At 36.6% G+C, this 72,089-nt stretch overlaps 4 protein-coding genes and 2 pseudogenes across 4 annotated transcripts; 5 read left to right on the top strand and 1 right to left on the bottom strand.

Annotated features, from left to right (window-relative positions):
* The first annotated feature begins 17,130 nt into the window (after positions 1-17,130).
* LOC108985220 lies at positions 17,131-24,561 on the top strand (annotated as a pseudogene).
* Positions 24,562-39,788: 15,227 nt separating this feature from the next.
* Positions 39,789-42,316, top strand: LOC109020917 (annotated as a pseudogene).
* Positions 42,317-43,088: 772 nt separating this feature from the next.
* LOC109020919 (receptor-like protein kinase FERONIA) lies at positions 43,089-46,351 on the top strand. The gene has a single exon (XM_019003450.2). The coding sequence runs from the start codon at positions 43,532-43,534 to the stop codon at positions 46,175-46,177; it is 2,646 nt and encodes an 881-aa protein (XP_018858995.2). The 5' UTR covers positions 43,089-43,531; the 3' UTR covers positions 46,178-46,351.
* A 9,911-nt stretch (positions 46,352-56,262) lies between these two features.
* Positions 56,263-57,842, bottom strand: LOC109020921 (receptor-like protein kinase FERONIA). The gene has a single exon (XM_019003452.2). The coding sequence runs from the start codon at positions 57,727-57,729 to the stop codon at positions 56,554-56,556; it is 1,176 nt and encodes a 391-aa protein (XP_018858997.1). The 5' UTR covers positions 57,730-57,842; the 3' UTR covers positions 56,263-56,553.
* A 2,577-nt stretch (positions 57,843-60,419) lies between these two features.
* Positions 60,420-64,831, top strand: LOC109020918 (putative disease resistance protein At1g50180). The gene is made up of 3 exons (XM_019003449.2): positions 60,420-61,612; positions 62,284-64,030; positions 64,524-64,831. Exons 1-2 carry the CDS (start codon positions 60,580-60,582, stop codon positions 64,014-64,016), a joined length of 2,766 nt encoding a protein of 921 aa, XP_018858994.2. The 5' UTR covers positions 60,420-60,579; the 3' UTR covers positions 64,017-64,030; positions 64,524-64,831.
* Positions 64,832-65,233: 402 nt separating this feature from the next.
* On the top strand, positions 65,234-67,374 carry LOC109020920 (receptor-like protein kinase FERONIA). Its single transcript, XM_035694766.1, has 2 exons — positions 65,234-67,018; positions 67,115-67,374. Exon 1 carries the CDS (start codon positions 65,352-65,354, stop codon positions 67,011-67,013), a length of 1,662 nt encoding a protein of 553 aa, XP_035550659.1. The 5' UTR covers positions 65,234-65,351; the 3' UTR covers positions 67,014-67,018; positions 67,115-67,374.
* Positions 67,375-72,089: the final 4,715 nt, after the last annotated feature.

Here is a 72,089-nt window from a genome sequence, read left to right as displayed (position 1 = left end):
TGAGATCCACTTTAAAGAATCTACTTTTTACATAATTGTGATAAATATTTTAATGATTTTATTTTATTTTTATATATAATAGTGATAAATATTATAGTGATTTTATTTTTTATTTATAAAAAATCATGTATAGTGTGTGGTGTAAGAAATAGGAAAATATGAGTAAAATAAAAAGATAAAAAATTATTGTTTTTATATTGATCCATTACATTTAACGATATATGATTTTAACAACTCAAGTCAAGCCACCTTAAAAATTATATTCTAAAATAACTAATCAATATTACAATTAAAATATCTTAGAAAAAACTTAAAGAGTTATTGTCTTACAGTTTACTTGGAACCAAAATATGTTATAATTTATGTTATACAGACAAGTTTAAGCTTTGTTCATAAGTTAATTTTAACAAAATATATTTTTACAGTCTTATAATTACATCTCTAAATTTTAACAAAAAAAATTATTTTTATAATTTTAAAGTGTGTAAGTTCCGCATAATATTTTTAAAAAAATTTGGTATATTTGAGATCTATATTAAAGAATATATTTTTTACATAATAATGATAAATATTTTAGTGATTTTATTCAATTATATATATAATAATAATAAATATTATAGTAATTTTATTAATTTCTTTTCTTTTCTCACTTTCTCTCTCAAACGGTTTATTACTGTAGCACTTAAACAGTAAGGATCTTTCCGCATATCATCAAGCCGGGTCAAAATAAGAAATGAGGCATTCACGGTTTTGTACTGTTTATTACTGTAGTACTTGAACAGTAATTTATAGCCACTGTTAAGATAAAGGGAATATATATATATATCTGCCTATACTTAAAAGTGCGTATAATGTTACTATTAATTACTGTTCATCGTAAACAGTAACTCTAAATCTGCCGGTTTTTTTTTTTTTTTTTAAATCTTATCTTATCTTATCTTATTACTATTCATCAACTGTATGATGAACGATAAACAGTAAAGATTTTTTTTTTATTCGTGTGAATGCCAATGTGCGACGTAATACCGCAATCGTGCATAGGGAATGAGAGAGAGGAAGAAAGAAAAAGTGAAAAAAATATTGATTTTTAAGTTTTAAATGATCAATAAAGAAGTTGTTTTTTTTTTTCTTCTCATGTTTTTTTCGCATATCCTATTACTGTTTATTATATCATACACTAAAAATCAACTTTAATTTATACAATACTAATTTTTTATCATTAAATAAATGATGAAATTTTACTGTACATTTTTAAGAGAAAAAAACTATCTAATTAATTTGAATTTTTAATATAATTTAAATTTCATAATAAATTATGAACATAAATAAATAATAATTTTATTCTTATACATTAGACTATTTTAATATTTGAAATTACACTTTATTTATTTCTTCAATTTGACAGATGTGGCAAACGTGCTTTTCTCTTATCAATTAGAAAATCTTAAGCCATACAGGATTTTACACAAGTACCACTAATTTCAAAATAACCAAGCCATTTATAAAATACTAATATTTCATCATTAAATAAATAATGAAATTTTGTTAAATATTTTTAAAAAAGTATAACTATATAAATAATTAGAGTTTTAACATAATTTAAATATGATAATATTCTTAATTAACTAAAGAGAGCTACTACAACTAATAAAAAAGTAACATGAAAATATGTCATGAATATGTATTTCATTTTTTTATTTTTCTTTTCTTTTTTTCATGTATTTTTTTAATCATCATAAACATTTTTAAAAAAATAAAAAATTTACAACATCATTGGATCAGGAGGGAATTGACAATCTATCTCTTCTCAAACAAAATTATTGAGTTCGAGGAAGAGATTAATAGATTCTTAGGTTTTCAGAAACTTTTATATATTTTTTAAAATATTATTTAAATATAAAATATTTTTTTATTTGTTAATCTAATCATTACAATTTTCTTAAATATAAATTTTTAAAATTTAAAACAAAAACTACATTAAAAATTTATATTCCAATAATATTTTAACTTTTATAATATTTTTATTTTAACTTTTTTTCTCTCATTTTCTACAATCAAATAAAACATCTTAATCCAAATAATTTTATATATTACTATTCACAAACCATGTCACTACTATTAATACATCGATCCAAATCATATCTAAGGATATGATGTCTACGTGTGTTGTTTTTTGAAAGACGAGGCTGCTGCTGGTACATTAAAATTTTTAAGATTTAAATCCAACCCTTCATTTTACCACTTCTCATTTTTTTTTCTTCGGTTGGATTGCTTCGATTTATACAGTGAAGTACTATCACTATCACAAAAATTCTCCACATCTCTTTTCACTTGTTAGGTACAGAAATTAAGTTCATAAAAAAATTCTCTATATACTACTTATTTTACTTATGATTACGTTTTCTTTTTTTTAATCCAAAACATATTTATATTTTACAAAATAAATTATTTTTTAACTGGGCAAATTACCCAACCGCTAGCATATATATATATATATATATATATATATATATATATATATATATATGCCTGTTGTATGGTGCATGTGAACGCAGCGCAAAATTGCAGCAGGGGATTTTTCTTAGATTCATGTGGCATTCCCCATGTTTCATCTTATAGAAAAAGTTGCGGATACTTCTTGCGCACTGACTCTATGCCATGCGGTCATGTGCAAGTGAACCTCGACGTGACGGCCTGATTACGGAACTTTGGAACACATCGAAAGCCAGTACATGCCCATCATTTTCCATTCTTAAGAGCATTTTTATTGATTTGATCATATTCATTTTTAAAATTTAGTCAATATCATCATTTTTTATATTTACCTATTCAATTTAAATTCAACTCTCACATTAAATTATCCATTCACTTTTTATATAATAATAAAATATTATTAATTTAATAATTTTTTTATTTATTTATTTTTATCACATTTTGTATCTCTACCAATTAAATGTTAATAATAATTATATTCTAATTAAATTAATATTAAAAAAAATCATATTTTCAAAAGTCATTTATTGTTAATAAAAAAAATATTTGATTAAACTCATTTAAAATTCTATCTAAATTTTTTAATTACAAACCAAATAGTATTTTTACTTAGAGTGAAAAATTAATATTTTAATGTTTATTTAGAGTGAAAAATTAATATTTTAATATTTGATGAATCAATTGTAGTTCTCTATATTTGGTCAATCACTGTAGCAAAAGTCTAAATTATTTTAAATTTGTCCAATTCAATGTGAGATGCTTTTGATATCAATTATACAAATTTTAGCCAGTCTCCTCATTTGGCCAAGCCAATGAGGATACTCTAAGCCACCCTATATAATTGGATACAAAGCTAGTTTTAGAACCTGAAAACCAAATCGTGAACAATTAATTTGGGCATTAATATTCATTCTTTATTTTAAGTTTTTTCTAGTATTATATTTGTTAATGTTGTATTTCGCACGCTCTTGAGCCAGACGCAGGCAACTCAGGTCTTCAGAGCTAAGCCTCGATCGGTGTTGTATGGAGCTTCTGACAATGGTCTGATGCGGCTATACGATGCCAGTTCGTACATCCTTGACGATTAACCATGCAGAAAATAAATAAATGAACACATAGATTTTATGTGGTTCAACACTAGGTTTACATCCACGGGAGTTTGGGGAGGAAAGATTCTACTATAATAAGCTTATTTACAGTCTCTCATGGCCTCTCATTTCTTACTGTACAATAGAATCTGTAAATTTATTTTATGGAGAAGAAGCCCTCTCTGGAGTTCTTTGGAGCTCTTAGGCTGAAGAAAAAGTTCACCCCAGTCTGAAGAAGCCAAAAAGATCACAGGTGAAGAGTGTGAAGATCCCGAATCCGTAGGTTTCCATTGCCTTTTATCGTCTGCCCCCCACTTGCTTTAAGTCACTTTTATATTTTTTCTCTCCTGACACCTTATATTTTATTTTTTCTTGCTTTATATCAAATCATTTATTTTTCTCTCCTGACATTATTTTTCCCTCATTCTCTACTTACACTTCTATGCATTTCATTTCTTGTACGTCAATCTTCTCTATTATTTGATTTTCTAATGAGCCTCCAATGATTGGGCCTTTGACATTTTATGGGCCGAGAAAAAAATTACCTTACAATAACACTAATTAATATGGTTTTCTTTAAGTGATTTTTAATTTGATCAATTACTTACATAGAAACTAACTCAACTAATATTATATAAAACTGGAAATAATAAAACATAGAATTTCTCAATTAATTACTACATATTTAATTTGCATAATATTTTTGTGGAACGTATTTTATTTGTTATTCAAAACGCCGAGATATTTGTATAAAACTCCTTAATATAATACGGTTGCTCCCTTTGACTTGTCTAATTGCATGATGCACAGAAAATAATACTCTCTTTTTTTTTTTTCAAGCAATTGAAGGAATATCTCTGTCTATGCATAGTTGGGGAGCATTGACCTCAATGTCACATATATAATTAAGCATATATAGGGTGATTTTGTGAGACCAGACCCAATATTCCAATATGTTAGCATGCAGCTTATAATAAACTGTTGCATGTGCTTATGTAAATCCCTTATTAGCCATAGCTTAATAAGAAATATTAATTGATTAATATTAATGGCTTTGATTGGCTGAACTGAAAGAGATAATGCCGACGAAGACTTGTCGACGCCGACGGGGCATATTGCTGATGCTTGGCATCCATCTCAAGTAGTCAAGTGAACGCTGTTGTGAAAACGATGACGATTAAGTAAAAGTAAACACGGGAAAAATTAGCAATCACACACAACACTGTATTTACATGATTAGGCAAATTGCCTACGTACACAAGAGCTATAGATGATTTTTATTCCTTGAGGAATCACAATACAATAGTATGGGGTGGCTACTGTTCACTCTGATACATCACAAGTCAAAACAAAATCATATATATATATATATATATATATATATGTCATGTGGCGGAAACCGTAAAGAATTCTTGAATAGTCATGTTCGCTCGATCGGCGTGTCGAGCCCGCATCGAGCGAACCTGTTTCCCGCAATCGCTTGAGCCATGTGTTAAGCAGCTCTTCAAGCAAACTCTCTGACTTCCCTCTGCTTGAGCGGTGTCGATCGAACTCTCTGACTTGTCTCAACTCGAGCAGTCTGTCGAGCTGTCTTGAGCGAACTCTCTGACTTGTCTTGGCTCGAGCGGCTAGAGACTCTGCTCGAGCGATGTGGACCAAACTCCACAATTCTTAACAATTCTCCCACTTGGAGACTAGTACACCCACAGTATCGCTCTCTGCCTCAAACATGATATCCTCCACCTCTACAACTCACTGCCCATGTCTTCATGCTATAAGACCAACTTCAGTTTCTCAAATGTAACACCCTTTGTCAACATATCAGTAGGGTTCTTACTTCCATAAATTTTCTCAAGTAACAATTGTCTGTCATCTAACAATGATCATATAAAGTGATACCTGATCTGAATGTGCTTAGTCCTAGAGTAAAATGTTGGGTTCTTGGTAAGGATTATGGTACTCTGACTGTCACTGTAGAGAGTACCATTCTGATTCTTTTTACCCAATTCCTTCAAGAAACCCTGTATCCAAATCATCTCATTTGCAGCTTCTGAAACTTCAATATACTCAACTTCTGTAGTAGATAAAGAAACTGTCTTCTGTAAATTGGAACCCCATGAAACTGCAGTACTACCCAGAGTGTAAACAAATCTTGTGGTACGTTTACTGCTATCAGTATCTCTAGCTAAATCAGCATCAACATAGCCCTACACCTCTAAGTCCTCTCCTGAGAAACACAAGCACGTTTCTCAGGAGCCTTTTAGGTATCTCAAAATCCACTTTACTACTTCCCAACGTTGTTTTCTAGGGTTACTCATGTATCTACTCACAACTCCCACTGCATGGGCAATATCTGGTCTAGTGCAGACCATAGTATACATAAGTGAACCAATAGCTGAGGCATAAGTAACCTTACTCATATAGTCTTGTTCCTCTTTTGACTTTGGTGCCTGATCCTTGCTGAGTCTGAAGTGACTATCCAAGGGTGTGCCAACTGACTTGGCCTTGTCCTGAACTTGCTGAATACCTTTTTCACATACTCAGCCCGTGAGAGTCTCAATGTGCCTCTGACTCTATCTCTGACAATTCTCATGCCAAGGATTTACTTTGCAGCTTCCAAATCCTTCATTGCAAAGTGCTCTGACATCTACTTCTTTAGATTATTGATCTTATCAATACTAGCCCCTGCAATAAGCATGTCATCCATATATAGCAACAAAATATTGTAAGAATTGTCAAACTGCCTGACATAACAGCAGTGATCTACCTGACATCTGATGTATCATGCACTGCACATGAAACTGTTAAATTTCTTGTACCACTGTCTAGGAGCTTGCTTCAGGCCATACAAGCTCTTCTTCAGTTTGCAAAATGAACATTCCTTTCCCTGTACCACAAACCCCTCAGGTTGGTGCATGTAGATGTCTTCTTCAAGGTCTCTATGAAGAAAAGTTGTCTTCACATCTAACTGCTCAAGAAATAGATCTTCACTAGCAACCATAGCCAAAACTAATCTGATGGTTGTGATCTTTACCACATGTGAGAAGATCTTAGAGTTATCAATGCCCTATTTCTGTTGAAAGCCTTTTACAACAAGTCTAGTCTTGTACCTCTTACTACCATCATGCTCAGTTTTCACCTGGTACACCCATTTGTTGTGTAATGTCTTCTTCCTTGATGGAAGTTCTGTCAACTCCTATGTCTGATTCCCTAACAAGGAATCCATCTCATCTTTCATGGCCTGCTCACACTTGTTAGAATTTTTATCTTGCAAGGTTTCTTGGTAACTCTACGGTTCTCCACCATCTGTCAATAGAATATAATTCAAAGTAGGTGAGAAACGTTGTGGAGGACGAATAGTCCTAACTGACCTGCGAACTGTAGCTTTTGGAGTGGACGACTCTGGATCTGACTACCAAATAATAGGAAGAAAAAATCTTCTTCACACTCTACTATGTGAAGAAGCCCCAACACACCTAACGTGCTGGGGTGAAAAAAAGAAAAAAAAAAAAAAAAAACTATGTGAGGTGTGTGGAGAGTGTAATGTACAGTAGAGTGTGATATAGCATTCCTCTAATAGGAATGGGTGTACTGGACCCACTCTCCCCGCCACTCACATCTCTGCACCGCATTGTGGCCTCTGGTAGATCATCCAAACTCATAAACTCAGACTCCTAAGGAGCTGCTTCAGCAACTGTACTAGACTTGTCTTTGTACACAATATTCTCATTAAAAATTACATTCCTATTTCTTATAATCTTCCGACCCTGATCATCTCAGAAACGATAGTCAAATGCCTCGTCTCCATAGTCAATGAAATAACATTTCCTTGACTTAGTCTCAAGTTTACTATGAGCATCAGAATCAATAAGAATATAAGAAAGATAACCAAAAGTTTTAAGATGAGAAAATTTGACCTTTTTCTCCCTCCAAGCCTCATCAGGCAATCCACAATCCAACAAAACTAATGGCCTTATGTTTATCAAATATACTGCAGTGCTAACTGCATCTGCCTAGAAAGTAAGTGGTAGCCCGGCGTTCAGCCTCATGCTTCTAGCACGCTCATTTATGGTTCTTTTTATGTGTTCAGCAACTCCATTTTGTTGTGGTGTCCCAGGAATGGTCTTCTCCATTCTGATACCCTGAGTTACACAATACTGCTTGACCCACCATCAATATACTCACCACCATTATCAAACCTCAAGTATTTCAACTTCAAGTCTGTCTCTGTCTCAACCATGGACTTCCAAATTTTGAACACATTAAATACATCAGATTTCTGCTTCAAAAAATAGACACATACCTTCATGTTGTGGTCATCAATGAATGTGACATAGTAACGAAAACCTCCAAGGGAAGCCACTAGGGAAGGTCCCCCCACATCAGTGTGCACAAGATCCAGTTTCCCTTTCTTCAGTGTTCTGCCACTCTTCAAGAAACCGACCTTCTTTTGTTTCCCCATAATGTAATTCTCACACATACTGAGATCAACTGACTTCAGTTCTAGTAGTTTGCCTCTAAATAGAAGTTATTACATGCCCTTCTAACTCATATGGCAAAGCCTGCAATACCACAAATCTATTGTGCTCTCTACAACAATAGTAGCAATAGTGTTATTCAAACCACTAGTCATATAAAGTGTACCAGTTTTCTTACCATGAGCCAGTATCAATGCCCATTTGGTGACCTTCCAGGTGCAATCTGAAAACACCACTGAATGGCCACAATCATCAAGCTGCCTAACAGTAATGAGATTATTCTTCAACTCAGGAATGTGTCTAACATTCTACAAGGTCCATTTGTTCTTCTTAGGGAGTGTAATGTCAATGTCTCTCATCCCTACTACATTCAAAGCCTCTCAATCAGCCAAATACACCTTCCCAAAATCATCTGCAACATAGTTTTTGCATTATCTCCCGATGGGAAAATGTATGAAAGGAAGCCCTTGCATCAAGTATCCACTCAGGAATGTGTCTGACCTTCTGCAAGGTCCATTTGTTCTTCTTAAGGAGTGCAATGTCAATGTCTCTCATCCCTACTACATTCAAAGCCTCTCAATCAGCCAAATACACCTTCCTAAAATCATCTGCAACATAGTTCTGCATTATCTCCCGATGGAAAAATGTATGAAAGGAAGCCCTTGAATCAAGTATCCATTCATTAACTGAACTATGAACTGCAAGCAATAGTGCATCTTGTACTTCTTCAGTTACCACATTAGCACTATCATTCTTGGTCTTTTTGAGATTTCTGTAATTCTTCTTTATGTGGCCAGCTTTGCCACAATTCCAGCAAGTTGCCTGCTGACCAGGCTTTGACTTGCTCTTGCCCCTGTTATTTGATTTTGATCTGCCTTTATTTCAGTTACTGTCTTATGCTCTCCCCCGAGAGTCAACATTCAGTGCTGAACTTGAACCTGAGGTCTCGCCTGAATCTCTCTTGCGCACCTCCTAAGCAAAAATCAAATCACGAATATCATCATATTTCAACTTTGACTTACCGGCAGAATTACTGACAACCATTCTCATGACTTCCCAACTATTTGGGCAGTGATGCCAATAGTATTAGTGCACGTATCTCATCATCAAATTCAATTTCAACAGACTACAATTGATTTGTGATAGTATTAAAATCATTCAGATGTTGTGCAACAGACGTATCATCTTCCATCATCAAATTAAATAACTTTTTCATTAGATGTACTTTGTTATTCGCTGACAGCTTTTCATACATACCTAACAAAACCGCTATAAGATCCGCAATCGTCTTCTCCTTGATAACGTTGTGTGCAACGGATCTCGACAGGGTTAACCGAATAACCCCCAGAACCTATCAATCCATTAGGGTCCAATCAGCAATTGACATGTTGTCCAGCTTCTTCCCCAACAATGGAAGATGAAGTCTCTTCCCATTGAGGTAATTCTCTATCTACATCATCCAGTATCCATAATCTGTGCTATCAATTTTTTCGATCCCCGATACCTCCATTTCTTCTCTAACCATCGTTTTTCTTCGTACCCAAACCTTAGCCTTGGTACCAATTCTTGTGAAAACGATGACGATTAAGTAAAAGTAAACACGAGAAAAATTAGCAATCACACACGACATAGTGTTTACGTGGTTCGACAAATTGCCTACGTCCACATGAGCTGCAGATGATTTTTATTTCTTGAGGAATCACAATACCATAGTATAGGGCGAGTACTATTCACTCTGATACATCACAAAGTCAAAACAAAATCATATATATATATATATGTCATGTGGTGGAAACCCTAAAGAATTCTGAAATAGTCATGTTTGCTCGAGTGGCGTGTCGAGCCCACACCGAGCAAATATGTTTCCTACAATTGCTCGAGTCATGTGTCGAGCGGCTCTTCAAGCGAACTCTCTAACTTCCCTCGGCTAGAGCGGTATTGATCGAACTCTCTGACTTGTCTCAACTCGAGCGGTCTGTCAAGCTGTCTTGAGTTAACTCTCTGACTTGTTTTCGCTCGAGCGGCTAGAGACTCCGCTCGAGCGATGTGGACCAGACTCCACAATACTCAACAAACGCAATGCAAAATTGAAGCAGGATCCAGCTACCTCGTTTGTTTTCATAGATGAGATGAGTTGAGATTAAAGTTAAAAAGTTGAATAAAATATTATTAGAATATATATATTTTAATATTATTTTAATTTTGAGATTTGAAAATATTGAATTGTTTTTTTTTATTTTACTTGAAAATTTAAAAAAATTATAATGATAAGATGAGAAGTTTTCAAAATTTTTAAATTTTTAAATTTTAATCTTGAAAGTAAACCAGATAATTTTAAATGGCTGCCAATGGGTCAAGATCCCTCCAAAATAGCATCGATCCGTCTCTCTCTTATCACCAAATTGATGGCGTTCTTGCTTTATAGCAGTACTGTATATTCTTTTTAAATCCTACATGGAGCAGGTACGATGTTTGTAAATTCATTTTTCTTAGGGCTATAATTTTTTTTAAGAAGCATGTACGATGTTTGTATATCTAAAATTTGTATATATATAACATTACTCTATTGTTTTATTCCATCTTTCGTATGTTTGTGCATGCATATATATACGTCGGAATTTTTCTTAATTACAAGAATAACCACCAAAGTTTAATTAATTCAATATGTTCTTAATTTATAAACTTTCAACTTTTGAGTGTGTCATAGTTCATATATCTCTAAGTCACTACAAATTATGTGTTAATCACATTTCAATATCGATACGTCATTTAAATCTTACTTTAAACTTCATGGAATATAGTTTTGATTATCGAAAACAATGGAGCCAAAACAGAAAGTATTTTTAATCAAGCAAATTAACCTTTTCCAAAGACTTTTCAAGTCTTCCACCATGCCCCACTTCTCGGTTCTGGCTGTCTTCTAGCTTGATTTTTGTTCTACCTAAGTGCAGGTTCCAGGCTTGCACCCACTACCCTATTCACATGCTACAATGAGTTCCACCCTGCTACCACGTTTTACCCCTCTCTACGTTGTCTTCTTCCTGCTCCACCTGTCCAGCACCATCGACAGCAGCTTGTCGTCCCCTTATAATTACCCTCCAACCGACTATATTCTTCTCAATTGTGGTTCCACTGCCAACTCCATCGGATTTGATGGTCGGACCTGGATTGGAGAATTGAGTTTAGACTCCTGCTCATTGAACAATCACCAAACCAACCCTCTGTTGCCATTACCTCAACTATACGATCCACCTCTACGACCTGCCAAGCGCCCTGTTGATGTCGTGTTTCGCGGGCTTGGGAAATTCCGTGCAGACAGTGCTCGAGCGATCACCTGCACAGTAACAAAGGGGACCTCGAGGTCCATGGATCCTCTGATGCTTAAGTTAGTTATGGTGTAGAAGATGAAGATGTGTAATAGTGAAGACGAGAGTGTCAGATAACCTTGCCTATCTGCTGCAGGTAGTGTTTATTTATACTTGCCAACCTAGTCTCCACGGTAGTGGAGTGTTGTATAACAGGAGATAATATTTTCACAATGTCTACTCGCCAAGCTACCTTTGTGCCGTCAGTTCACCGAGCTATGAAGAGCTCAGGGTCGCTGTGTGTTGCTCAAGCCTTGGGTTGCATTGAATGGGGCACACCTTCTGTCTTAGACTGTATTGAATGCGGCATGTTTTCTGTCCTGAGTTCCTCCTATCTCATTAATAGTTGGTGTGAGCCGCCGCATATATTCCCGACTTGCATTAAATGTGATATTCCTTCTTCCTTAAGCCTCTCTTGTATCCTTTGACTTCTTTTCTGATGTAAGCATGGTCCAACCCGGGTCTCATAACCAGATTTTGACCCATGTGCCATTGTTCGACCCAGCCCAGACTTTGTATCTGGGCTTTAACCTAGACCTTGCCTTTAGCCCGACTAGACCTTGTATCTGGACTCTAACCTACGCCTTGCCTTCAGTCCAGCCCAAGGGATTTACTCCTTTCACAATACCCTGAAAAGTTTTGGCACATTTGTGGGCTGGACATTATAAGAAGTCTTTTATTATTATTATTATTATTATTAGGCGAGTCCCTATGAAGATTTCTAACCTGGGAGAGCATATTAGGTGGTGAACGGGTTTACGTGTACTTATCCATTCGTCTTCCCTTCGTCTTCCCTAGATCTAATGGGATGCGAACCGATCTCTGCCATTAATGAGTATGATTAATCATTAACTCTGACCTCGTTAATTGAAGCTGCTTCCTAGTGTGAACTTCAACGTTGTTTGAGATTGGTTCATTTTATGCACACGGGCGGTAGGTAAACATCATTCTATATGCCCGTGGCAGATGTATCCCTTCGTACTTCGTGTCATCATTTCAGACACGTTGTTGTTCCATCACACTATTTTTATTCATTTCCTCCTCCTCTTTGCCATTTCTGTCTCTACCTCCCTCTTCGTTTACCTGAAATTCAAAAAATTCTAAGCTCTCTGCCTACTTTCACCATGACTAAACAAAGTGATAATGAAGCCTGTTTCAGTTACTTTGTTGGGAAGTGGTGGACGTCGGCCATGACCAGTAATGACTTCCGTTCATTCTGTAGACAGTACCCTATCCTTCCTGAAACCGTTCTAGAAATCTCTAGTTCTCGCATTCTGATGGTAGATGTGGATGGCCTGGCGACAAGGGTGGCTCTCTATCCCCACATGTTTTCCAATGGAATACACTTGCCATTTTGCCGCCCGGTGCATGATATCTTGGACTTCCTACAATTAGCTCCGGCGCAACTTAACCCCCATGCTTGGCGTTTCATAATGGTTAGTTGTGTCGCCTTTCGAGTTGCTCTAGGTGATTCAGAAGATTAGCCCGATCTGACTGCTCGGGAGTTTTTGTTAGTGTACCATATCAACCGGCTTGATGGGAACATTTGCAGTTTCCAATCCCAATACTCTGAGAAATGTTTCACTACTCTGGAGAGGCATTACTCTTCAATAAAAGAATGGTACCGACGATTATTTCTGTATCTGGCTTAGATTGGGAGTTTCCAGAATGAGAGCGGGAATATAAGGAGTTTCCTGTCCGATCCGTCTTGAGTAAGGTTTCGATTTGCAAATCCCTTTCCATCAAGTTATCAGAGAAAGACGAATTCAGGGTTGCTTCCGTAATGTCCTGGGCAGCGGCTCATCCAACTCTTTTTGAGTCTGATTTGTTGCTAAGCGACGAAAACATTCAGCATTACATTGTACTTCCCCATCGCTCTCATGTGCTAGGTCAGGAGTTCTTATTGGTTCCCCCCTCTCTTTTGAGGAAGAAGCGTCCCGCAACCTCTCTGCCTAAAGGTAACCACGCAAAGCGGTCTCAAACAGAGGGAGGTGCTTTTGTACCTATTCAGTCTGTGTCTACCTAGGGGTCCCAGCGTACCCTTTGCATTCTCCTCCACCGAGTATTCCTCGCAAAGAGAAGAGGAGTTCCCACCGAGCTGCTCCAGAAAGCATTTCTCACCGAGCCGCTCCAAAGAGCAGTTGTCACAGAGCCCGAATTGAAAATTCACGATGATCGGCTTCACCTGGTGGGAATTCCCAACCCTCACCAGAGACAAAGAAAAACTTGCACTGCCAGTCCTTGGCATGGGAAAAGCGATGCTCTAGTTGGGCCACTCGATTGCCAAAGTGAACTCGGAAACTACAAATATTTCCCTCCTGACGCAGAACGTCGTGAACAAAGAGAAATTCATTAGCAGTTAGGTTAGGATATTCATCACTAGTAGGCTTCAATACATGCCTCCAGGCAACACAACAGACCATCAATATCTTCCAAGCATTAGGCATGAGTAGGCAGGGGCAAGCCCTAAGAAATCTAGCACGTCACGCACATGACAGTAGAAGGGCAAGCAGAGCCCCATTAGGAACATCAAGGAATACAATGCCACAGAAATAGCCAGTCCCTCGGCGTTAACCGTCACTCTATATATATGCATCGATGGTCACTCCAAGAGGTGCGCAAACATTGCTTTACTGTTATATAAGAAATACCAGGCAATTCACCTGACTTAGATATCAGAGGTGTTTCTATACCTTTCAGGCCCTTTTCTCTCCTTTGGATGTAGATCGCGGGGTGAGCAGGAGCATGCAACACGTCCACAATATAACCTTTTTCTTAACTTGATGTCTATCGATCTCCCACTAATACAATTATGCCTAGATCTGTGCAAGACCTTGGATCATGACAGAGGAGAAGTACAAACACTATTAAGCAAATAAGGGATCCCCAAGACAAGATCTTGACAGATAAAGTAGAGATTGAGGGAGCTTTCAGAACACATTTTGAAAGAAGTGAAATGTGGTTCCCTAGCTTCAATGAGAAGGATGAGAGGTGGAAAAGAATATAGATGCTAAGTATGCCAAGGGCATCAAAGCAGTCTAAGTATGCGCACTACTACAAATGTAATTTCTTATCATAACAGTCTTATGGGTTTGATTTCAACGAAGTGCTTGAAGGATTAGTACGTGGGTGTGATGATACAGATCACGATCCAATGGTAGTGAAGGTGTAAGTGATTTCATTTTATTAATTATTTAATATTATCTAAAATATATACAAATAATAATAAATATTAGGAAAATAATATTTTCATTTAAGAATATCACCGTGAGAATTCATTTATTGAATTTTTTTTAGTTAAAAAATTATTTTTTAATAAGTTTGTATTTTTTGTTAGAAAAAAAATATTAAGAGATTTAAAAAAATAAAAAATAATAATGATAATTGAACACTCGATGACTTTTCCAGTAGTATTTATCGGTGGACCTAGCAGCACCCTAAACATAATTAACCCACTTGACATTGTTTTTGATCCACCTGTAGATAAGTGATTTACCCCTATCATATATGTTCAATTAGCAGGATTTTAAAAATGATTTGAGACAAAAAAAAGATATAGAAAACACTAATTACCATAACCAAAAATTAAAAAAAAAAAAAATTATAACTCATTTTTAAATAACTAATAAAACCATGACATAAAAATAAATTTTAATATTATAAAACTAACTTCCGATTTTAAGTAAAGTCGTAAAATAATTATAAGATTATGATTTTACTATCTTAAATGGGTGCATGCTGATGTCACGTTTGATCCATAGTAAAAAAGCTCCCTCTCTCTCTCTTCGTTCCATCAATTTTGTGAAGTGAGCCACGTACGTGACGATCTTTTTCCCGTCCCAGTAGTTATTCACACTCACAGCGCATTATTGGATTGAACCGGATGAATGTTGGCCACACAGTAGTTATCAGCTTATAAATAAAGACCCATTTCAACAACCGTCATTAATTACCATGCTGTTTTTTATTTCAAGCATTGTATCATCTGTTTTGGATGGAGACATGGTGTGATTCTCGGAGAACTCCGTTGCATGTGATGCAGTTCTCTTGGTTAATGAAACTTTTTGACCATAAAACAAAAAGGAAACAGATCCAGTCAAAGACGGATTTTTGTTTCGTTCGGTGACTTGTGCCAGTTCTTAATTCTTACACAGATGCAATATCCATGCACGCCATTCTATATTTTAAAAGAACAAATTAAGCAGCAAAAGCTTTCACCGCAGCAATTAACTGATTATATTCATTATTACATTTAAAAGCATGATCATCAGAAGCTATAATGGAAAACAATCAAACAAACAGCCCCAAAGACTAATTTATTTCGGAGTAGCTGGAAAAGTTTTATTTATTTGTTTGTTTATTTTTAATGAGGATTAGCAACGGCTGTAGGTACCACGACGAAGACAACGTTTGTCGCTTTTAATTGCCTTGGGAAGACAGTAATAGCTCAAATTTATTGACAAAGTTAGTTTGTCTCTTTATAATAGTTTGTCTCTAACAATAACATCCTTATTATTTCAATGATCTTTTCAGGTGGAGGATACTTCTTGCGCACTGACTCTATGCCATGCGGTCATCATGTGCAAGTGGACCTCTTTCCCGTGAGTGAGATCATCATACAGTAAAAGGCTTGACTTGACGGCCTGATAGATCTTGATTCCCTACATGTGAGAGTCGGTTGGCACATTACGGAACTTTGGGGCCACATCGAAAGCCATACATGCCCATCATTTTCCATTCTTAAACCACCCCATATAATTGGATACAAAGCTAGTTTTAGAACCCCAAAACCAAATCGGGAACAATTATGTTAGCATGCAGCTTATAATAAACTGTTGCATGTGCTTATTTAAATCCCTTATTAACCATAGCTTAATAAGAAATATTAATGGATTAATATTAATGGCGTTGATTGGCTGAACCGAAAGAGATAATGCCGACTAAGACTTGTCGACGGGGCATTTTGTTGATGCTTGGCGTCCATCTCAAGTAGTCATAGTACTGAACGCAACGCAAAATTACAGCAGGATCCAGCTTTAATTTTAGATGCAGCTAATGGGCCGGGTGAAGATCCCTCCAAAACAACATTGATCGGTCTATCTCTTATCGCCAAATTGATGGCGTTCCTGCTTTATTGTTTTATTCCATCCTTCGTATGTTTGTTTGTGCATGCATATATATGTGCCGGAATTTTTCTTCATGACAAGAATAACCACCAAAGTTTAATTAATTCAAATTGTTCTTAATTTATAAACTTAATTTCAACTTTTGAGTGTGTCGTATTATATAGTTCATATATCTCTAAGTCACTAGAAATGATGTTTTAATCACATTTCAATAATATTGATGCGTCTTTTAACTTTATTTTAAACTAATTCATGGAATATGGTTCTGATTATTGAAAACAATGGAGCCAAAACGGCAAATTCTATATATGGGTTCAAATGTGGATGCAATCTGTTAATTACATCAGTAGGTCAAAGTCAACAATTAATTATCAGCATGCCCCAATATAAAACTTTTTTCTTAAAAAAATATAAACTTATTTTTAAAGTATTTTAAATCATGCAAATAAACGTCCTCCGAAGACTTTTCAAGTCTTCCACCACGCCCCACTTCTCAGTTCTGACTGTCTTCTAGCTTGATTTTTGTTCTACCCAAGTGCAGGTTCCAGGCTTGCACCCACTACCCTATTCACATGCTACAATGAGTTCCACCCTGCTACCACGTTTTACTCCTCTCTATGTTGTCTTCTTCCTACGCCACCTGTCCAGCACCGTCGACAGCGGCTCGTCGTCCCCTTATAATTACCCTCCAACCGACTATATTCTTCTCAATTGTGGTTCCACTGCCAACTCCACCGAATTTGATGGTCAGAACTGGATTGGAGAATTGAGTTCAGATTCCCTGCTCATTGAACAATCACCAAACCAACCCTCTGTTGCCATTACCTCAGCTATACAATCCACCTCTGCGACAGGCCAAGTGCCCTTTGCCACAGCCCCGGCTTCCTTCTCCTAGTTCACCTACGTATTCCCCGTCACCGCCGGCCAAAAGTTCATTCGACTATACTTCTACCCGGCCTCGAACTCCGGCTTTGATCGCTCTAAAGGTTTGTTCTCCGTCAAAGCTGGCCCTTTTACTCTTCTTAGCAACTTCAATGCTTCACTCACGGCAGATGCTGATGGGGATCCGGACGATACCATATTCAGAGAATACTGTGTCAACATTGAGGAAGATAAGAGGTTGAACATAACCTTCACTCCATCTCCGACCGTGTCTGATTCCTATGCTTTTATCAACGGAATCGAAATATGGCCGATGCCTTCTAATCTCTATTACACTCCGGCGGGGGATCAAGGATTTTCTTTAATCGGCCAGAACGGCCTGTACAGCATCAAGAACAGCTATGCTCTCAAGACAGTATACAGATTAAATGTTGGAGGGCGCTCCATCTCACCCAAGGAAGACACCAGCGGAATGTTTCGGAGATGGATTCAGGACGACAAGTACTTGAAATTAGAACATGGCGTGCTTTTTCTACCTATCAACAACACCATCAATCTAACCTCTACTAGACCAACTAAATACGCAGCACCAGAAGAGGTCTATCGGACTGCTCGAACTATGGGGAATGAGTCAACTATCAACCTGAGCTACAATCTGACCTGGGAATTCTCCGTTGATTCTGGGTTTTATTATTTCATAAGGCTACACTTCTGCGAGTTTCAACCAGAGATTAACAAATCCGGAGATAGAATGTTCCGTATTTTCATAGCAAATCAAACGGCTGAGAAAGCGGCCGACGTCATTCTATGGGGTGATGGTGAAAAAGGGGTGCCCGTGTATAGGGACTACGCTGTTATGGTTGATAAATTAGGAAGCCACAGGAAAGTGAACCTCTATATTGCAATGGGAGCAGGACCGCAAGGGACTACCTACCAGGATGCAATATTGAATGGCGCCGAAATATTTAAAGTAAGCGACATCAATGGCAATAATCTCGCCGGAGCCAACCACGATCCTCTTCCGTTGCCACCACAGATTGCACCTCCAAGGCCATCATCGAAGCTGAAGAATAATGAATCGAAAATAATTGACGTCGCTACGGGCGGAGTTGCCGGCTTTGTTATGGCGTCGTTTGTTGCATTATTGATTTTTTGGCGGCGTAAGAGAGTCACAGATTCAAACTCCACCTCTGGGACTACTTGGTGGGCACCATTTTCTTGCTCTACGACCAAGTCAACCAAGGCCTGCGGATCATCTCTACCTACGTCCTTGAGTCGCTACTTTTCGTTGGCTGAGATTAGAGCTGCCACCCACAACTTCGACGATGTTTTCATCATTGGTGTCGGGGGTTTTGGAAAAGTGTACAAAGGGTACATTGATGGTGGGACCCACCTATAAGGAATACAAGCATCAAATCAGCAAGTATCAAGTCAAGTACCACGTCATATTGCTAAATTACAGTACATATGTATATAGACAGCTGTTAGTCCTTCATAGGAAAGTCTAGGTTGTTTTATTTTTCTCCTTGATCTCAGCTCATACTTATTTCTTTACTTGTGCAGAGTTTCCTTAGATAACAGATTGTAATTTCCTATATATGTGAATAATATACACCCTCTCTATCTCAATGCGTGAGATAGTTTCATCTCAATATTTCTTCATGGTATCAAGAGCCACAACGTATTGACAGAGAGTGGTGTTTTTTTTTTTCCTTCGAAACATGCCTTCCTCATCATCTTTTATGTCTTCTGATAATTCAGATCCCTACCCATACCCAGTTTCACAAAATGTTTCAAACTATGTCTCTCTCAAACTTAACTCCAACAATTTTCTGCTATGGAAAACTCAAATGCTGAACATACTTGAGAGTTATGATCTCCAAGGATTTATCAATGGTGAAATTCAAGCTCCACCACAAATCATCCTTGATGAGTCTTCCATTTCTCAGCCACATCCACTCTATCAAAAATGGCGCAGGTCTGATAGGCTGGTCAAAGGTTGGCTCACAGCAACACTTTCTGAAGAGGTCTTAGGCATTGTAGTTGGATTAAACACTGCCTTAGAAGTTTGGAATGCTCTTGTTCATGCCTTTGCAAGAGTATCCTCAGAACGAAGTCTTGCTCTTAAGCAAAGACTCACCTCTATCACCAAAGGATCTGATTCCTTAAGTGATTATCTCAGAAAATTCAAGACTACTTGTGATGAGCTTGCAGCTATTGGCAAGCCAGTTTCTGATCACAAAAAGTCTTGGTGGCTCCTCAATGGTCTTGGCAAGGATTTTGAGGTCTTTACAGCCACAATGATGAGGCCTCCTGTCCCTTCATACTCTGAGGTAGTAACCTTGCTAGAAAGTTATGCTGACAGATACAAACTTGATGCTCCTCCTGCATCAATGGTGTTCTATGGACAAAAATCTTACAAAAACAAGAAACAGACTGGTTCCTTCACTTCCAAGGGACGAGGTTTTGCTCAGGGAAACTCACATGGATCCAAAACATCAAATCAGGGCCAAGCCTCCAACAATATCTCTCGAGGTTTCAATCAGGGCCAAGCGGATCTAGCAATAACAAACCTGCACCAAGAGAAGATCTTGTTTGTCAAATCTGTCATAAAAGAAACCACACAGCCTTGAAATGTTTTGAGAGATTTAATCATTCTTTTAGAAATGATAATCTTCCTCAAAGTTTTGCAGCAATGAAGTTAGAAGAACCAGCAGAAGCCTCTTGGCATCCAGACACTGGAGCTACTGATCACATGACAGCAAATCAAGGTACCCTCCATTCTGTGATTCCCTATACTGGTCATGATGGTATAATGGTTGGCAATGGCAAAATCTTACCTATTACTCATACTGGTCAGGCCATGATTGGTTCTACCCCATCTAAAGTTCAATTAAATAATGTTCTTGTTGTACCTGACATCAAGAAAGATTTGCTATCAGTCAGTAGGTTAACATCAGATTATCCATTAAAGTTTGAGTTTGATGGCAATGGTTTTGTGATAAAGGACAGGATGACACAGAGGACAGTGGCAACAGGGAGGAAACAGAAGGGCCTCTATGTTTTTAATGCTGCCGATTCAACTCTTCCAGAAAAACAGACCTACTTCTCCTCTAGATTTCGAACAACAAATAAAGAGAGCTGGCACTTGAGACTGGGACATCCAAATTCTACAGTTATTGATTATCTTTGCAATAATAAACTTATTTCATTTGATTCTAAACAAAATTCCATAGGAATTTGTACAAGTTGTCAAATAGGGAAAGCATCAAAATTGCCTTTTCTTCCTAGAACAAATAATATCAATGTTCTTTTCTCAAAGATACATTGTGATCTATGGGGACCAGCTCCCACTCCTTCTAGAGAGAAATTCAGATTTTATGCTATCTTCATTGATGAGGCTACCAACTTTTCATGGTTAATTCCATTAAAGCATAAATCTGAACTATTTCAAGCTTTTATTCAATTCCATAAACTGGTTACTTGTCAGTTTAATGCCAAAATACAAGTTTTTCAATGTGATGAAGGCGGTGAGTTTAATGACAAAAACCTTATCACTTATCTTCAAAGCCATGGCATCATCCACCAATCTGCCTGCCCTAAAACACCAGAACAAAATGGCAAAGCTGAGAGGAAACATCGAAGCATAACAAATTTAGGCTTAACATTGATGTTTCATGCTAAACTCCCAAACAGATTCTGGTTAGACTTTTTTCTACTGCTGTTTTTCTTCTAAACAGGCTACCCTCTTCTTTGTTAAACATGGACTCTCCTTTTCTTAGACTCTATGACAAGCATCCAGATTATACTGTGCTTAGAATACTTGGGTCTAGATGTTTTCCACATCTTGGAGACTATCGATCCAATAAACTAGAACCAAAGTCCTTGCCTTGTGTTTTCATTGGGTACAGTAGCAAGCATAAAGGCTACAAGTGCCTATATCCACCTAATGGTAGGATTTATATTTCAAGGCATGTTGTCTTTGATGAGTCTGTCTTGCCATACTCACAACCTACTCAGTTGTATGCCTCTCCTCCTATTGAAGGAGATTTTTCAAGTTTTGAGGAATGTCACAATGACAATCAACCATCTCCTTCTGCCTTTGCACCCCCCTAATGCAAATTTCCCTCAAAATGCTGTTGAATCTCCATCTTCAACTCAGCAAGTATCAAGCAGTTCTCCTTCTCCAACTTCATCTCACAATGTTTCTCCAACAGGTTCCCCATCACAGTCCATTGCTGAACCAGTATTGCAAGTTCCACCACTGCAACATCAGATGCAAACCAGGGCCAGAAGTGGTATTCATAAGCCAAATCCAAGATATGCAAATTTGCATAATCTGGTGGAAATACCAGCTGAACCAAAAACCATCAAAGCTGCAAGAAATCACCCTGGATGGTCTGCTGCAATGGAAGAAGAATTGAAAGCTCTTGTTGTGAACAACACTTGGGAATTAGTTCCACGAACACCTGAGATGAATGTAATTGGATGCAAGTGGGTGTACAAGGCTAAACTTCGAGCAGATCACACATTAGAAAGGCTCAAAGCTCGACTGGTTGCAAGGGGGTTCAGTCAAGTGGATGGTGTGGATTTTTCAGAAACTTTCTCTCCTGTTGTAAGGCCTGCTAGCATTCGAGTTGTTCTTACAATTGCCACTGTTAAAAATTGGTCACTTCACCAATTAGATGTTAAGAATGCCTTTCTACATGGCTACCTTAACAAACCTATTTTTATGCATCAGCCTCTAGGATATATCAATAAAGATAATCCACTGCATGTATGCAAATTATAAAGAGCTTTGTATGGTCTCAAACAGGCCCCTAGAGCCTGGTTTGATAGGCTCAGTGATTATCTCCTTCAACTTGGTTTTTACTCGAGGGTAGCAGATCCTAGTCTCTTTGTTTCACACTCAGAACATGGGATACTCATTCTACTCCTTTATGTAGATGATATGGTGGTGACAGGTGATAATTCACATAGAATTCAGTGTCTAATCACACAGCTCAGTACTCAGTTCTCAATTAAAGACCTTGGGTTTCTTCATCATTTTCTGGGTATTGAGGTTCACAAATATGGTTCTAATCTCTTTCTCTCACAGCACAGGTATATTGTGGACCTCCTCACTCGAGCTAGTATGCATGAGAGCAAGCCATTATCAACTCCAATGCCAACAAAAGCACAACAGAAATCTGGTTCCCAGGAACTATTTACTGATGTCAAAACATATAGAAGTCTCGTGGGAGGTCTACAATATCTCACATTTACAAGACCAGATATTTCCTACAGTGTGAATTATGTTTGTCAGTTTATGCAAGCTCCAACAACAGCCCATTTTCATATGGTCAAGAGGATCTTAAGATACCTACAAGGCACTGCGACTCTTGGTATTCGAATTCTATCCAATAGTTCACTTGATCTATATGGTTTTTCAGATGCAGATTGGGCTGGCTGCTCAACAACACGAAGGTCTACAACAGGTTTTTGCACTTTTCTTGGAGGTAATTGTATATCTTGGAGTGCAAAGAAACAACCTACAGTGTCAAGATCAAGTGCTGAAGCTGAGTATAGGGCTATGGCCTCTACTGCAGCAGAGCTAACATGGTTGTCCCTACTTCTCAAAGATCTTGGTGTTCTATTAACCAAGGTTCCATCACTACATTGTGATAATTTGAGTGCATTATATATGACCATTAATCCTGTTCTACATGCTCGAACCAAGCATATAGAGCTTGATTATCATTATGTCAGGGAAAGGGTAGCTCTCGGGTCTTTGGAAACAAAATTTGTTCCGTCACCTAACCAGCTAGCTGACATCTTCACCAAGCCTCTTCTTAAGCCACAATTTAAGCAGCTGCGAAACAAACTTGGACTATGCTCTCAACCACAGCCAAGTTTGAGGGGGAATATAAGGAATACAAGCATCAAATCAGCAAGTATCAAGTCAAGTACCACGTCATATTGCTAAATTACAGTACATATGTATATAGACAGCTGTTAGTCCTTCATAGGAAAGTCTAGGCTGTTTTATTTTCTCCTTGATCTCAGCTCATACTTATTTCTTTACTTGTGCAGAGTTTCCTTAGATAACAGATTGTAATTTCCTATATATGTGAATAATATACACCCTCTCTATCCCAATGCGTGAGATAGTTTCATCTCAATATTTCTTCACCACCAAGTGGCGATCAAGCGGTTGGCACCCGGCTCTCAACAAGGGGCTCACGAATTTGAGACCGAGATCGAAATGCTCTCCCAACTCCGCCACTTGCATTTGGTTTCCTTGATCGGATATTGTAACGATGGAAATGAGATGATATTGGTGTATGATTATATGGCTCATGGAACTCTCCGCGATCATCTCTACAACACCAACAACCCACCTCTCTCTTGGAAGCAGCGGCTCCAAATCAGCATCGGAGCGGCACAAGGGTTGAATTACCTCCATACGGGCGCAAAACACATGATCATTCATCGTGACGCGAAGACCACGAATATCTTGCTAGATGATGATTGGGTGGCCAAGGTGTCTGATTTCGGATTGTCCAAAATGGGGCCCACCAGCGGGTCCAAGGCCCACGTAAGCACCGTCGTGAAGGGTAGTTTTGGTTATTTAGATCCAGAGTATTTCAGGCGCCAACAATTGAAGGAGAAATCCGATGTCTATTCATTTGGTGTCGTGCTCTGTGAAGTGTTGTCGGCAAGGCCACCCATATCACGCACTGCAAACAAGAAGCAAGATGTGGGCCTTGCAGAATGGGCCCAACAAAGCTATAAGAATGGAAAGCTTGATCAGATTGTTGATCCAACATTGGAAGCACAAGTTGCACCCGAGTGTTTGAAGAGATTTGGTGAAATTGCAGTGAATTGTTTGCTTGAAAATGGTGTCGAACGTCCGTCGATGAATGATGTGGTGTGGAGCCTTGAGTTCGCATTGCAGTTGCAAGAGAGCATAGACAAAGATGGCGAGCTAGGTGTGGCTGAAACTGAGATGGTTGATGCTGGGAAAGCACTTTGCTTGCCTAAGTCCAAGTGTGACTACAGTGATAACTTGTTTAATAGTTGTGGCAGGCAAGTGTCAAGTAGTATCAGGGTGACCATAACAAGCAGTGAAGAGCTGTACACGCTTTAGATTGTGTTTGGATAGGGAGGTATTCTCAAGTATTCTGTGAATAATAATAAAAAAGTAATGATAGAATATTGAATAATAGTGAAGTATAATGAAAAGTATGTGAAAAGTAATAATAAAATAAGAAACAGTAGTGAGATATTTGGAGAATACAAATATTCTCAATATCCACATTAGTTACAAAGATTCAAGCATATTGATATCCTCAAATTAACATTTTTTTTTTCCTGAGATTAGTACATTCAATTTTAGTTATATATTGTATGCATGCAAGTCATTTTAATTCAGTAGAGATGCAAGATGACGGTAGTATTGCATGCATGTATCCGACGAAGCATATGGGTGGGACTCATGCATAATGCATGTATCAAAACTTAACCAAATATTAAGCCAAACGGCAGAAGTGCATGTATTGGAAGATCCCTACTTCATTTTATGATCTATTCCTTCCCTAAATTCATTACAAGCTTCCTTAGTTTCACTGATCTTCAGTCTCCGTCACCATGATTATCTCTCAATCCCAATCCCCTATATATGCATATGTATCCCCCCACGAATTAACTTTCCTCAAGGCCTCTCTCCTTCGGGTTGGAAGAAATTGAAGTACCCGTATGTACGAGGGTTGTTTGTTTGTTTTACCGAGAAAACTTATGTGAAGCGGAAACTGTTAATAAGCAAAAGGATCCGGTACTGCCTGAATCCTGATGAAATACCTTTACACTGATCTACATCGCACATGCATGCACTTGGAAAATAATTAAAAAACTAGCTATATATAGGCAATATAGATTTGATTTGTATTTATGATATATATATACATTGTAGTATACAGTACTCTTATATTAATAGAATTTATACTATAATGGAGTAATATACATTGTAGTATACTGGTGAAGATTGCAATCTGATTAGTTGAGGAATTAAAGCAGACGTTGTTATGTAGCAGAATTGTGGTTTCCAAGGATACATTTAAAAAAAAAAAATCAACTGGATATAGGACGAGAGTTAGAACTAGAGAATACATTTACTAACGAAACCATTAAAATTATCGAAACTGATAGCATAAGGATTAAAAGATTTTAAATTTACTTATCAGAGACCTATATGTCTTAATGACAAATCAAATGGGGTATTTTATTATTTCACCTCAAACCCCGGCAGAAGCTTTGCGACATCAATTCGGCGGTGTACATTGTAGTTAGACCCGAGTTCGACATGCTTCACTACCAGGACTGATCATCTTCGTCGGCCTCTCCGAATTCGCCTTCTCTTGCAGCTCCAGTGCAAGTTCGAGCTTTTCCATCACATCTACCATCGTAGGCCGTTGGATCCCCTTATCTTGCACACAAGTCACCGCAATCTCCACGTATACCTCGAAGCATTCTGGAGCTATCTTCCCGGCCTTTAGATAGGGATCCACCGATGGTCGGCCACATAATACTTCCAAGAGCACCACGGCAAAGGAATATACATCGGATTTTGCTGTCAGTCGTTGGCTCCAAAAGTATTCCAGATCCAAATATCCAAGCGTGCCCACTACCAACGAGTTTAAAATTAATGGTATTGTGTAGAGTTATTTTTAATAAATTATTAAACAGTTTAAAATCGACGAAGATATGAACCGTTATCTAGATGGTTTGAATTAAAATTTAAAAATTTATAATGATTGATGTATAATAATATATAATACTAAACTAATGTATAATAAAATCTCGAATGTTGATAATTTTACACGACGTAAAAAACACGTATTGCCAATATCCTAGTTTCCATCAACTTTCTGACGTGAGCCTCGCGACGATCATTTTCTGATACCACTACTTATCCACAGTACATTATTGGATTTGGATTGTACCGGATTAATTGTGGCCACACACTAGGTTTTTTTTTTTTTTAATTATTATTTTTAATTTAAGAAATCCATCCATTACATTAAGATAAATAATTACAGACTTTCATTAAGTCAAAGGTCTTGAGAAAAGAAATCTAGAATACAATCCTACCACATTTGAATACTCTCAACATTCAAAGCATTTCTTGCAAGCTCATGCGCTGCCATATTCCCTTCCCTATACACATGATTAAAAGTACAAGAATCCATTGTTGATAATGTTATAGCAGCTTTTGAGATCCTACACTCTATACATAGCAGATTGAAAGGTTCAAAGGAATATGTGGCTGTGAAAATAGACATGATCAAAGCATATGACAAACTAGAATGGAATTTTATAGAAGCGGAAATGGAGACCATGGGTTTTGCAAATAGTTGGATACAACTTATTCTCAATTGCATAAAAACAGTGTCCTATTCCATTCTAATAAATGAGACTCCACAACCTATTTTTAAACCCTCGAGGGGAATAAGATAGGGTGATCCCCTATGACCCTATCTTTTTATAATGTGTTTAGAAGCTATCACTCAAATTCTCAACAAGGTAGAGAGGATGAAATTCATTTCAGGATTTCCAATGGGAAGGGGGAAGCTTACAATCGATCATCTGCTTTTTGCAGATGACATTTTTCCATTTTGTAAAGCTTACCCCATGGAATGGTCCAAATTACAGTCACTTATTGAGCAATATGAAGTGGCCTCAGGTCAAAGGTTGAACAAAAAGAAATCATCCCTTTTTTTTATAGCAAAAACACAAACAATGGCACAAGAGGATCCATTCTAAGCATAGCAGGTATTAGAACTACTAATTCTTATGAGAGTTATTTGGGTTTACCTGCTTTGATTGGCAAATCTAGAATGCAATCATTTCAAAGTGTAATTGATAAAGTGAAGTGCAAAATGAATAACTGGAAACAAAAGTTCCTTTCGAGAGCAGGCAAAGAAATACTACTCAAATCAGTCATTCAAGCTATTCCTATCTACTCAATGGAAATGTTTAAGCTTCCCAAAGGATTGTTGAATGATCTTAATAAGATGATGAAAGGATACTGGTGGGGACAACTTAATCAAGAGAGGAAACTCAGCTGGATTAATTGGAGTCAAATGGAAAAATATAAAGCTGAAGGTGGCTTGGGATTCAGAGATTTTGAAATTTTTAATTTGGCTTTGTTAGCAAAACAAGGCTAGAGGTTATTGCAATTCCCTAACTTTTTAGCTGCACAGATCTTACATTTAAAGTATTTTCCTAAATCTGATTTTTTTTTTTTTTTTAATGCAAAGCTGGGTTGTAATCCATCTTATATATGGAGGAGTTTGTTAGCAGCTAGACCTCTACTCAAAAAAGGAACAATGTGAAGGATAGGCAATGGCAAAGCCGTCATAATCTGGATTGACAAGCGGTTACCAAAACCCACCTCATTCAAACCACAAAGAATTCATTGTTTTCAGAAAATATGGTTGAGGATCTCATTAACCAAGATAGAAGGGAATGGAACATTAACCTGATCAAGGCAATATTCTCAAAGGAAGAAGCAGATATTATCAGACAAATACCTCTCACTCAAAGTAACAGATCTGATAAACTGATTTGAAGAGGCACAACAAGTGGGATATTCAATGTCAGAAGTGCATACTATCTACAAGGTGAAATACAAGAAAGAAAAAATGGGCAATGTTCTAAGAGTCCACGACATAGAGAAGATTGGACTAGAATTTGGAATCTACACATTCCTCATGCTAAAAAAAAATTCTTGTGGAGAGCCTGTCTTAATATTCTTCCTACCAAGGTATATCTGTGCAAAAATAAGGTATTGACAGATGATACATGTCCCTTATATTTAAGTGAACCAGAAACTATTGAACACATTTTATGGGAATGCATTACTGCAGATGACATTTTGGGAAAAAATTTCAAGCAAATTCAAAAGAGCAAGGCCTCGTGTCAAAGTTTCAAGAAGTTACTGATAGATATGTTCAACAAGCTTGAGAAGAAGGAAATGGAAGAATTGGCTCTAATTTTGTGGAACATATGGTGGAGAAGAAACCAACATGTTTTTAACAACATTCTCATTGATCCTAATACAGTCCTGCATAGAGTACAACAAACGCAACAAGACCTGGAAGGACTACAATCTACACCTAGTACCAACACTTGAAGCATTACAAATAGAACTGCTACTTGGGATTTCCCCCCACCAAATTTCTGTAAGATAAATTGAGATGTGGCAGTTGACAGCAAAAACAACAAGATTGGTATAGGGATTGCAATTAGAGATGAGGAAGGAAATTTCTTGGCAACTCTGAGGAAGAACCAATCAATGTGTTCTAATCCTTTGATAGTTGAAGCTATTGGAGCACTTACAACAACAACTTTTGGGATTGAGCTCGGCATGAGAAGATTAATTCTAAAATGGTGATTCCAAAAGAGTAGTCATGGATGTTCAAGTACAAAAGGAAGATTACAGTTACTATGAGATAATTGAATGATCATCTTTGACTTTTGAGCTAGGGTCAAATGTTTTGAGGCTTTTGTTGTTAAACATGTTCATATGGAAGCCAATGAAATAGCTCATAAGTTGGGAAAAAATGCACTACATATATCAGAGTGCATTGTAAAATTGGAGGAAACTGCTGAATGTTCAAACACTTTGCAACTATTTTATAAAAGAAGAAGAGGAGGAGGAGAAGGAGAAATATCTTGATTGCATATGACTCGGTTGGCTCGTTATGGAACTTTGGGGCCACATCTCAAGGCACTTGCCCATCATTTTCCATTTCAGTGGTGGGTAGTGAAAGTATTTGATAATATTTGTGAATAATGGTAAAAAATTAATAAAAAAATAATAATAGAATATTAAATAGTAGTAAAAAGTAATAAATAATAATAAAATAAGAAATAATTGTAAGATATTCTGATAATACTATCAATATCCTGTTATAAACTAGTTTTAAAATCCAAAACCAAATCGTGTACATGAATTAATTTGGGCGATAATATTATTCTTTATTTTAAGTTTGTTCTAATATTAGAATTCACACTAATTAATATGGTTTTATTTAAGTAAATTTTTATATCAATTACTTACATAGAAACTAATTTAAAAATGTGCCTGCTGAAGTACTAGTATTATATATGACTGGAAATAATAATGAATCTTACAACGAAAAACACAAAATTTCTCAATTAATTACTACATATTTAATTTGCATAATATTTTTGTGGAACGTCTTGTGTTTACTACCTCTTGCATAATATTTAATTTGCATATTAATTACCACATTAAACTACTACATCTTGTGTTTACTAAATTCTAGTTTTTATTTTTTGTTTTTATGTTTTAATATTCAACTTTGAGTTTGAGCTTGAGTTTTAGAAAGAGACTTGTAAAATACATGTCCCACAAACTGTGACGTCCCACCTGCAACTAGTAATGTCGGCGGCATTATACGCCTGAGACACCCTCTAAGTCAGCAACAAGTGATATATAGACGGTTGGTTACCTATTATCTCTATATAGGCATAGAGAATATTAGATGTATATTGTTAATTGATCAACTTCGCATAATAGTTATCCACAATAAGGCTTTATCCCTAATATGATCGAATTATCTGATTACCTTTATGTCTTTATCCACAATACAAGGATCTATCCGTCCTAATAATTATGGCGACTAGAGTCCTCAATTCACAACTCTTCTGAACGACTATTCTTTTCGAAAGGTGGGCCTTGGGCTCCTAAATTGGGCCATGCTCACATAGGGTCGGCACTCGGCATTGCCTTGGACTGATATTGACTCCTCCAAGACTAGTAGTACACGATTAAGTTTTAGAGTAATATTAAGTCATCGATTGTACCAATGTCGCATATTCTTTTTTTAATAACAGTGAAATTAATATTAAAAAATTAATTTTTTTTATTTAGATTCTATATTTATTTATTTATTAAAAAAATTACGTAAAATTTGTGTATTTTATCATTATGAATATCATTTATCTAAATTTTAGTTTTTTTTTAAAAAATCCACGAGGATGCCATGCAGTCACTACCAGCAATTAATATCTTTCTAGAAAAAAACTGAGTGGTCGAGGTTTTGGAATTTTGGCTTTCCTGATTGTGCCCAACCAGCTGTCTAGCTGCAGTCCAAAAACAACGTCACCACCAATTTGATGGGACCACTGTTTTAAATATACCGGTCAGTATGGACAGTATATGCCGTACATGCTACTGATCCTGTATAAGTATTTTATATATTTTGTATCGGACTAAATATTGGCGATTTATATTTCAATTTATACCGGTTTGTATTTCGGTTTATACGATTGATATTTTGATCTTTAATTTTTTTTTTTAAACTATAATCTTATTTTTTAATCTCTAATTCAGATTAGATTATTTTAATTTATATATAATTTATTCATATATAGATTATTATTTTAAAATATAATTTATATATATTTATATATAATTTATTTATATATCAACTACTTTAAAATAATATTAATATCAAAATATTTTATTCTAATAATCGATACGGCATCTGGAACAGTCATTGAATGGGGGCGTTTAGATAGTTGGGACAAAATTAAATGCCCTCCATTTTCATTTTAAACAATTAATTATATTGATAAGTGAAGGAACTAAAAAAAAATTTGCACATTCGATACTTTTTCAGTAGTATTTGTCGGTGGACTTAGCAGCACCCTAAACATAATTAAGCCACTTGACATTGTTTTTTATCCACTTGTAGATAAGTGATTTACCCCTATCATATATGTTCAATTGGCAGGATTTTTAAAATGATTTGAGACATAAAAGATATAGAAAACACTACTTACCATAACCAATAATTAAAAAAAAAAAAATTATAACTCATTTTTAAATAACTAATAAAATCATGACATAAAAATTAATTTTAATATTATAAAACTAACGTCCGATATTAAGTAATGTCGTAAAATAATTATAAAATAATTAAAAGGTTATGATTTTACTATCTTAAATGGGTGCATGCTGATTCATGTTTGATCAATAGTAAAAAAGCTCTCTCTTCGTTCCATCAATTTTCTGACGTGAGCCACGTGACGATCTTTTTCCCGTCCCACTAGTTATTCACACTCACAGTGCATTATTGGATTGTACCGGATTAATGTCGGCCACACGGTAGTTATCAGCTTATAAATAAGGACCCATTTTCAACAACCGTCATTAATTACGAAGGTGTTTTTTATTTATTGAATAATGTTATACATTATATTTTTATTTTATTTTAATTATATTAAATAATATATAATTTATTCATGATTATTAAATAATAATAAAATGTATAATAATTAATTATTTATTAATAATAAATATGTCATATTTTATTTAATAAGATAATATGATGTATAAAATTTTTTTATTTCAAGCATTGAATCATCTGTTTTGGATGGCGTGATTGTCGGGGAACTCCGTTGCATGTGATGCAGTTCTCTTGGTCAAAGACGGATTTTTGTTCCGTTCGGTGACTTGTGCCAGTTCTTAATTCTTACACAGATGCAATATCCATGCACGCCATGAACAAATTAAGCAGCAGAAGCTTTCACCGCAGCAATTAACTGATATTCATTATTACATTTAAAAGCATGATCATCAGAAGCTACAATGGAAAACAATCAAACAAACAGCCCCAAAGACTAATTTATTTATTTTTAATGAGGATTAGCAACGGCTGTAGGTACCACGACGAAGACAACGTTTGTCGCTTTTAATTGCCTTGGGAAGACAGGTTCTGTAGTTTGGAGTACGTCCGCCACAGTTGGAAACCGGAGGCTTCCTAGGGTTGGCAGTGCCAGGAGTGACATATTTCTGAATCAGCATCCTACTAATTTCCGAATCGAAGAGGAGCTCTGGCTCCTCCATGCGGCCCTGGTAATCCAGGGCAGTGCGGGTGCCGTTGTCAAGCTGGATTGAAGAAGCAGTCACTCCCCAACGAGTCGTGTGCGGCAAGAATATCATCATCATCAGTACTGTCACCAGAAGAAAGTAACTCAGCTTATTTGCTGTTTCTCCCACCATCTCAGCCCCCTTTCCCTGTGTGTTATGAATCTAATAGTGAATGGAGAAGTAATCCTTGAGGATTCAGAAAGTGTAAAGAAATGGATGAACTGTTTGTAATTGAATTACTGTAAAAATATAACACGGCATTTCGAGAAATCCTAACCTCAAGAGATAAAAGAGAATTCTTAATAAGAATTTAGATAATCATCCCCAGACCCTCCTCTCTGTATATATACTACTCGATATAGAATAGAGACAAACAACACGACAACATCAAAAGAAGGCCATGTGCCAGTTTCTACAAACAACAAAATAAGCCTACAGGTCACTGGGACAACTTGGGTAGTGTAGAAAGTTTGATTGAAGTTGAAAATTTTTTTAAGAGAAGTTTAAAAAAATAAAAAATAAAAAAATTGAGATTTTTTGGTAGTTTAGAAAGTAGAACTAACTAGCAAATGCTAGCCTGGGTTTTTCCGTAAGGGTAATTAAGATATTCTCGAATCTTAAGTTAAAAGGGAAAAATAAAATAATCTTATTCATCTTAAATCAAGATATATTACTCATAATGTCCAATGATCACAATCTTGTTCTGACTGAAAAACTCTGGAATAGTTAATTGGATTCTACTTCTACTGCAATCAAAAGCCTGCTCGGTTTTTCTTTCAAATAAATAAATAAAAATTGGCGGCCAGAATTTGATCATCCATCTATCTTGATTGCATGTGAGAGTCGGTCGGCTCGTTATGGAACTCTGGGGCCACACCGCAAGGCACTTGTCCATCATTTTCCATTCTTAAACCACCCTATATATATAATTGGAAACAAAACTAGTTTTAAGACCCCAAAACCAAATCGTGTGCATAAATTAATTTGAGCGATATTATTCTTTATTTTAAGTTTTTTCTATTAATACAACTCCATAATATATATTACGAAAAACACAAACTTTCTCAATTAATTACTACATATTTAATTTGCATAATTTTTTTTGTGGAACGTATTTTATTTGTTATTTAAAACAGGAGATATTTGTACACAACTCCTTTAATATTTGCATGGTTGCTCCCTTTGACTTGTCTAATTGCATGATGCACAGAAAATAATACTCTTTTTTTTTCAAGCAACTGACGGAATATTATCTATGTCTATGCATGGTTGGGGAGCATTAATGACCTCAATGTGACATATATAATTAAGCATATATAGGGTGATTTTGTGAGAACAGACCCAATATTCCATTATGTTAGCATGCAACTTATAATAAACTGTTGCAAGTGCTTATAAATCTCTTATTTGCCATAGCTTAATAAGAAATATTAATTTATTAATATTAATGGCGTTGATTGGCTGAACCGAAAGAGATAATGCCGACCAAGACTTGTCGACGAGGCATATTGTTCATGCTTGGCGTCCATCTCAAGTAGTCAAGTACTGAATGCAACCCAAAATTAAGCAGGATCCAGTTTAATTTTAGATGGCTGCCAATGGGCCGGGTGAAGATCCCTCCAAAACTGCATCGATCGGTCTATCTCTTATAGCCTAATTGATGGCGTTCTGCTTTATTCTATTGTTCCATCTTTCGTATGTTTGTCTGTGCATGCATATATATGCGCCGGAATTTTTCTTCATTACAAGAATAACCACCAAAGTTTAATTTATTCAATATGTTCTTAATTTATAAACTTTCAAGTGTTTCGCAGTTCATATATCTCTTAGTCACTACAAATTATGTATTAATCACATTTCAATATCGATACTGTTGATATCGTGTTTCGCAACCCGAATAAAACCGTGATGTCCAAGTTCCACATCGCCTACAACTAAGAGGGAGAATAGGCTCCGATGGGGCCTGGGGTCACTCAGACGCCTAAGTCAACATATAATTCTATGAAAAAAGCTCAGAAACACAGAATGATAGTAAAGGTTACAAGACAGAGAGCGAGAGAGCCCTCCCGTGGAAGGGATGGTCCTTATTTATACTTGATCCGGGTTCTGCTATTGAGGGAGATCGTGGTGTGTCAGGTGTCAGATCTGCTACCACTTATTTTTTGCTGCAACAGTGTGTCAGACCGTAGCTTGGGCGGCCGAGGGAGGTCGTGGCGTATCAGGTCGTGTTAGGTCAGACCAGCTGCCTCTTTCTGCCAGGATCGGGTGTTAGATCGTGGTCGAGCCGTCCTACGTGCTCTAGGGGCATGCCGTTACATGCTGGGCCTTCTAACATGTGCATTGAGTTTGACGAGATCATGATCAGGCATGCCTAGTTGTCCGCTTTCAGTAGGATGTTCTGCTTGATGCCATACAGTAGGGCTCGGTAAGTTGCCAAGTCCTGAAACGCTCTCCTTTGTACCTTCGTGCTTGTGTCGAAATGCCTTCCCGAGCAGGAAATGTCAGTTCCTGGTCTTCTGGCCCAGGGTCTCCGGCTTCCCTCTTTGGGCCTAGGGTTCAATAGCTCGACGTTCCTGAGTTGGGCCCTTCCTCACGTGGGGTTCCATGGGTCGACCTTCCTAGGCCCGGGCCCTTTCCTTCTGGAAAGGGCCCTCCCTCACAGATACGTCTTTTAAATTTTATTTTAAACTTCATGGAATATAGTTCTTGAAAAAGCAGTGGTTCAATCCCATACAACACCTAGAGGGGGTGAATAGGTGCAGTTCAAATTTTCTTGTCTAATAAAATATAAGACAAGTAAGTAATTAAAAGATGAAATAAATCATACAAATAATCAACACAGAGATTTGTTCACGAAGTGGAAACTCATTTGAAGAACGTCTTCAAATTCTAAAACCACTCCGAGTGTAAGCCACCACCTAAAATCCACTATAGAAAAAGTTTATTACAATCAATTTAGAGAAACTCACAAAACCTTTGTAGTTCCTAAACTTGGCTTGCAACATTACGAGTGACCCACTCGATCTCTACACGTATGTAGTGTCGGAACTTCAACCTTCTAGAGCTTTCCACGAGAACTTCTTGATCTCTGCATCAACAGCAGCTCCGGAAACCTTCCGGACAATCAACACGTCCACTTCAATGGACTTTGACGGTGATTGATTTTGAGTGTATTGTGGTGGAGGTATATCTTCCAAGAGATATGCAACTTGAATGTGGGGAGAAGACTCTCACAAGTGCTCTTGGAAAGAGGTTATGTTTTTGCTCTGATTTCTCCACACCAAAAGAAAGACCAAAAGGTTTCCTTTTATACCAATAAGGAAAGAGGCGCTCAAACCTAGGAAAATTAGATTTCCAGAACATTGGCTCGAGCGAAGTGTCAAGCGAACTTAGTTTTGCTCGAGCCAAGTCAAGCGAACTCTCTGACTTGAATGTAGCTTGAGCGAAGTGTTGAACCATGTCGAGCAAAGTCTCTGACTTGAAGTTCGCTCGAGCGAAATGTCGAGCCACTTCGAGCGAACTCTCTGACTTGAGTTGGCCCTCCCTTTTTCACTTTGACACACTACACACTTGTTACAACACAAATTTACACAGTTTTTCACAAGAATATGCCAATTAACTAATTTTTCCCTCAACAGTTCTGATTATCGAAAACAATGGGACCAAAATGGCAAATTCTATATATGGGTTCAAATGTGGATGCAATCTGTTAATTACATCATTAGGTCAAAGTCAACAATTAATTATCAACATGCCCCAATGTAAAACTTTTTTCTTAAAAAAAAATCTAAACTTATTTTTAAAGTATTTTAAATCAACCAAATTAACGTCTTCCGAAGACTTTTCAAGCCTTCCAACCATGCCCCACTTCTCAGTTTTAACTGTCTTCTAGCTTGATTTTTGTTCTACCCAAGCGCAGGTTCCAAGCTTGCACCCACTACCCTATTCCCATGCTACAATGAGTTCCACCCTTCTACCACGTTTTACCCCTCTCTATGTTGTCTTCTTCATGCGCCACCTGTCCAGCACCGTCGACAGCGGCTCGTCGTCTCCTTATAATTATCCTCCAATCGACTATATTCTTCTCAACTGTGGTTCCACTGCCAACTCCACTGGATTTGATGGTCGGACCTGGACTGGAGAATTGAGTTCAGACTCCCTACTCATTGAACAATCACCAAACCAACCCTCTATTGCCATTACCTCAGCTATACAATCCACCTCTGCGACCGGCCAAGTGCCCTTTGCCACAGCCTGGGTCTCTCTCTCCCCGTTCACCACCGTATTCCCCGTCACCACCGGCCAAAAGTTCATTCAACTATACTTCTACCTGGCCTCGCACTCCAGCTTTGATCACTCTAAAGGTTTCCTCTCCGTCAAAACTGGCCCTTTTACTCTTCTTAGCAACTTCAACGCTTCGCTCACGGCAGATGCGGATAGGGATCCGACCGAAACAATATTCAGAGAATATTGTGTCAACATTGAGGAACATCATAGGTTTAACATAATCTTCACTCCATCTCCAAACGTTCCTAAGTCCAATGCTCTTATCAACAAAATCAAAATATGGCCAATGCCTTCTAGTCGAAATATGTACAAGCACGTAATAAAACAAACTTGCATTAACAAAAACCTAATTAATAAGACTATCGCATACATTCTCTTACAAGTATAATCACAACGAATACTAAAATAGTCAAAATAACACCAAAAATGGTCAACTTGATGATACAGAGAGCATCATAACGCGAAAAAGGAAAGCTATGGCAGTTGTACTCCCAGATGACCTCTCAAAAGGGGGTTTTTGGTGCTAAGGGGTTATTCTATTAAGTGTTGCTTACAGCTGAATAAAACTTTAAATGGTAGCTGACCCTTGATAAGGTCTCTTTATAAGTGTAGGACTTCATCAAGCGAGATTGCATGCTTGTTTGGAGGGTAATTTATGGAGGCTAGAAATGGTAACTCATGCCCAGATTTGTTGCGGTGTGTTCTAAAAGAAATCTCGGATATTGAAAATAGCAGGTTGTGTGAGCTCCCTTCAATCCAAGATATTAAGGATACTATGTTCTCTATCTCAATAGACAGTTCTCCAAGTCCGAATGGTTTCTTTTCAAGATTTTATAAAAGTTGCTGAGAGATTGTTGAAAAGGATGTGGTGGAAGCAGTTTGGGACATTTTTAGAGGTACTGAGCTACTACCTAGGTTCTATTCCTCGTCATATGTAGTTCTCATTCCTAAGGTGCTGAATCCTACCAGCTTTGATAAGTTCAGGCCAATTATCCTCTATTCTGTGGTGTATAAATTTTGTTCTAAATTGATGGTGCGGCGATTAGGTAGGTCCTATTCTGTCCCAGATGATATCTCTAGAGTAAGGCGCTTTTATTCCAGGTAGAAGTATTCTGGAAAATGTCAGCTTAACCCAAGAGATGATACATCGCATGAATAAAAATGTTAGAGGAGGCAATGTAATGATTAAAGTGGATTTTGCTAAAGCATATGATAGCATTTATTGGGACTTTCTTTTACATGTGTTGGATGCTTTTGGTTTTTCTTCAAAATTTCAAGATCTTGTTAAGAAATGTGTAATGCCTGTCTGGTATTCTGTTGTGATGAATGGAAAGGTGAAGGGATTTTATAAGGGTGGAAGGAGTTACGGCAAGGAGATCCTTTATCGCCGTATTTGTTTATTTTAGTGGAGGAGACGCTCTCAAAACTTTTGAAGGAGAAGTTTCAATTTGGGTCAATTGGGAAGTTTTCGCATCCGAGGGGGGCATTGCTAGTTTCTCACATTTTATATGCAGATGATATGATTATATTTGCAAATGCTGAAAAAAAATCTTTAAGTCAATCATGGATTGTTTGAAGAAGTATGAGGTATGGTTGGGCCAAGCTATAAATAGGAATAAGTCGGCGATTTATTTTTCTGATCGTATTACAAGGCTACGAAGACGTTCCATTTTACGTGCTACTGGGTTTGTGCAAGGTGCGTTTCCTTTCAAGTATTTAGGGCTTCCCATTGTTACCGGCAAATTGTTAAATAGACATTTGGCGGATTCGTTGGAAAAAATTAAGAGGAAAATTGAAGGGTGAAAGGCACAGATTTTGTCAAAAGAGCCGAGGCTCATCTTGTTAAGGCATGTCCTATCTAGTGTTCCAGTCCATTTGTTATCAGTCATTCCTATTCCAAAGTCGACAATTGAGTCATTGAATCAGACATTTAGCTCTTTTTTCTGGGGAATGGAAAATGAGAAGCCAAAAGAAAAAAAGTGTGGCTTAGGACAAAATTTGCAAACTGATTATGGAAGGGGGGAGTTGGCTTGAGGAAGTTATGTGAGGTTCAAAAAGCATTAAATATGAAATTTGCATGGAAAGTTATAGCTGAAAAGTCATTATGAGCTTCCTTTTTCCAAGCCAAGTACATAAAGGGAAATCATATTTCCTTGATAAATCCTATGAGGGGCACTAGTTTTTGGCATATGGTGATGAGATGCATTCCTGAGGTATTACATCATTCAAGATGGCAGGTTAAGGATGGGGACGTGTTTTTGTGGTGGAATAAGTGGTCTCCTTTAGAACCTCTGGGCCATACTTATGCAGATATTGTTAGGCCTTTATTGTCTCTAAAAGAATGCAAGTCGAAGATTGGCTGAAATGAGGATTTATTTACAAGTTTATTGGGGAGGGAAAAGGCCCTAGAAGTGTTGATGCATCTGGGTAATAGTCAACAAGGTCTAGATAAATTGATATGGATGGGGAAAACAAATGGGGGTTTTTCTGTGAAAAATGCTTGGGAGAATACGAGAATGAGGGGATCGGAGTTACCTTGGACTAATTGGATCTGGAATCCTGGACTTCCTAAAAATATTTCTATGACTATGTGGCAGGCCTTTCATGGATGTCATTCAATGGATGACAAGCTGCATAAAGTGGGTGTTCCGATTATCTTAAAATGTGTGTGTTGTGACTTCAGAGCCTATGAAGATCTTAAGCACGTTCTGGCAAGAGGAGACATGGCTCAGTATATTTGGAGGAAAATATCTACTCCGTTGGGCATGCGTTTTGTTTCCTCCTCATCATGGAAACATAGAATTTGTTTATGGTTTAATAGGGCGAAAAAATCATCGTCTCGTGGGATGTTGCTTGGGTTGAATCCTTCCATTATTACCTGGCAACTTTGGCTTTGGAGATGCAAAAAACGGATGGAGGGTGTTGCCGATTCAAAAGAGGCTCTTTGGCGGCATGTATTATATTGGATTTCTTAGGTGGGTTTAAAGCTCAAGGCAGCAATGACTTGGAATCAGTTTGATGATGCAGTATTGTCTGAATTAGAAGTGCCTATTAAACATAAGAAATGGAAAGAAGCTAGGTTGATTGTTTGGTAGAAATCGAGAGCTGGATGGTGCAAACTCAACATGGATGGATGTAGCCTAGGCAACCCAGGAAGATCAGGTGTTGGAGGTGTCATACGAGATGAGAAAGGGGCCCTCATTCTAGCTTATGCAGCTGGGATCGTAGACGACACCAATAATAGTGTTGAATTAATGGCTTTAGTCCATGGTCTTCGGCATTGCAGGCTAGTGGGTATGCAGAACGTGGAACTGGAAATGGATTCCAAGATTTTAGTGAATAGGTTGCGTGAGGGTAAGTGTGGTCTATGGTATCTTGAAGACTTTTTGGGAGGAGATCCTTTTAATGTTACATTCGATAACTTACACAGTACAACATGTTTTTAGAGAAGGGAATGCGATGGCCGACGGCTTGGCGAAGTTAGGTGCTAAGGGAGTTTCTTGCCTCTGGATGGATTCTGTGGGATTGCCAACTCCTTTAAAATGAATTTTTCGTGTTGACAAAGTTGGTTTGCCTTCTTTACGAGTTTAGAATGTTGTTTGGGAATTGTATATTTGAGGTTTTCTATTATTTTGATTTGTTGGTTAAAGTTTCATAATAGGCTTGGAAAGAATGTTTCCAGTGCCATGTTTGTTTTTACGGTATTCTTTCGTCACAAGTGAGATTCTTAATAAATGTGGAGGGTTACTATATGTGATCCGATCTCTTTGGTATTTAAAAAAAAAAAAAAAGGTTAAAAAATTAGTAGTCTAATGGAAACTCAATGAATTTATTGTTGGACTCATTGTTCTTGTCGTTGTCATGCAGACTACAGCATTTGCAGAGACAAGGAGAGGTTAGGAAGAGATATGGTGGCAAGGTGTGGTGGCTTACCATTGGGAATCATTGTGCTTGAGAGACTTTTGGCAGCTAAAGAAACTTTGAACGAGTGGGAGACTGTGCACAAAAATATTAAATCATTCCTAGGGAGAGGCAGTGGCCAAGGACAAAAAACAACAATTCACAACGCCTTGGCTTTAAGTACAATGATTTACCTTCCCAATTAAAGCTCTGTTTTCTCTATTTGAGCCATTTCCCAGAGGACTTTGATATACCGACAAAGAAATTGGTTCGGTTATGGGTGGCGGAAGCCATTGTTTCACCGGAGTTAGAAGGAGAGGGAGATGAAATGCTGGAAGATATTGCAGAACTGTACTTAATTGACTTGATAAATAGACGCATCGCTGAAGTGGGTGTAATTGGAGCGAGTGGAAGGATTAAATCCTGCCGCCTCCATGATCTTACGCGCGACCTACGTTTGTCAAAAGCAAAGCAGGAAAATTTTCTCCATATTGTTAGTGGACATGAGACAAATCCCCTTTCTTCCCACAGCGTACAGAGGGTGAGTTCAACTGGTAGGATTCGAAGACTTGCCATATTTTCTGAAGATTTTCTCCCAGAAAACTACAAAGAGAATCCCCAGATCAGGTCTGTTTTATACTTTAATAAAAATAACCAGCAAATAGAATCCATGTTTGAGTACTTCAAATTACTGAAGAGTTTTGGATATGGAAGGAATACAGATATTGGATGTAGTGTTACCTGAGGAAATAGAAGATTGGTTCATTTGAGGTACTTGAGCTTAAAGAAAACTGGTAGCCTTCTCCCATAGGCAATTTAGTATGCTTAGAGACCTTGAATCTAGAAACGATCGAAGATCTAGGCTGGGAAACAACTGTAGAATTACCGGATGTTATCTGGAAGATGGAACAATTGAGACATCTTTATCTTCCCCAGTGGTGTAACAATTCAACTGATGATAAACTGCAACTGACAAATCTGAGAAACTTGCAGACGCTAGTAAACCTTCCTGCAAACAAATGTGACCTAAGAGATCTTCTTAGTTTGACCAATCTTAGAATATTGGAGCTGAATGACTCGAGACACGTCAATCACCCCAACAAAAAAAAATGTAACCTTCAGTCCTTGTCCATGAAGGCTGGATTGCTTTCATTCCCGAGACAGGTAATAGATGTACAGGAAGTAGTGCAAGGATGACCTCGTCTTTGGAAGCTGCACATAGAAGGACGGATAGAGAAAGTACCAGATTGTCACAAATTTCCTCGGAACCTCGCCAAGTTAACTTTGTGGGGATCCAGCCTAGTGGAAGACGTAATGCCAACACTGGGGAAGCTGCCTAACTTGAGGGTCTTAAGTGGATGGGAAGTTTTTGTAGGGAAGCAGATGGTTTGCTTGAAAAATGGTTTTCCTAAACTAGAATCTTTCTCCTACGTGGCTTGCTCAATTTGGAGGAGTGGACAGTTGAGGCAGGTGCCATGACCAGTCTTCGCCATTTGAAGATTTCAAACCGAATCAAGTTGAAGATGGTTCCAGATGGATTGAGGTTTGTCTCTACCCTTCAGGAACTGGAGATACGTTGGATGCCAAGGACATTCAAACTTAGACTCGAAGAATGAGAGGAGGATTCCTTCAAAGTCCAGCATGTGCCATCCATTATTTTCCTGAACTGAAATCGAAATGTCAGGTTTGTATGGTCTTTTTTTGTTGCCGCCTTCCCTAATAATTCTAATTCCTTAATCCCTGCTTCTTTTCACTGCATCAATTTTTTTTTTCTTGCTATCAACTTCAACAAATTACTTCCAAATTGGATTTGGAGTTATAAATTCCAAACTGGGAAGCATAAAACGGAAAAAACAAAACGCAATCTAAGGAAAAACAAAACAATTCCAAATAGACACGAAGCTTTTACCTTGAAAACACGATGAAACCGGTAATAAATCATTTATCTAGAGAACAAATTATATATATATATATATATATCTTTGTTTTATCCATCCCAACTCAAATCACCCAGAGGTACCTGTGACTCTCAGGGAAGCTATTACTAATGTGTTTGCTCCAAACAAATCACCTATGAAAAGAGTTTTTCATGTGCAGGCACCTTAATTGGAGCAGTCTTTTAAATCATCGTGGGGCGAAAGAATGGTCTGGCCCCTATAACATTGAAGTTTTCAGTGGCAAAGGGTTGCTGGCCCGCTGGGCATAGAGCACTTGTTTTGGATTCTCTTAGACTGAATACCTGAATACTAAATTTGTAGTCTTTCATTGCCTAGTTTAGTACATGTACCTAGTCCGTATGTATTTATGATAGATTGTTATGTTGTTACGTGATGCAGACTTGTAATTAGTGCGGGTCTTTCGAATTAAGAGAATCGGTATATATTTATTATATATTAAACAAATTTTAAAGCATGCAATAATTTTAAATTTTTTGAATTTAAATATTTTTCGAATGAAGTTGAAAATTTAAATAAAATATATATATTAAAAAACATTAAAAAAATATGGAGCCCAAACCTGAACTTTGATTTTAGGTAGCCAAACTGTTTGAGAGGAAATGCCAACCCCTGCTTGAAAGGCCATTGAAAATAATTTCACCTTGATGAAAAAACATGTTCGGATTGAACATTCACAAATGCCAACTTGTATTCTTGGATGAAGATAAATATCCCTACACCACACAACAAAGGCCGAAGGGTCACTTTCCTCCAAAGATGCAGAACAAATTGCCTGACTTCCAGGTCTCAATTATGCAGTGCAAATTACTTCAGTGCAGGGTCTACATTTTAACGCGTGAAGTCTCCTGTGGCCACAGTTTTTTTTTTATAGCCTTTTAGGTCAATCTTTGCAGTATTGACCCCTTGTTATGATAACACTCAATTGGCGTTCTCCCCCTACCCACACAAAACAGAGATAGGAAAAACTCATTTCTGCTGCCCGATCTTCTCACTTGCTTCTCTCTGCCTCGATGTGGAATTCCTTCCTCCTACCTCCTTTTGCACCTCTCTACCTTGCCTTCTTCTTCTTGCTGCACGACCTTATCTGCACGGTCCCCGTTGAATCGTCGTCTCCTTACACACCCATCGACCAAATTCTCCTCAATTGTGGCTTCTCTGGCCATTCAACTGCCTTGGATGGTCGGACCTGGATTGGAGACGCGAATTCAAAATTCCTCCCTCTTGAACAATCGCTGAACAACCACACTCGTATCGCAGCTAGACAATCCCCCACTGCTGCCCAAGTGCCCTTTGCCACAGCTCGCATCTCTCTCTTCACGTTCACCTACGATTTCCCCGTCACCGCAGGACAAAAGTTCATTCGACTATACTTTTACCCAACTTCGTACTCCGACTTTGATCGCTCTAAAGCCCTCTTCTCCGTCAAAGCTGGTCCTTTTACTCTTCTTAGCAACTTCAACGCTTCACTCACGGCAGATGCGGATGGGGATCTAGACGAAACCATATTCAGAGAATACTGTGTCAACATTGAGGAAGATCAGAGGTTGAACATAACCTTCACTCCATCTCCGACCGTGTCCGATTCCTATGCTTTTATCAACGGAATCGAAATATGGCCGATGCCTTCTAATCTCTATTACACTCCGGCGCAGGATCCAGGATTTCCTTTAATCGGCCAGAACGACCAGTACAGCATCAAGAACAGCACTGCTCTCGAGACAGTATACAGATTAAATGTTGGAGGGCGCTCCATCTCACCCAAGGAAGACACCGGCGGAATGTTCCGGAGCTGGTATCAGGACGACAAGTACTTGAAATTAGAACATGGCGTACTTTTTCTACCTGTCAACGGCACCATCAATCTAACCTTTACCAACTTACTACATAAATACGCAGCACCAGCAGAGGTCTATCAGACTGCTCGAACTATGGGGACTGAGTCAGCTATCAACCTGAGCCAGAATCTGACCTGGGAATTCTCCGTTGATTCTGGGTTTTATTATTTCATAAGGCTACACTTCTGCGAGTTTCAACCAGAGATTAACAAACCCGGAGATAGAACGTTCCGTATTTTCATAGCAAATCAAACGGCTGAGAAACCCGCGGCTGACGTCTTTATATGGGGTGGTGGTGAAAAAGGCGTGCCCGTGTATAGGGACTATGCTGTTTTTATGGATGATAAATTAGGAAGCCACAAGCAAGTGAACCTCTATATTGCAATAGGAGCAGAACCACAAGGGACTATCTACCACGATGCAATATTGAATGGCGCTGAAATATTTAAAGAAAGCGACATCAATGGCAATAATCTCGCCGGAGCCAACCCCGACCCTCTTCTGTTGCCACCACAGATTGCGCCTCCAAGGCCATCGTCGAAGCTGAAGAATAATGAATCGAAAATAATTGTCGTCGCAACGGGCGGAGTTGCCGGCTTTGTTATGGCGTCGTTTGTTGCATTATTGATTTTTTGGCGGCGTAAGAGAGTCACGAATTCGAACTCTACCTCTGGGACTACTTGGTGGGCACCATTTTCTTGCTCTACGACCAAGTCAACCAAGGCCTGCGGATCATCTCTACCTACGTCCTTGAGTCGCTACTTTTCATTGGCTGAGATTAGAGCTGCCACCCACAACTTCGACGATGTTTTCATTATTGGTGTCGGGGGTTTTGGAAAAGTGTACAAAGGGTACATTGATGGTGGGACCCACCAAGTGGCGATCAAGCGGTTGGCACCTGGCTCTCAACAAGGGGCTCACGAATTTGAGACCGAGATCGAAATGCTCTCCCAACTCCGTCACTTGCATTTGGTTTCCTTGATCGGATATTGTAACGATGGAAATGAGATGATATTGGTGTATGATTATATGGCTCATGGAACTCTCCGCGATCATCTCTACAACACCAACAACCCACCTCTCTCTTGGAAGCAGCGGCTCCAAATCTGCATTGGAGCGACACAAGGGTTGAATTACCTCCATACTGGCGCAAAACACATGATCATTCATCGTGACGTGAAGACCACGAATATCTTGCTAGATGATGATTGGGTGGCCAAGGTGTCTGATTTCGGATTGTCCAAAATGGGGCCCACCAGCGGGTCCAAGGCCCACGTAAGCACCGTCGTGAAGGGTAGTTTTGGTTATTTAGATCCAGAGTATTTCAGGCGCCAACAATTGACGGAGAAATCCGATGTCTATTCATTCAGTGTCGTGCTCTGTGAAGTGTTGTCAGCAAGGCCACCCGTATTGCGCACTGCAAACAAGAAGCAAGATGTGGGCCTTGTAGAATGGGCCCGACAATGCTATAAGAATGGAAAGCTTGATCAGATAGTTGATCCAGCATTGGAAGCACAAGTTGCACCCGAGTGTTTGAAGAGATTTGGTGAAATTGCAATGAATTGTTTGCTTGACAATGGTGTTGAACGTCCGTCGATGAATGATGTGGTGTGGAGCCTTGAATTCACATTGCAGTTGCAAGAGAGCATAGACAAAGATGGTGAGCTAGGTGTGGCTAAAACTGAGATGGTTGATGCTGGGAAAGCACTTAAATTGCCCAAGTGTGACTACAGTGATAACTTGTTTAGTAGTTGTGGCGGGCAAGTGTCAAGTAGTAGCAGGGTGACCATAACAAGCAGTGAAGAGCCGTCGAAGTTTTAGGTTGCATTTGAATAGTGAGGTATTCTCAGATATTCTATAAATAATAATAAAAAATTAATGATAGAATATTGAATAGTAATGAAGAATAGTGAAAAGTATGTGAAAAGTAATAATAAAATAATAAATAGTAGTGAAATATTCTTTGTATCCATACTAGTTACAAAGATTCAAGCAGATTGATATCCTCAAATTAACATTTTTTTTTTCCTGAGATTAGTACATTCAATTTTAGTTATATATTGTATGCATGCAAGTCATTTTAATTCAGTAGAGATGCAAGATGACGGTAGTATTGCATGCATGTATCCGACGAAGCTTATGGGTGGGACTCATGCATAATGCATCTATTAAAACTTAACCAAATATTAAGCCAAACGGCAGAAGTGCAAGTATTGGAAGATCCCTACTTCATTTTATATATGATCTATTCCTTCCCTAAATTCATTACCAGCTTCCTTAATTTCACTGATCTTCAGTCTCCGTCACCATGATTATCTCTCAATCCCAATCCCCTATATATGCATATGTATCCCCCCACGAATTAACTTTCCTCAAGGCCTCTCTCCTTCCCTCACCTTCGGGTTGGAAAAAATTGAAGTAGCCGTGTACGTACGAGGGTTGTTTGTTTGTTCTACCGAGAAAAACTTATGTGAAGCGGAAACTGTTAATAAGCAAAAGGATCCGGTACTGCCTGATGAAATACCTTCACACTGATCTACATTGCACATGCATTCACTTGGAAAATAATTAAAAAACTAGCTATATATAGGCAATATAGATTTGATTTGTATTTATGATATATATATATACATTTTAGTATACAGCACTCTTATATTAATAGAATTTATACTATAATGGAGTAATATACATTGTAGTATACTGGTGAAGATTGCAATCTGATTAGTTGAAGAATTAAAGCAGACGTTGTTATATAGCAGAATTGTGGTTTCCAAGGATACATTTTAAAAAAAAAATAAAAATCAACTGGATACGGGACGAGAGTTAGAACTAGCTTAGAGAATACATTATTTACTAACGAAACCATTAAAATTATCGAGACTGATAGCATAAGGATTAAAAGATTTTAAAATTACTTATCAGATACCTATATGTCTTAATGACAAATCAAATGGGGTATTTTAAAATAATGCCAATCCCAGCTTTCTACAGATTCATGAGCATTGCCCCATTAGTATTAAGTTTCAGACTTGCCTCTGGGAGTGGTTTCCAGCTAAAGTGTGCTCGTAGTTGCACTTGATTCTGAACTTTAACAGCTTTGTAATTGTGCATGAGGCCTAGAGCATGGTTAATCACATGTCTGGGAGTTAATCTAATCTGCTCAAACTCTCATTTGTTTCTCCTGTACCAGAATCCCCAAGCTAGACAAAAGAATAACTATAAACTTTCCTTCTCCCTCCCTTCTATTAGATTAAGATCTATATCAAACACTTTGTAGCCATTACAAGCAACAACAGAAGGCAATAATTCTTTCCAACAATTCTTTGTGGCCACACACTAGTTATCAGCCTATTAATAAAGACCCATTTCAAACTTGTGCCAGTTCTTCATTCTTATACAGATACCATCCAATATCTATGCACACCATTCTTTATTTTAAAAGAACGCATTAAGGAGCAAAAGCGTTGACATCATCAAATAATGATATACATTATATTCCATAAATAAAATAAAATAAATTAATAAATAAAAAAATTGATTTACATTATTACAATAGAAACCACCGGCCTCCCCTAAAAAAAAAAAGACTAATTTACTTAAAAGAGTAGAAAAGTTTTATTTATTTTTACCGATCAGGAATATTCCATTAATGGCAATCGCGGTTGTAGACATAAGAACGTTTCTTCGCACCTGTATTTGGGGGAAGATACCTATATTCGGCTGTAGACATAAACATGCTGATTGACTGAACAAGGGTCAGGGTCAGGTTGGACATATCAAAACCTATCCCTAGAGGTAAAATGATTTGGTTTGAAGGAAAACAAAGATGGATAGAAATTAATTATGGGAGATTACCTTTATTTTGTTTTCAGTGTGAAGCTATAAAACATGTTGACAAAATCTATGCTCTAGAAAAAAGCAGAAAAAATCTCACAGGTATGTGCATAGCTCAATATGAACAATGGTTGAGGGCCTCTATTAGCACTAATAATGTGGAATGAAGCAAGTTAATTCAAAAGCACAGCTTGGGTTAGAAGAGGAGCAAATAACTATTGGCCTTAATTCTAAAGATCTGATTATTAAAAGTGACAAAGTTATAGCAGACAATTTCTCTAGTCTCCTGGAACCTCTTTAGACCATTCATAAAGAGCAAGTAGAACAAAATTCAGATCATCACCTTCAATTAACAACATTAACCAACAAGGGAGTTTGGGAAGGTAAGACTAGTAACTCTTTGAGGGAAGGTGCAGAGATTAGTATTACCTGGTCAAAGAAAGAAAATAGCTTCGCACAATCAACTAATCCAGTTACAACATCAGAAGAAACTGTGATTAAGAAGACAAGTTGGAAAAAAAAGAGCTAGGCAATCATTTATGGACAGGGTAATTAATATGAAGTCTATGGACACTATACAGCATGAATCGGATTCAAAGAAAAGAGATATAACAGAAGTGAGACAGAATGTTCAATAGAGTCCCCTCAAGAGACAAAGAAATACACTCAATCCTGCAAGGAGTCTAACTTAGGAAAAAAAGGTGGTGGCTACTGATCAGCACCACCCACAAAAATGAAGTGTATTTGCTAGAACTGTAGAGGCCTTGAGAATCCTTGATTAGTTCAAGAGCTGCATCTTTTGGTGAAGCACAAGCACCCAAACTTAGTTTTCTTGATGGAAACTAAAAGTAGAGGGAGAAAATGGAAAGAATAAGAAACAAATTGGGATATGAAAGAAGCTTTATTGTAGATAGTAGAGGTTTCAATGGAGGAATTGCTATGACGTGAAACTCTTTAGATCAAATAGAATTGGATTCCTAAACTAGATACCATATCTTTGTGAATATTACAGTACAAGAAATTGGGAAGACCTGGCTCCTCATTGGTTTCTATGGAAACCCTTATATGGTCCTTAGAGAGGAGAGTTGGCAACTGCTAAGGCTTTTGAAGCCTGTAGATAATAAACCTTGGCTTTGTATAGGTGACATTAATGAAATACTTTACCAACACGAGAAGCTTGGAAGGGCCTCGCTTGAGACCATATACTCAGATGAAGTCCTTTGGTCAAGCTTTACAAGACTGTGAGTTGTTGGACATGGGTTATAAAGGTCCTAAGCATACATGGTTCAACAAGAGACAGGGCACTAAGTTTATCAAGGAAAGATTGGATAGAGTCATGGCAAACCAACAATTCAACAGTTTATATCAAGATATTCAAGTCTACAACATTGCTAGTTGCTCATCAGATCACAATCTTCTCTTTGTTAAGTGTAACACTCAGTTTTCAAAAGAAAGAAGAAAGGGAAGAATTTTTAGATATGAGTATAGCTGGGGGGAAAATATAGATTGTCAAAATCTAACTTCTAATGTATGGATTCAAGGCATAAAAAATGGGAGTTCATTAGAGTCTGTGACAATCAATCTGTACAAAATTAGGAACAAACTCATTAACTAGTGTAGATCTCAGAAGTAAGCCACAAGAGGTTTCATGGAAGCAAAGAAGGCAAAACTACTCCACTGGCAACAAAGAAATAATATTGAGGATTTGGATGAGATTCAACAGATTAAACAAGAAATATCTTTGATTTTGAAGGAAGAGAATTCAAAATGGCAACAAAGAGCAAAAGCAAACTGGTTCCAACGGAAGGACAGAAATACAATCTACTTTCACAAGTGTGCTTCTCAGAGAAGGAAAACAAATTATATCAGGAGCATAAATGATGAAGCTAGATAGACAAGTAACTTCTTCTCAAAGAATCAATCAAGTTTTTCAGACTTATTTTTAACAATTTATTCACAACTTATGATTCTACAGGTATTAATGAATGTTTAGAACCTATGCAAAAGCAAGTAACTGATCAGAAGAATTACAAGTTGCTTGAAGAGTTCACTTTTAGTGACGTAAAAGAATTATTTTTTACCATGAAACCAATGGGATCTCCAGGACCTGATGGGCTTTTAGCTGGGTTCTATCAATAGCATTAACAGACAGTAGGCAATGGATTCTATGCAGCTATAACTAGGGCCTTAAATACTAACAGTTGGTACAGGTCAATCAATGACACATATTTGGTCCTCATACCAAAGAAAAAAAATCCAACTCAAGTCTCTGATTACAGGACAATCAGTTTATGTAATGTGATATACAAGGTCATGTCAAAGGTGCTAGCCAACAAATTAAGAATTATTCTGCCAAATATCATCCCAAAATCTTAAAGTGTTTTTGTGCATGGGAGACACATTGTTGATAATGTTATAGCAACTTTTGAGATCTTGCACTCTATGCACAGCAGATTGAAAGGTTCAAAGGGATATATGGGTATGAAAATGGACATGAGCAAAGCATATGACAGACTAGAATGAAATTTTATAGAAGCTGTAATGGAGACCATGGGTTTTGCAAATAGTTGGATACAACTTATTTTTAATTGCATAAAAATAGTGTCTTATTCCATTCTAATAAATGGGACTCCACAACCTGTTTTTAAACTCTCGAGGAGAATAAGACAGGATGATCTCCTATCACCCTATCTTTTTATAATGTGTTTAGAAGCTATTACTCAAATTCTCAGCAAGGCAGAGAGGATGAAATTCATTTGAGGATTTCTAGTGGGAAGGGGGAAGCTTACAATCAATCATCTGCTTTTTACATATGACATTTTTCTATTTTGTAAAGCTTCCCCCATGGAATGGACCAAATTACAGTTACTTATTGAGCAAAATGAAGTGGCCTTAGGTCAAAGGTTGAACAAAAAGAAATCATCCATTTTTTTTTTTAGCAAAAACACAAACAATGGCACAAGAGGATCCATTCTAAGCATAGCAGACAAAGAAATACTACTCAAATCAGTCATTCAAGCTATTCCTATCTACTCAATGACAGTGTTTAAGCTTCCCAAAAGATTGTTGAATGATCTTAATAAGCCGATTAAAGGATGCTGGTGGGGACAACTTAATTAAGAGAGGAAACTTAGCTGGATTAATTGGAGTCAAATGGAAAAATCTAAAGCTGAAGGTGGCTTGGAATTCAGAGATTTTGAAATTTTTAATTTGGCTTTGTTAGCAAAACAAGGCTAAAGGCTATTGTAATTCCCTAACTCTTTATCTGCACAAATCTTACATTTAAAGTATTTTCCTAAATCTGATTTTTTTTTATGCAAAGCTGGGTTGTAATCCATCTTATATATGGAGGAGTTTGTTAGCAGCTAGACCTCTACTCAAAGAAGGAACAATGTGGAGGATAGGCAATGGCAAAGCCGTCATAATCTGGATTGACAAGTGGCTACCAAAACCCACCTCATTCAAACCACAAAGAATTCACTGTTTTCAGAAAATATGGTTGAGGATCTCATTAACAAAGACACAAAGGAATGGAACATTAACTTGATCAATGCAATATTCTCTAAGGAAGAGGTAGATATTATCAGACAAATACCTCTCACTCAAAGTGACAGATCTAATAAACTGATCTGAAGAGGCACAACAAATATTCAATGTCAGAAGTGCATACTATCTGCAAGGTGAAATACAAGAAAGAAAAAGTGGGCAATGTTCTAAGATTCCACGGCATAGAGAAGATTGGACTAGAATCTAGAATCTACATATTCCTCATGCTAAGAAAAAATTCATGTGAAGAGCCTGTCTTAATATTCTTCCTACCAAGGTAAATTTGTGCAAAAAGAAGGTATTGATAGATGATACATGTCTCTTATGTTTAAGTGAACCAGAAACTACTGAATACATTTTATGGGAATGCATTGCTCCAAATGACATTTTGGGGAAAAAACTTCAAGCAAATTCAAAAGAGCAAGGCCTCATGTCAAAGTTTCAAGAAGTTACTGATAGATATGTTCAACAAGTTTGAGAAGAAGAAAATGGAAGAATTGGCTCTAATTTTGTAGAACATACGGTAGAGAAGAAACCAACACGTTTTTAACAACATTCTCATTGATCCTAATACAGCCCTACATAGAGTACAACAAATGCAACAAGACCTTGAAGGACTACAATCTACACCTAGTACCAACACTCGAAGCATTAAAAATAGAGCTGCTATTTGGGATTTGCCCCCACCAAATTTCTGTAAGATAAATTCGGATGTAGCAGTTGACAGCAAAAACAACAAGATTGGTATAGAGATTGCAAATAGAGATGAGGAATGAAATTTCTTTGCAACTCTGAGGAAGAACCAATCAATGTGTTCTGATCCTTTGATAGTTGAAGCTATTGGAGTACTTACAACAACAAATTTTGGGATTGAGTTCGGCATGAGAAGAGTAATTCTAAAAGGTGATTCCAAAAGAGTAATCATGGATGTTCAAGTACAAAAGGAAGATTACAGTTACTATGGGATCATCATCTCGGACATTCAAGCTAGGGTCAAATGTTTCGAGACTTGTGTTGTTAAACATGCTCATAGGAAAGCTAATGAAATAGCTCATAAATTGGAAAAAAATGCACTACATATATCAGGGTGCATCGTAGAATTGGAGGAAACTCCTCAATGTTCAAACACTTTGCAACCATTTCAGTTATATGAAATGAGCTATTAAAACAAAACAAAAAATCTTGATTGCATATGAGAGGTTGGCTCCTTATCACATCTCATGGCACTTGCCCATCATTTTCCATTTCACGAGTGTAGTTAAAAAATAAAAAAATAAAAAATAATAGAATATTAAACAGTAATAAAAAATAATAATAAAATTTGTGAGATATTCTAGCTCAAACCTGCCTAATTGCATACAAAACTAGTTTGAAAACCCAAAACCAAATCGTGTACATGAATTAATTTGGGCGATATTATTCTTTATTTTAAGTTTGTTCTAATATTAGAATTCACACTAATTAATATGGTTTTGTTTAAGTAAATTTTTATATCAATTACTTACATAGAAACTAATTTAAAAATGTGTCTTCTGAAGTACTTGGAAGTTGCCGACTCTATAATTAAGAATATCATTTAACTAAATTTTAATATTTTTTTTTAAAAACATCCACGGGGACGCCACGCAGTCAGTACCAGCAATTAATATCATTCTGGATCAAAATGCAGTCAGTAACAGTTGTCTAGCTGTAATCCAAAAACGACGTCACCAGACTCACCACCAATGTGAGGGGAGCGTTTAAATAGTTGGGACAAAATTAAATGCCCTCCATTTTTATTTTAAACAATTAATTATATTGATAAGTGAATGAACAAAAACGCTCATTTTTTCAACATAATTAATACTATCCGTTTCAAACGAAATGCATATAATTTTATTCGGACTCTTTAATTCTTAGACTAATCATATGATGTCGTGGTCTAATGTTTATGGGTTTGGTATGCTTGATCAGATCAATAATAGTTAAATAATGTTAGTTATAGTTATAAGTTTTGTAAATATTATACATTTTTTTTAAATAATAAATTTAGTATTAAAAAATGTACTTTTTATGTGAATTTATATATATATATTTTATTTTTAAAATATGCGCACTACTACAAATGAAATTTCTTATCATAACAGTCTTATGGGTTTGATTTCAACGAAGTGCTTGAAGGATTAGTACGTGGGTGTGATGATAGAGATCAAGATCCCATGGTAGTGAAGGAGTACGTGATTTCATTTTATTAATTATTTAACAATATCTAAAGTATACACAAATAATAATAGATATTAGGAAAATAATATTTTCATTTAAGAATATCACCGAGAGAAGTCATCTATTGAATTTTTTTTTAGTTAAAAAATTATTTTCTAATAAGTTTGTATTTTTTGTTAGAAAAAAAAAATATTAAGAGATTTTAAAAAATGTTTAAAAAACTAAAAAAAGAAAAAATTGCACACTCGATGACTTTTCCAGTAGTATTTGTCGGTGTACCTAGCAGGACCCTAAACATAATTAACCCACTTGACATTGTTTTTGATCCACTTGTAGATAAGTGATTTATCCCTATCATATATGTTCAATTAGCAGGATTTAAAAAATGATTTGAGACCAAAAAAAAAACATATAGAAAACACTAATTACCATAACCAAAAATTAAAAAAAAAATTATAACTCATTTTTAAATAACTAATAAAACCGTGACATAAAAATAAATTTTAATATTATAAAACTAACTTCCGATTTTAAGTAAAGTCGTAAAATAATTATAAAATAATTAGAAGATTATGATTTTACTATCTTAAATGGGTGCATGCTGATGTCACGTTTGATCAATAGTTAAAAAGCTCCCCCTCTCAATAGTTATTCACACTCACAGTGCATTATTGGATTGTACAGTGCTTATAAATAAATTTATAAAGACCCATTTCAACAACCGACATTTATTCCCAATGTGTTTTTTTATTTCAATTTTCAAGCATTGAATCATCTGTTTTGGATGGCGTGATTGACGGAGAACTCCGTTGCATGTGATGCAGTTCTCTTGGTTAATGAAACTTTTTGACCATAAAACAAAAAGGAAACAGATCCAGTCAAAGACGGATTTTTGTTTTGTTCGGTGACTTGTGCAATATCCATGCACGCCATTCTATATTTTAAAAGAACAAATTAAACAGCAAAATTAAGCTTTCACCGCTGCAATTAACTGATATTCATTATTACATTTAAAAGCATGATCATCAGAAGCTACAATGGAAAACAATCAAACAAACAGCCCCAAAGACTAATTTATTTCAGAGTAGTTACAAAAGTTTTATTTATTTATTTTTAATGAGGATCAGCAACCCCGGGTGTAGTAGTTACGACGACGACAATCTTTGAGGTTTTTATTTGGATTTGGAACACAGTACTTTCCAGAAGGTCTGTCACATTTGGAAACTGCCGGCTTAGCACGGTTCTTAGAGCCATTAGTGACAGGTTTGTTATAGTTTGCAAGCATCCTACTTATTTCCGAATCGAAGAGAAGCTCTGGCTCCTCCATGCGGCCCTGGTAATCAAGGCCAGTGCGGGTGCCGTTGTCAAGCAGGATTGAAGAAGCAGTCGCTCCCCAACATGTCGTGTCCGGCGGGAATATCATCATCATTAGTACCGTCACCAGAAGAAAGTGACTCAGCGCTTATTTGCTGTTTCTCCCACCATCTCAGCCCCCCTTCCCTATGTTATGAATCTAGCAGTGAATGGGGAAGTAATCCTTGTGGATTCAGAAAGTGTAAAGAAATGGATGAACTGATTGCAATTGAATTACAGTTAAAAGATAACGGGGCATTTCTAGAAATCCAAACCTCCGGGAATATTTTTTTTTTACTTAATTGTTAAGTAATTATATTAAAATGAATTTATATTATTTATTTTTTTTAAAAAAATATTAAATGAATTTAAAAAAAAGTTTTAAAAAATAAATAAAAGATGACAAATTTTTTTTGCATATTCGGTGGACTCCCTTCGTGGGAGTAGCACCGTCCTTTGCAGTGGGAGTCCACCGTCCTTTTTACAAATCCTACGTGGAGCAGGTCCATTTGTAAATAAGAGGATATATATAAAAAAATTAATTTTTTAGGGGTATAATTTTTTTAAAAGAAGCCTGTACGATGTTTCATGTTTGTATATCTAAAATTTGTACATATATAACATTACTCTATTGTTTTATTCCATCTTTCGTATGTTTGTTTGTGCGTGCATATACATGCGCCGGAATTTTACTTCATTACAAGAATAACTTATGTGAAGCGGATACTGTTAATAAGCAGAAGGATCCGGTACTGCCTGATGAAATACCTTTACACTGATCTACATACATTTAACATGCATACGCTTGGGAAATAATTAAAAAACTAGCTATATATAGGCAATATAGATCTGATTTCTATTAATTAATAGAATTTATACTATAATGGAGTTATATATATTTGATCAGATTTGAACTTATTTAGACACCTATATATCGAAGGTCCAGACATTTACTGGTGAAGATTGCAATAGTTGAGGAATTCAAGCAGACGTTGTTATATAGCAGCAGAATTGTGGTTTGCAAGGATACATTTTAAAAAATAAAAATAAAAATCAACTGGATATAGGACGAGAGCTAGAACTAGCTAGCTAGAGAATACATTATTTACTAACGAAACCATTAAAATTATCGAAACTGATAGCATAAGGATTAAAAGATTTTAAATTTACTTAACAGAGACCTATATGTCTTAATGACAAATCAAATGGGGTATTTTATTATTTCACCTCAAACCCGGCCGGGAGAAGCTTTAATTGCGAGATCAATTCGGCGGTGTTTGTGAATTTGTGGACAAATCTTCCATTATATCACTATCAGGACTGTTCATCTTCTCTCTCTCTGAATCCGCCTTCTCTTGCAGCTCCAGTGCAAGTTCTAGCTTTTCGATCACATCTACCATCGTAGGCCGTTGGATCCCCTTATCTTGCAGGCAAGTCATCGCAATCTCCACGTATACCTTGAAGCATTCTGGAGCTATCTTCCCGGCCTTCAGATAGGGATCTACGATTTCTCCAATGCTCCCATTCATGTTGCATTTTTGGGCCCAGTTGACCAAACTTACACGCTCCCGCTCGGCCGCTTGGAGATCCAGCGGTGGTCGGGCACATAATACTTCCAAGAGCACCACGCCAAAGGAATATACATCGAATTTTGTTGTGAGTCGGTGGCTCCTAAAGTATTCCGGATCCAAATATCCAAACGTGCCGTCTACACTAGTAGTGATATTGATACCACTTAAGTCGTTGTAACTAGCCGTAGCGTTACTCGCAATCTGTTCGGACAATCCAAAATCCAAAGGTCCCCTCGTACCCTCCACGTCCACGACGAGGTTGCTAGACTTGATTATGTCATTCAAAAGCTGTCTGGACAATCCGAAATCTGAAACTTTGGCTACCAATTTCTCGTCCAAGAGAATATTGGCCGTCTTCACGTCACGGTGGAAAACTGGGTTCTTCAACCCCGTGTGTAGGAAGTGCAGGCCACTCGCCACTCCGATGCAAATTTGGAGCCTCTGTTTCCACATAAGGGGGGCCTTGTCGGTGCCGTAGAGGTGGCCGCGGAGCGTGTTGTTGGCCATGAAGTCGTAGACGATGATCCTCTCGCCCTTATCGATGCAGTATCCGAGGAATGAAATGAGGTGGACGTGGCGAATTTGACAGAGCAATAGAGTCTCCGTCCTGAACTGTACTTCACCTTGCGATGAACTCACCGTCAAGCGCTTTATCGCCACAGGCCGGGAGTTACCCTCGTCAATGAAACCCTTATATACTGTGCCAAAGCCACCCTTACCGACGATTAATTCTCTATTGAAGTCGTAGGTTGCTGTTTTTATTTCGTCTAGAGAAAAGCGGCGGCATAGTTCTCCGGGCAGGGATGAGGGTCTTGTCTTTCCTGAAAAACCCAAGTGCTTCCTCAGTTTCGAAAGAGCGCTAGCCATCAAAACACCAGAAAAAGCTCGCCCAAGAAGCACACACTCCACTTCCTGTAGCAATGGAAATCGTTTTCTTTATATTGGCCTTGCTCACAACTCACAAGATCATTGATGTTACCTCCTGAGGTAAAGATGGCTAACCACAACAAATTTAAAAGATATATATTTATATTATTATATATATAAATATATAATACATATATAAATATCATGACAACAAAGAAAGATTCTTTTACAATGAAAAGAAATAATGCGAGCATTCTCAAATATATATTTTATTAATTATTTTTTTTATTAAATATATATAACTCCATTATAGTATAAATTCTATTAATTAATAAAAATCAAATCTATATTGCTTATAGCTAGTTTTTTATATTTGATGTAGTACAGTAAAGAAATTCTATTTACAATCTTCAAGTAGAAATTGTATGTGTAGACACATTATTAAATGAGAGAAAACATAATTTTAAGAGGAATAATTTTGTAATTTTAAAAAATTTTAAAGTCAAAATAGCCTAGGCTTGCATTGCAGTCTCTGTTTGGAGACTGTAACTAGCATTGCTCATGTACAGTAACCTTTAAATTTGAAATTTTTTTTGAAAATCACTGTAGCTAAATTCATTAATATAATGTGAGTATATTTTACTCTTTAATAATTAAATATTTATTGAATTTAACTTTTAGCTAATATAACGAGAGTAATCTAATAGATTATATATTTCATCTTTAATATCCAAGTTCCCTACAGTATCACCGCAACATTTAGTAGTAGTAGACACTGTTCACAAATATATAAATTTTTTTATTCATTTCTCTTTCTTACCTTTTATTTATTTATTTATTTTTTCTTTCTTTCACTACAGATATTAGAAAGTAAACTTTCGGATCATGGTGGTGCACAGTATGTACGGGGATCATATGAATTGAGGAAGGAGACTATTTTCTGGGGTGCAATAGCAAACCAAAATGTTTGTTGGTGGTGGGCGTAGTTGTAATTATATAACATGCTCTATTTTATTGAATTAATTTATATTTTAATTTAGTTTATAAATTTATATTAATTTAAAATAAAATATAATTATATGATATTATATATGAGAAGATATTGTAAATATCAAAAGATATAAAGATATTATTGGTAGTAAGAAAAAATATTTGAAATGAATATAAAAAAATTAAAAAGTATAATATTTAAATGTATGAAGAAAAAATAGATAAATTAATATATGGTATATTGTAAAAGTTAATATGTAAAATAAAAAAATTATGAGTTTTGATAATATATTTTAAATGATAGATTGAACTTCAATCATTGAAGAATCTATTAGAAGTGATCTCGTCAAAAATTTGGGCGAAGTTTTTTAAATAATATAAAATAAAAAGTACTTCATCACAGTACAAAGAATTAGGTCTATTATATAGATAAAATTGGAATAAAATATTATTAAAATATAATTTTTTTAATATATAATTTTTTTATTTTAAAATTTTAAAAATTAAATTATTTATTATATTTTATTTAAAATTTTAAAAAAATTATAATAATAGTGAATCCAGATAGCATTTGGTATCATTGTGCAAAAAAAATTCGAGTCAAAGAAACGACGAAGCTGCTCTGAACCTTCTTATGCGCGTTTTAATTTTTTTTATTGATAAAATCCTACACGTTTTAACGAAGAGAGTTGGTATGGATCGGCAACTGCTTTCCACCCCCAACTGCAGACGACTTCTTTTTTATATTTTAATGTCAGACCATCGTTACCACATCCAACCCATCTCTCTCGTGACGTCTCTCTTATATTTTAAAATATGAGTGAGAAAAAATTAAATAAGAAATGTTATAAAATTAAAATATTATTATAATATAATTTTTATTTTGATATTTGAAAATATATTATTAATTTTTTATTTTATTTTAAATTTTAAAAAATTTATAATTATTAAATAATAATTATGAAAAGATAATAATTAGAAAATATTTATACTGTGATACTTGAAAAGATAATTATGAAAAATTTTCAAATGAAATTAGATTAGAGAGCTCTATCCCTAAATTCATAGCCAAGACTCGTACTGTTTCATGTCATTGTGCGAAAAATCCAGCCTATCAAGTCAGCGAGAAGCGAAGCTGCGCAGAACTTTCGTACGCGATTTCGTACTTCACAAGTTTTAATGAAAACTAATGTTAGGTAACAACTTTAGATAGATATATTTTTACATTTTTTTTAGATGAAATTTATTTTTTTCAAAAATTTAAAATTAAAAAATATTTTAATTAAAAATTACATAAAAATAAACACATAAATTAATATGACTTAATATAATATATTAAATTATAAAATTATTTTTATTAAAAAATAAATCTAATAAATTTTATAAAATCACATTAATTTATAAATTTATTTTATATAATCTCTTTAAATATATAACAGTTCTTCATAAAATTTATCTATTTAAGTTCTTATATTATTGGTAATAAAAAACATTTCAGCCCCCTGAAGATCAAGTTGAGGCGATAAAGTAATAAAATGCCTGCTTAAATTAATTGGCGCCTATTAAAAATACAGGCAGCTGAAAATACACGTCATAGAGGGTGACCACGTCGGAGCCCTATGAGCGGTAAACAATTAAAGATGGGCAATAATAGAGAATAGAAATGATTTTTTTATTATTAAAAGCAAATCAGCCCCCTCAAGTTAAGGTGATAAAGTCATAAAACAGATGGGCCAACACTGTAATGATAATTGCTAGAGGAAAGAGATGGCAAACATGGGATAACATTGGTGCAGGCCGCAAACAAGTTCTGAACTTCCATTAGTTTCTAGAGTTTGGCGACGAGGGCGCGCGCATACCATGGCAGAGTCTGTGGTGTCCTTCGTTGTAGAAAAGCTCGGCAACCTTCTAATTGAAGAAGCCGCGTTTTTACAAGGTGCGGGCGAGGAAGTAAGGCAGTTGCAAATCGAATTAAAACGGATGCAATGCTTCTTGAAAGACGCCGATAATAGACAGAACGAAGACGAGAGGGTCCGAAATTGGGTTTCTGAGATTCGGGACGCTGCTTACGATGCTGAGGACTCCATAGAAACTTTTGCCCTTGAAATATCGTACTCCAAGAACAGATCGGAAAATTCACTCAAAAGGTTCGTTCCTGCTTTCGACAAAGGCAGAAAACTTCACAAACTGGGCTCCAAGATCAAGGCCATTAAAGCTACAATCTCCGACCTCACTAGAAGCCTACAAACCTATGGAGTAACGAGTGCTGTAAGAAATGAAGGCTCGAGTTCAGAGTTCCAGAGGCAAAGACAGTTGAGATGGTCTTATTCCCATGTTGTTGAAGAGTACATCGTGGGATTAGATGAAAACATAGTTCAAGTAGTTGAACAGCTGGTAGACGAAGAAAAGAACTGTCAAGTTGTCTCTATCTGGGGGATGGGTGGACTAGGCAAGACCACTCTTGCCAAGGAAGTTTATCATCACAGAACTATTAGGCGTCATTTTGAAGGTTTCGCTTGGGCTTATATCTCTCAACAATGCAAATTCAGAGATGTTTGGGAAGGAACTTTAATCAAACTTACCTCTCCATCCAAAGACGAGAGGGATCGGATCTCACAAATGGAAGATGAAGAGCTAGCAAAGAAGCTTTATGAAGTACTGACGGAGAAGAGATGTTTGGTGATCCTCGACGATATTTGGAACACCGACGATTGGGATTCACTGCGTCCTGGCTTCCCATCTGGAAAAGTGGGCAGCAAAATGTTAGTAACAACTCGCAATAGAGAACTAGCATTGCATATTTATCCCGGAGGTTTACATAACCCAGAGTGTTTAAATGTAGAACAGAGTTGGAAGTTGTTTCAGAAAAAGGCATTTCCCAGAAAAGATACAGGTTTGTACTCATCCAACTATATATTTATGTAGAAAACACATATTTCGGTTTTTGGCAAAATTCTTGATCTTCATCCAAGCACGTGATAAAACAGACTTACATTAACAAAAACCTAATTAATAAGACTATCTCATACATTCTCTTACAAGTATAATCACAGCGGATACTAAAATAGTCAAAATAATACCAAATATGGTCAACTTGATGATACAGAGAGCATCAAAATGCGAAAAAGGAAAGCTATGGCAGTTGTATTCCCAGATGACCTCTCAAAAGGGGGTTTTTGGTGCTAAGGGGTATATTCTATTAAGCTTACAGCTGAACAAAACTTCCAATTTTGGATGCAGAGGGGAGATAACCTCATCTCATTTCATCTAATTTCAACTAATCAGCTCACTACTATTCACAGACATTTTCAACTGATCTCATCTCACTATTCAACTAAATTCATCTCACTATTCAACTAAATGGTAGCTGGCCCTTGATAAGCTCTATTTATAACTGCAGAACTTCATCAAGCGAGATTGCATGCTTGGTTGGAGGGTAGAATAACCCACAACATCTTTTAAATGCTCTCTTCTTCTGCTTCTAACCGTTAAAAAATTAGTAGTCTAATGGAAACTCCATGAGTTTATTGCTGGACTCATTGTTCTTGTCGTCATGTCATGCAGACTCCAGCATTTGCAGAGACAAGGAGAGGTTAGGAAGAGATATGGTGGCAAGGTGTGGTGGCTTACCATTGGGAATCATTGTGCTTGGGGGACTTTTGGCAACTAAAGAAACTTTGAACGAGTGGGAGATTGTGCACAAAAATATTAAATCATACTTAGGGAGAGGCGGTGGCCAAGGAAGAAAAACAACAATTCACGACGTGTTGGCTTTAAGTTACAATGATTTGCCTTCCCAATTAAAGCTCTGTTTTCTCTATTTGAGCCATTTCCCAGAGGATTTTGATATACCAACAAAGAAATTGGTTCGGTTATGGGTGGCAGAAGCCTTTGTTTCACCGGAGTTTGAAGGAGAGGGAGATGAAATGCTGGAAGATATTGCAGAACTGTACTTAATTGAATTGATAAATAGATGCATCGCTGAAGTGGGTGTAATTGGAGCGAGTGGAAGGATTAAATCCTGCCGCCTCCATGATCTTATGCGTGACCTATGTTTGTCAAAAGCAACGCAGGAAAATTTTCTCCATATTGTTAGTGGACATGAGACAAATCCCCTTTCTTCACACAGCGTACGGAGGGTGAGTTCAACTGGTAGGATTCGAAGACTTGCCATCTTTACTGAAGATTTTCTCCCAGAAAACTACAAAGAGAATCCCCAGATCAGGTCTGCTTTATACTTTAATAAAAATAACCAGCAAATAGAATCCATGTTTGAGTACTTCAAATTACTTAGAGTTTTGGATGTGGAAGGAATACTGTTATTGGATGTAGTGTTACCTGAGGAAATAGGAAGATTGGTTCATTTGAGGTACTTGAGCTTAAAGAAAACTGGTATGAGGAAGTTGCCTTCTTCCATAGGCAATTTAGTATGCTTAGAGACCTTGAATCTAGAAACGATCGAAGATCTGGGCTGGGAATCAACTGTAGAATTACCGGATGTTATCTGGAAGATGGAACAATTGAGACATCTTTATCTTCCCAAGTGGTGTGACAATTCAAGTTATGATAAACTGCAACTGACAAATCTGAGAAACTTGCAGACACTAGTAAACCTTCCCGCAAACAAATGTGACCTAAGAGATCTTCTCAGTTTGACCAATCTTAGAAAATTGGTGCTGAATGACTCGAGACACTTCCACGAGTTCGGGGCAATCGTCAATCACCCCAACAAAAGATTATGTAACCTTCAGTCCTTGTCCATGAAGGCTGGATTACTTTCATTCCCTCGTGAGGTAATAGATATGCAAGAAGTAGTGCAAGGATGTCCTCGTCTTTGGAAGCTGCACATAGAAGGACGGATAGAGAAGCTACCAGATTGTAACGAATTTCCTCGGAACCTCGCCAAGTTAACGTTGTGGGGATCCAGCCTAGTGGAAGACGTAATGCCAACACTGGGGAAGCTGCCTAACTTGAGGGTCTTAAGTGGATGGGAAGTTTTTGTAGGGAAGCAGATGGTTTGCTTGGAAAATGGTTTTCCTAAACTAGAATCTTTACTCCTACGTGGCTTGCTCAATTTGGAGGAGTGGACAGTTGAGGCAGGTGCCATGCCCCGTCTTCGCCATTTGAAGATTTCAAACTGCACCAAGTTGAAGATGGTTCCAGATGGATTGAGGTTTGTCTCTACCCTTCAGGAACTGGAGATACGTTGGATGCCAAGGACATTCAAACTTAGACTTGAAGGAGGAGAGGATTTCTTCAAAGTCCAGCATGTGCCATCCATTATTTTCCTGAACTGAAATCAGAATATCAGGTTTGTACGGACTTTTTTTGTTGCCGCCTTCTCTAATAACTCTAATTCCTTAATCTCTGCTTCTTTTCACTTCATAAAAAAAAAAAAAAAAAAATTCTTGCTATCAACTTCAACAAATTTACTTCCAATTTGGATTTGGAGTGATAAATTCCAAACTGGGAAGCATAAAACGGAAAAAGCAAAAAGCAATCTAAGGAAAAACGAAACAATTCCAAATAGACACGGAGCTTTTACCTTGAAAACGCGATGAAACCGGTAATAAATCATTGATCCAGAGAACAAAGATACCATGTATATGAGAAGATAGAAGAGAGTAAAATAAGGTATGGTGCATATATATATATATATATATATATATACACATATATATAGATATCTTTGTTTTATCCATCCCAACTCAAAACCCAGAGGTACCTGTGACTCTCAGAGGAAAGCTATTACTAATGTGTTTGCTCCCAACAAATCACCTATGAAAAGAGTTTTTCATGTGCAGGCACCTTAATTGGAGCAGTCTCTTAAATCATCGTGGCGGCGAAAGAATGGTCTGGCCCCTATAACATTGAAGTTTTCAGTTGCAAAGGGTTGCTGGGCATGGAGCATTTGTTTTGGATTCTCTTGACTGGATACTAAATGTGTAGTCCTTCATTGCTTGCTTAGTTTAGTACATGTATCTAGTCCATATGTATTTATGATAGATTGTTGCGTTGTTGCTTGATGCAGACTTGTAATCAGTGTGGGTCTTTTGAATTAAGAGAATCAGTATATATCTATTATATATTAAACAAATTTTAATGCGCGCAATAATTTTTAATTTTTTAGATTTAAAATATTTTTCGAATGAAGTTGAAAATTTAAAGAAAATATATATTAAAAAACATTAAAAAAATATGGAGCCCAAACCTCAACTTTGATTTTAGGTAGCCAATCTGTTTGAGAGGAAATGCCCATCCCTGATTGAAGGCCAGTGAAAATAGTTTTACATTGTTGAAAAAACATGCTCGGATTGAACATTCACAAATGCCAACTTGTATTCTTGGATGAAGATAAATCTCCGAATGATGGCCTACACCACATAACAAAGGCCAAAGGGTCCCTTTCCTCCAACGACGCAGGGCAAATTGCTTTTGGCTTCCAGGGTCTACATATTAACGCGTGAAGTCTTCTGTGGCCAAAGTTTTTTATAGCCTTTTAGGTCAAACTTTGCAGTATTGACCCCTTTTATGATAACCCTCAATTGGCGTTCTCCCCCTACCCACACAAACCAGAGAAAGGAAAACTCATTTCTGTTGCCTGATCTTCTCACTTGCTTCTCTCTGCCACGATGTGGAATTCCTTCCTCCTACCTCCTTTTACACCTCTCTACCTTCTCTTCTTCTTCTTGCTGCACCACCTTATCTGCACCGTCTCCGTTGAATCGTCGTCTCCTTACACACCCATCGACCAAATTCTCCTCAATTGTGGCTCCTCTGGCAATTCAACTGCCTTAGATGGTCGGACCTGGGTTGGAGACGCGAATTCAAAATTTCTCCCTCTTGAACAATCGCTGAACAATCACGCATCTCTGACCCGTATCGCAGTTAGACAATCCCCCACTGCCGCCCAAGTGCCCTTTGCCACAGCTCGCATCTCTCTCTCCACGTTCACATACGATTTCCCCGTCACGGCCGGCCAAAAGTTCATTCGACTATACTTTTACCCAGCTTCGTACTCCGACTTTGATCGCTCTAAAGCCCTCTTCTCCGTCAAAGCTGGTCCTTTTACTCTTCTTAGCAACTTCAACGCTTCACTCACAGCAGATGCTGATGGGGATCCGGGCGATACCATATTTAGAGAATACTGTGTCAACATTGAGGAAGATCAGAGGTTGAACATAACCTTCACTCCATCTCCGACCGTGTCTGATTCCTATGCTTTTATCAACGGAATCGAAATCTTATCGATGCCTCCAAATCTCTATTACACTCCGGCGGACGATCCAGGATTTTCTTTTATCGGCCAGCACAACCTGTACAGCATCAAGAACAGCACTGCTCTCGAGACAGTATACAGATTCAATGTTGGAGGGCGCTCCATCTCACCCACTGAAGACACCGGAATGTTCCGGGGTTGGAGCCAGGACGACAAGTACTTGAAAGAATATGACGTACTTTTTCTACCTCTCAACGACACCATCAATAATCTAAGCTTTACCACAGTACCTGCGTACGCTGCACCGGAATATGTCTATCGGACTGCCCGAACTCTGGGGAACGACACGGACATCAACCTGAGCTACAATCTGACCTGGGAATTCCCCGTTGATTCTGGGTTTTATTATTTCATAAGGCTACACTTTTGCGAGTTTCAGCCAGAGATTGTCTGGAGTGGAGACAGAAGGTTCCGTATTTTCATAGCAAATCAAACCACTGAGAAAGATGCCGACGTGATTCGCTGGAGTGGTGGAAATGGTGTGCCCGTATATAAAGACTACGCGGTTGCGATGTTCGCTAAAGAAGGAGACAAGAAGGTGAACCTCTACATTGCTATAGGAGCAGAACCGCGGAGGTGGATGACTTCTTACCAAGATGCAATCATGAACGGCATCGAAATCTTCAAAGTAAGCGACCCTTCAAACGGCAATCTCGCCGGACCCAACCCCGACCCAATTCTGGTGACCCTTCCGACGATTGAGCCACCAAAACAATCGAAGAACTCGAAGAACAGTAGAAGAACGACCATTTTCGTTGCTGTTGGTGGAGTAACCGGATTAATATTGGCTTCGATTCTCGGGTTCTTGATTTTCCGGACGGCTAGGAGGGAAAAGAATTCGTTCTCCACCGACTGGACAACTTGGTGGGGTCCGTTTTCGCTCTCGACGACCAAGTCAACAAAGACTTGCAGATCGTCTCTGTCGGTAGCTCTGAGTCGTCGGATTTATTGTGCCGTGGAATCCCAAATTCAGGACAATCAGGAGGGAGAAGAGAGTCAAGGACTCCGACCCTAGTTATGCCGCGGCTGGATTGAATCTTATTCGAACTACATCTGACTTGATCTGTCCAAGCTAGGAAGGTAAGTAGGCAAGCTCGACAAGAGCCCCAGTCTATATGCACTGCATGGCTGGGGCTAGTTTCTCTCTCTTGGAACAAATCAACCATGACCATTACGGAAGCAAGTCATTTTACTCCACACATGAAATTATAAATAGCATTTTGTGTTTCTGAAGAATATTAGTTTAATTTTCTTTTGCTGAGTAATTTCTCATTTTCTCTTGACTCTTTTTTCTCCCAAAAATAATCATGTTTTGTCGATTTTAATTTATGTTTTGTGGTTGCATTTTCCGGTTTCGGGGACCTACGCTATAATTCGATGATCCTCTCACTTTTCATAGTTAATAAATAGTTTGTAAATAATAATAAATTATTTATAAATAATAAGAAATTAATTTGAGAATATTTAAGAATAATTATATTTTCAAACATGTCCTTATATATTTATATATTACTTATTTATATACAATATTGATGAATGTGCACGATATCTATAATTTTTTGTCTAGTATGAATCAAGAAGTGCTATTTTGCAAAAGAGGGAATGATCCACTGGGACAAATTAAGTTCTAATCTGAAAAGGAAATTGCATTGAAGTAAATAAAATTGATGAAAAAACTTGAATAGTTTTATAGTGAAAGAATATGTCCGTCGGCAATTTGACAATTGAAATAATATCAACATTGGAGGATATAACCGTTGAAAGATTATAACCATCGGATATGATCGTTGAAAGAAAGAGTAATTCTACATACAACCGTGAAGTGCGTAACCGCCGCGTAATCACTTTGAAAAAGAGTGGGATCCACTATTTAAAAATTAATTTTTTTCATGTGGGTCCCATGTTTTATTCATTTTTTTCAAAACGATTACGCGGCGGTTACGCAATTCACGGTTGTAAGTATATTTTCTCTGAAAGAAATGACCCTCGAGCATATTGGATGTTGGAGAAAATGTAATTAATCGTTTGTAATTATAATATTGTTATTATGTGTGTTTTTTAGAGTATGTGTGATTTGAGAAGAAGGAAAATACTATTTAAATTGATAAAATTGATCGATAAAATTGATTGATTATGATTTTTATTTTTTATATTAAATGGTTAAGAAAGTGATTATTAGTGAATTTTTATTTTTTTAATTTTTTAAAAATGATTAAAGATGTATAAAAAGTAATTAAAATAAAAACAAAAATGTAAAAATTTGCATTTGTCGGTCCAAACTATAGGTAACTTTTATCGGTACCAGTAGTAAGACTCTAAGGCCTCTTTTAGTTATATAAGATAATAGTTGAAAGTTGAATAAAATATCATTAGAATATAATTTTTATTTTTAAATTTAAAAAAAATAAATTATTTATTATATTTTATATGAGAATTTGAAAATTTTAGTTGTATACGTTAATTAAAAGAAATCTTCAAATTATTATTCTTATTTGTTGACAAGTTCGAGTTAATTAGTAGGAGATTAAGATCAGTCGCAATATATATATATATATGGGGGTTCTATCGCTAATTACCAGGTAATAATTCTATATGCAATTGACAATTTTATATATTAAGTTTTGCTAATTGCAAATTCGTGTGTAAACATAACACATATTGAGTAACTTATTATAATCATAAAAATATCAAAATATCAATATTTTTATTTGAGATAATATAGCAAACTTCCCCATTATTGACTTGTTTGGCGAGTAATATCTTATAAGCTTGCGAATAGGTATTTTTTTCCTACATCAATGTTGAAATTATATTTTTCAGGCTGGATGACAATCCAGTGGTGATTGAAGCTTACTAGCTTTGATACATTATTCGTGTAAACACGCGACCAAATACAAAGTCATAGCTTATTTCCCGGGAAATACCATTCGAGTACAAAAGTAATTATTGCATTGTTTATCTATCTATATATATCCTCCAAAATGTCACTCATTTCATGAGCAACTGCGTGAATATGTTCCCCGACAGTCAGATTTCTTGGCAGGATTCAGTTTCGGGTAGCATTTTAAATATGATTCACCAGGTTTGGATCGGTCGCACTTAGCTGCTTTGCCTCTATCTTTGGAATTTTCAGTAGATGCGTCCTTTGAAGTGAGCAATCTGGCTATTTCTGAACCCATCATAAACTCCAAATCAATGTACTCATGCGTTGCGAAGCACTCGTCCTGCATGAAGCCATTGCAACGGATGGTGGTGGCGTTGCTGTTGGTCTTGAGTAAACTAGAAGCCGCCGTAGCTGCACAAGTAGGCCATGCAGGCGGCGGAGGCACAACCATGAGCAGTGCAATGAAAGCTAGCGAGAGAACGCTCTTTTTTATCTCAATTTCCATGTATGCTTAAGTTTTCTTTTCCTGAGATCTCGTGTTTTCTGTATTGAGCAATCAATGTGAGAGCTATTACTATCTCTAATACTGCACTTATAGATGGGTTTATAGCGTCTGCAAAGCTGACATGGCAGTGTGGTAGTAGGTAATGATGCGATGGCAATCCTTTATATAAATATATAAATATATATATTAATCATATTTATGTAATATATTTAACCATACATATATTAACTATCATTTGTGCATCCCCTTAAAAAATGACTTGGTTGAATCTCAATTCTGCACTTAACTCCATTGCTCTCCATAATGCTATACTTTCTGCCATGATTGCTTGTGTCTCCATTGTTGCTTAATCACAATATGACTCCATTAATTCGCCTTCACTGTTCCTGATTATAGTTCCAAAACCTACTCTCTTATCGTGCCCATCAAACTGATGATAGTCTTCCTCTGGTTTCTTCCACTTCTATTTCTCACCTTTTCCTCCTTTACTGCCCCTTTGCCCCCTTCTTCAAATTTCTCATGATGAATGTTATTCCACGCTCCCAAGCTCTACCCCACGACTCTCACCCTCCACATTTTTTAATACCCAACTAACCAACACACGATCTACCATGTAAATCCTTAGATTCGATATATCCTACCATTGGCCATTAAAGTTTCGAGAAGATCAAAGGGAATAGATATTAATATATTAAAAATTTTATGTTGAGTCATTTTTGTGTATTTTTTATATATTTTATTAATATAATTGATTGTATTATTTTTTTTAATATAAAATAATTATTTTGACTAATTATATCAATAAATTATATAAAAAATATATAAAAATAATTATATATAACAAAAATTTTAATCTATTATACAAGAAAAAAAATAAATTTTAGGTCATAAATAATTAATGACGCTAATGGGTACGTAGCTCTGCAAAAGCAGTCCTTCTGGACTTACCAGTTACCACTCTGCTATTGCTTGAGTTAACGATAAGCAATAAGCCCATTTATTTACATTGTGACATGACCCCATCCACCAATGACCCATTCAAAGCACCTCTGCTACGGGGAGTGCCGTTTTTTAATCACGAAAAATGGTGAAATATAATTAAAAATTTAAATTTTTTTATGTAAATTTTATATTTATTTATTTTTTTAAAAATAATTATACGGCGTTTATACATTTATAACTGCAAGTATCATTTTTCTTTTTTATAAACGATTTTGCATATCAATATTAAATGTAAGATATTTATTTAATAAAACAATGTAAATTAAAGACTAAATTGATTTTCGTGAGATAAAATATTTTATTCTTCTCTCAAAAAAAATTTTTTTTTTTATAATAAAAAAATTATGTGAATATTGATATGCGATTTAATATATCAAACCGCGTGTACCTAGCAATTCCTGATTTGTGCAAAAACATATTGTATAAGGTACCTATCTTCTAATCTATGATACAGATGGGACTCCCCTATTGGGATATACGGGATCAATTGAGTGATAAAACTTACATAATCATGTTTTTTTACTGTCTACACAGAGAAAGACTCTATGATCACATAAATTTACCACAGTATTTTTCTCCTAACTTTGGTTAGAATTATAATAATAACAGGACAGAAATATATATATATATATATATATTAATTCTACGTAGTAATTGAGAGAACATTTACGTAGATTGACTCGATTCATTTATTATCTATATCTTATTGGATCAATTCTTTTTACTCCACATTTATTTATATCAATGTTTTCTTGAGAATTAAGCAGTACATTAATGTAAAGAGTTTTGTTACTCATCATCTCTATACACCACACATCACACACTATACACTATATTTTAATTTATTTTTTAATTTTATTTTTTTAAAATTTATTAAATTATTCTACTCATAATTCATATATCACATATTTGATAAAAAAAAAAAAATTAGTGTATAATCGTAAGAATAATAAATAATTTTTTGTTAATATAAATAGACTACTCCTACAATGCTCAAGGTCCATGTGTGTCCCGTTGATCAAGCCAGCATTCATAGCGCATGATCACGAATTGAAAATGAAGCCAATGGACAGAGTAAAACTAATATGCCGCCCCATTGTTATAGCTCCTTTTGACAGTTGGTCAATTTTTTTTTTTTAATGATTAAAGAAGTGATTTTAAATATATTAATATATTTTTTTATTTTTTAAAAATATTTAAATGTATTAAAAAATATAAAATGAAAAAAAAAATCATTAGAAAGTATGCCTAGCGATAAGAGTGAGACGGCGTAATAGCTCCACTCATAGACAAAATTAACAAAAATGATCATTTAATCCAGAAGTTATTCTACTCATCATCCTATATCATACACTATATTTAATTTTTATTTATTTATTTTATTCTTATTAAATTAAATATATATATATTTTTTATCATTTTTATACCACATATTTAATAAGATAAAAAACGAGTAAGCTGAAGGAGTATAATTTTTTCTTAGCCCAAACCTCAAGACGTCTACAGTCTACTCATTCCCAAACTTCATTTTAACCAGACATTTTATTTACCCAGACGTCTTGCCTTCATTTCGTAGTAAACCCCCAGTGTTCTCATCTTCTTGCTCCTGACCATATAACAATAATTCTTCTTGTCATCTCTATACGTTAAAGACTATTCTGCCGTCCCACTCTTACCGTTGGGCTTACTGTCTAGTGGTT

Source organism: Juglans regia, chromosome 10 (genome assembly GCF_001411555.2).
Source record: "Juglans regia cultivar Chandler chromosome 10, Walnut 2.0, whole genome shotgun sequence".
In the NCBI taxonomy this organism is placed as follows: domain Eukaryota; kingdom Viridiplantae; phylum Streptophyta; class Magnoliopsida; order Fagales; family Juglandaceae; genus Juglans; species Juglans regia.
This window is presented reverse-complemented; position numbering and strand designations above follow the sequence as displayed.

What these genes read in the sequence shown, in the direction of transcription:
- LOC109020921 (XM_019003452.2), bottom strand. Translation starts at nt 57,729, where the DNA reads ATGGCTAGCGCTCTTTCGAAACTGAGGAAGCACTTGGGTTTTTCAGGA.
- LOC109020918 (XM_019003449.2), top strand. Translation starts at nt 60,580, where the DNA reads ATGGCAGAGTCTGTGGTGTCCTTCGTTGTAGAAAAGCTCGGCAACCTT. An exon ending in ATTTCCCAGAAAAGATACAG is followed by an intron (nt 61,613 to 62,283) that starts GTTTGTACTCAT and finishes CATGTCATGCAG; the next exon opens with ACTCCAGCATTTGCAGAGAC.
- LOC109020919 (XM_019003450.2), top strand. Translation starts at nt 43,532, where the DNA reads ATGTGGAATTCCTTCCTCCTACCTCCTTTTGCACCTCTCTACCTTGCC.
- LOC109020920 (XM_035694766.1), top strand. Translation starts at nt 65,352, where the DNA reads ATGTGGAATTCCTTCCTCCTACCTCCTTTTACACCTCTCTACCTTCTC.